The sequence below is a fragment of the Urocampus carinirostris genome, chromosome 12 (assembly GCF_059441175.1).
Source record: "Urocampus carinirostris isolate Australia breed hairy pipefish chromosome 12, RoL_Ucar_1.0, whole genome shotgun sequence".
Classification (NCBI taxonomy): domain Eukaryota; kingdom Metazoa; phylum Chordata; class Actinopteri; order Syngnathiformes; family Syngnathidae; genus Urocampus; species Urocampus carinirostris.
The window spans coordinates 527,433-599,521 of record NC_142360.1 but is presented as its reverse complement, the minus strand read 5'-3'; the positions used below and the strand labels follow the sequence as shown (position 1 = coordinate 599,521).

At 42.1% G+C, this 72,089-nt stretch overlaps 2 protein-coding genes across 2 annotated transcripts; both read left to right on the top strand.

Annotated features, from left to right (window-relative positions):
- Window positions 1-19,149: 19,149 nt before the first annotated feature.
- On the top strand, window positions 19,150-57,297 carry LOC148354599 (ceramide synthase 4-like). Its single transcript, XM_088349113.1, has 11 exons — window positions 19,150-19,288; window positions 19,619-19,789; window positions 26,842-26,959; window positions 34,488-34,606; window positions 36,233-36,290; window positions 37,180-37,230; window positions 44,509-44,601; window positions 45,484-45,612; window positions 45,686-45,792; window positions 46,880-47,036; window positions 56,149-57,297. The coding sequence occupies exons 2-11, from the start codon at window positions 19,620-19,622 to the stop codon at window positions 56,341-56,343; spliced, it is 1,197 nt and encodes a 398-aa protein (XP_088205239.1). The 5' UTR covers window positions 19,150-19,288; window position 19,619; the 3' UTR covers window positions 56,344-57,297.
- Window positions 57,298-57,803: 506 nt separating this feature from the next.
- Window positions 57,804-60,108, top strand: lsm7 (LSM7 homolog, U6 small nuclear RNA and mRNA degradation associated). The gene is made up of 4 exons (XM_088349117.1): window positions 57,804-57,861; window positions 58,094-58,184; window positions 58,250-58,321; window positions 59,700-60,108. Exons 1-4 carry the CDS (start codon window positions 57,856-57,858, stop codon window positions 59,840-59,842), a joined length of 312 nt encoding a protein of 103 aa, XP_088205243.1. The 5' UTR covers window positions 57,804-57,855; the 3' UTR covers window positions 59,843-60,108.
- Window positions 60,109-72,089: the final 11,981 nt, after the last annotated feature.

Sequence of the window (72,089 nt, the reverse complement as noted above, 5' to 3'; positions counted from 1 at the left end):
AATAGAAAATACTCATTGGTATCTTTTAACAAATAATGGAAAATATATTTGGCCAGTCCTGATGATCTTGTGACATGACCATACCACTGCAGTTTTTGTCTGCGCAGTTGAAAACAGTTCTTCTACGTATGTGTAATATACGTGTATGGGATTAAATATTACAAATAAGTATACATTTAAAGGAAAAATTAAATTTGATCCACCTTTGGTGTGACGAGACTATAATAGTCCCGATTGTTGATTGGTAACGGTAATGCAAATTGATGAGGGTAGCGATTCATGTTCCTTCTTCGGGTTTCTTGATGGTACCAAGCTTTGTTTCCATGATTAATATTTTTGCTTCTCCCTTTTGCATCTCTTTAGCCTCAGACTTAGAGCAAATAAAAACAGTACAAAAAATGTAAAAAGTATTGTATTGCAGACTTATAAAGTCTTAATAAAGCAGAGGAGATTCTAAACTGAATTAAGGGGGGAATGTGGGAAGTAATTCAGCCAATTAGATTTTTTTGATGCTGAGAGGCAAACCAAGAGTATTCTATGACGTCAACCAACAGCCGAGAGGCATCTTAAAGACGTAACTCCAAATACACACAAACCTTGCAAAGTTTGACTTCAATATATTTATATATGTTTATATATTATACTTCTATACATTTTTGGGCAAGCAAAATAGTTTGTTTCTAACATTGTATAGTGGGGAAAATGCCGCACAGAGGGGCAATAAGAAAGATTTATTCCACACCATCAAGTGAAATGTCGTAAGGTGGGGTTACTGTATCCCACGGGTCTACCGTAACTGTAGACTAGGACTATTTAGCTCGATTACATACAATGGAAGTCCACTAAAAAATTTGCTAACAATGTTCTGCAAAGTATCCTCACTTGCATGTGCTCAGGAATGCAACTCCCACTGTCAATTTAAGATCCAGCCGTCTGTCTTTGTTACAGTCATTCTCATGTGATTCCGCTCCGGTGATGTGGGGCAAATTCCTGAGCAGCATTAGTCGAGTTTCATATACGGTGCAAAGGAGAAGGTATTAAGGAATGGACATGTAGATAATGTGCAGGCGTTTAAGCAAAAAGTAAGGTGACATTGATCTACTCAGTGTGTATTCAAGTATCAATGGTGTGGTTTGGATCTGAAGTCTGCAGGTCGAAGGTACTAGAGGACATCAAAAGACATTCACAATCATGCGATAAAAGACTGAGAACTGCAAGGGAGCTTCAGCAAACTCAAAAGGATCTGAGATCCACTTTTGTCTGCCAAGTCGTGGATACAAGAACACAACATAGAGTCATCAACACAGCCCAGAAACTCATCGGCTGCTCTGCCCACGAGGAGGTTTCATGGCACCATAAAAATACAGATATGCAATTCTTAAACTACCTCTTCATTTAGTTCACAATCTTGTGTGTTCACTTGACAAGTTGGTGATGCAATACTTTATTTTTATACTGTATTTGTTTGCAATGAGTCCCATAGCTCACATAACGGCTAAAGGGAAGAGGAAAAACATGACACCCATGGAAAAGAAGCTTGCAATTAAACCTTTCACTTTCTGACAAGTTCAGCATTTATTCTGTTTTTACGATTGGACACCTGCAAAGAAGAGGGCTGAGGTTGCCAGGGCAGTTTGTTATTTTGTCTGATTTTATTGCCATTTTCTCGTAATTTTAGCTCACTGCTCATTATTTTGATTAATATTATACACTGGAGTTCGCTGTTTTGATTACTATGCACTATTTGCATATTTGTTATTATTGGCCAATCATGATACCATTTTTTGATTTTCACAACCCCTTAGCTTATCTGTTTTTGTAATCCTAAAGATCTAATAAAAACAAGGGGGTCAGGGGTTGAGAACAGGGTTTGTATTCCATATCTGAAGGCTTCTGTCCCTGTTTTTACAAGTTCAAAATCCGTTGATGTCATTGATCCCTTTTTTTGAGTGTCTAATAAAGTTTAAACTTAACATTTTGCCCAAAAATACTGTCATGATTTGTCAATTGCCCTCACCTGCACTCACTCGTTCAGCCCAGCTGCCACTCGTTGCCTAATAAGTCATCCTCCTATTTAAGAACGTCATTCTCGTTCACTCGTAAGTCCGTCAGCAAACCCCCACACATCTAAGGCAAGCATTTTTGACTCTGGGTCCTGTTCTGTTCCCGACCTGAACTTGTATACTGCTCGTCTGTCCATGGCTTCCCGATCGTCTCTGGTTACCTGACTTGTTCCGATCTCCGACCACGCTCCGTCTCCTGTCCCGGCAGCCCAACTTGCTTCCGATCTCCGACCACGCTCTGTTCTCCCGTCTTGGCTGCCGGCTTGCTTCCGATCCCCCACCACGCTTCGTTCAGGAGGGCTTCCTGCTCCTCCTGCCCAACGAGCACCGGATCGCTGTTGTTTTTTCCTCTCGCCCTGACTTCTCCGATCCCTTAATAAAGCATTGTGTGAAACGTTACACATTTGGGTCCACTGCTTGTTCTGGTCGTGATAGTACGGACTGACCCAAAATGGATCCAGCGAACGCTCACACGAACGGTGATCGGGGAGAGACGGAAGCTCCCTCCGCCCTGCAGCGTTTACAATGGACTGAGGGGGAGGTCCGACGGATGTCGGCCGACATCTCCACCCTTCTGCAACAAGTCCATCAGCAACAACAGCTCTTTCAGCATCAGCATAATAAAATAGCTATGCTCATGGAGCTCCTTTCCCGTCAGCTGCCGTCATCGGCCCCACCCACCGGGGATTCTCCACCTGTCATGCCGTCGCCCTACCAACCCGTCCAGCCCATTGACTCATCTGCCATGGGTTTTTCTGATCCTCGAGTTGGCTCTGCAGAAAAGTTCAAGGCCCCCTGTCTGCCGCCGCACTGACCTTATGATTGTGCCATTGACGTACTCCTCCCCGGGGCCGACTCTACTCCCTTTCGGCTCCTGAGAGACGGTCCATGGAGGAGTACATCTCCAACGCCCTGGCTGATGGCAACATCCGTCCATCCTCCTTGCCAGGAGGGGGCAGGATTCTTCTTCGCGGGGAAAAAGGACAGGTCACTCCGCCCCTGCATCGACTACCGGTTTGCCAATTTTTACCGCCAGTTCATCCGGAACTACAGCTCGGTGGCAGCTCCTCTCACGGCACTCACCAGCCCCAAAGAGGTGTTCCGACGGCAAATGACGCCTTCTCCGCCTTCAAGGCCCACTTCTCCTCGGCACCCATCCTCCAGGTGCCTGAACCCGACCGCCAGCTCATCGTAGAAGTGAACGCTTCTGACGTGGGAGTTGAAGCAGTTCTGTCCAAGAGTTCGACTGAGGACACCAAGATCCATCCCTGTGTCCAACCACCCACCGGCCAGCCTTCTTCAGCCCCTGACCATTCCCACCCACCCCTGGACTCACATTGCCATGGACTTTGTGACTGGACTCCTTGCTTCTGATGGGATGACAACCATCCAACCTGTGGTGGACCGTTTCAGTAAGATGGTCCACCTTGTTCCGCGTTCGAAGCTCCCTTCTGCCAAGGAGACCTCCAAGGCAGTCCAGCTCCATGTCTTCAGACTCCATGGTATTCCCAAGGAAATTGTTACCGACCGGGGCTCCCAGTTCTCCTCCAGGTTCTGGAAAGAGTTCTGTCGTCTGCTGGGGGCCTCGGTGAGTCTTTCCTTGAGGCTTCACCCCCAGTCGAATGGCCAGTCTGAGCGCGTCAACCAGGAGTTGGAGACAGCACTACGCTGCTTGGTCTCCCGGGAACCCCTTTCCTGGGCTCGACAGCTGGTTTGGGTGGAATATGCCCACACTTCACTGGTCAGTTCATCCACCGGCATGTCTCCCTTCCAGTGCATCTACGGCTACCAACCTCTGCTGTTTCCCCAAGGAAGGGGCCTCTTGTCCTTCAGGTCTCGCCATCACCTGCCGCTGCTCCCTCACCTGGGCGCGGGCTCGTGCCGCCCTGCTTGGGGCTGTTGGCACGTACTCCTTCGGGGCCAATCACCGTAGGAACCCTGCTCCTGTCTACCAGGTGGGCCATAGGGTTTGACTGTCCACCAAGGACATTCACTTCCAGGTGGAATCTCGCAAGCTGGCTCCCCGGTTCCTGGGAACGTTCGCCGTGGAGCGGGCTCAGTCTATCGGCGGTTCGACTTTGCCTGCCCAGAACCATAAGGGTCCATCCATGCCGGTCTGCCAGAGCATGTTGACACCAGAGGCACCTCTGCCTCCAGCCCCCCCCGCTTCCAGCCCCCCGTCTGCTGGACGGGGGTCCCGTCTACATCGTGCGACGCCTTCTCCGCTCCAGGCAAAGGGGTTGGGGGCTGCAATATCCGGTGGATTGGGAGGGTTAGGGTTCAAAAGAGAGGTCCTGGATCCCCACCAGGCAGATTTTGGACTTTTCCAATCAGCCTCCTCCTGGTCCAGCTCCTGCATCGCCTCCAGATGCTGGTGCTGGGCCGCCTTCCTCCGGGGCATCGGTCCGGTCTGAGGAGTGCTGATTTTTTTTTCTTTTGGGATTCTGGAGCCGTCCCTTAAGAGGAGGGTACTGTCATGATTTGCAAATTGCCCTCACCTGTGGTCACTCGTTCAGCCCCAGCTGCTACTATTTCCCGAATTAGTCCTCCTCCCATTTAAGCACGTCATTTTCGTTAATCCTTGTCAGCAAACCTTCGTACATGCAAGCCAAGCATTTTTAACTCTGGCTTCCGTTCTGTCCTGACCGGTTCTTGTATCCTGCTCGTCTGTCCCTGGCTTCCCAATCGTCTATGGTTACCTCACTTGTTCCGATCTGGGACCACGCTCCTTTCTCCCGTCCCGGCTACCCGATTGTTCCGATATCCGACCATGCTCTGTCTCCCGTCCTGGCTGCCAGAGTTGCTTCCGATCTCCGGACACGCTCTGTCTCCCGTCCCGGCTGCCCGACTTGCTTCCAATCTCCGACCACGCTCTATTCTCCCGTCCCGGCAGCCTGACTTGCTTCCGATCCCCACCATGCTTCGTTTGCGAGGGATTCCTGCTCCCCCTGCCCAGCAAGCACCGGATCGCTGTTTTTTTCCCTCTCCCCCTGACTTCCTCTATACCTCAATAAAGCCTTGTGTGAAATGTTACGCATTTGGGTCCACTGCTTGTTCTGGTCGTGACAAATACAGGAGTCCTGGACAAAAAAAATTGATTTCTTTTTGAAGTATTTTCAATCAGTTTTTCCTGGAACACATTGTCATTTATTTCCAACATAAATACATCGGATTTGTCACTGGTACGTCAAGTTTGACGACTTTGCTAGTGTAAATTTTAAAATCAGTATTATTTTTATTCGGCGCAGTCCCAATCTGCATCCACCCGCTACTCAATTTGACAAGGTCGACTCACGTCACACCAAAAATAAAAAAAAATAAAAAAAATTCACTCTTCCTTTACTTGTAAGTAGTAAATAGTACTTTTTATTTACTAATGTGTTGAAGTTTTTATATATGGAACCAGAGGCGTGTTCAGGAGAGTAATCAGACATGTAGTCGCTTGTTAATCGCTTGCCGCGCACTGCTGAACGTTTTGTAATCGCTCACTGTGATTGCCTTACTGATCCAAAATGGCCGACGACAGTACAATGGATTTCGTTCTACAGCTTGCTTTGAGCGAGTTGGCTTATATGAGCGACAGTTCGCATATTGACACAGTTAAGGTTATCCTAAACGCAGTGGAAGGGTCATACCTGTCTTGCATTGTTCACAAACATTACCAGGCAATGTAAGACGATATATTACATCGCCAACAGCACTCGTCAGGGTGAGATCCTCCATCTTCTGCACTGTCGACGCCATGTTGGAAATCAAAGTAAGCGGTCTTTCTCCCGTGATTACTCGGGCACGCGAGCGCTCAATAATCATTGGCCGTTCAGAAGCTAGCGATAGCTAGCGATAGCAATCGCTCACTCTCCTGAACACGCCTCTGGTGTTTGTAACACATTAGCTATATATTACCATAAGTTTCTATCCCTCCCTTTAAGGCAATTTCACTTAGCAAGCTGCCCCTGTTGAATCCCGGCAGTCTAATGTACTGTGGTTATTTATGTGTTATTACAAAACCCAAACTGATACAAAACACATTACGCAGAAATTCAATATCATATTTCTAAGACATTTAAAACAAAAATGTTCATGCATCATATTTAATTTGATTTGTACTGTTATGGTTAATAAAACAGAGACTAAAACAGATTGACAAAATCCTTTAGTACTCGATTATGTCTCCTAATATTTCAACCTGCAACATATTAACGATGCATTCTTTTCCCATGCACTCGTCGCCATAACAGGAAGCCTTTGCAACACCACTCTGGTCGCTAACATTCTATATGTTACGAGAAAACAATATTGCTGACTCGTAGGCACTGACACGTTCCTAGCTGTCAAAACCGATTCGAGAAGACCGTTTACAACGTTGGTAATGGCTGATAAGAAACTCCTTGGCGTGAAAAATTCTGAAAAATTAGGAACAGAGGCAATAATCAACATTTAAAACAAGAAAAAAATCACTGACTCCTAGTTGTCAAATTTGTTGCGAGATAAGGCCGTTTTAAATGGCAGGAATTGCTGTTAAAATGCCCGTTGGCATGGCGTGACATAATCTAAAGAATTACTACAATGACAAAGGGAAGAATCAACAAACGATAGCAGCATCAGCCATGCAAGGCAACTACCTGCTATCGGGGTCATTAGGGATTCAGTGTCTTGCCCAAGGACACTGCGACATATAATCGAACCTGTGACCTCTTGATCCCAAGACGAGCGCTCTACCTCCTGAGCTAATGCCGCCCTAAAATTTGATTCTTAGCGCCAAGGGCGGAGCATACAGAAGCCCTGATATATACACCGTAAATTCCGGACTATAGAGCGCACCTGATTATAAGCCGCACCCACCACATTTTAAGAGGAAAACCGATTTTGTACATATACAAGCCACTTCTGTATATAAGCCGCATGCGCCCACATTTAAACATGTAACACAAACACAAAATTAAACCAAACCCGACTTCAAGTCCCGCGATTGAAACTAAATGTCCCTTATTAAAATCCACAGTCCAAAAATCACAGCCGGCAAAATGAACGGAAAATGATACCGGTAGTTAGGTTTGATGCAGACCTGCAGAGTCCGGTCCCGTTGAAAGTAATTCAAGGAAAAAAGTGTATATTTCCAAAGGTAAGGGTGGGAAAAATATATCAGATGAACACATGTACTCACGCAACTCCTTTTTCTTTAACCAACTTTTTACCCCCTCTTCTTTCCTTGTTTGTCCCTCACCTTTAGCGATCCCCACTTAAACTCGGCACCCCGCGTTTGTTCCGCCCCACATTTTTCGTTCACCTGTGACAAACATATCAGAATAAGTGTCTAAAATAAATACAAATAAATACATTACAAAAATATACAGTTGCAAATACATATTATACATGGGTTACACATATTTACAAAGAAAGACGATACACCAAGAGAGTTTTCAAAGCTTTAATAATAATAATATAGCTTTCATCCCAAACGGTGGCTGTGACAGGGCGGTTAATGGTAGCAACACTCGAGCGCCGCTGGCGGCTGTTAGAGAAATTACATAAATTGGCCCCATCACTGAATAAGCCGCAGGGTTGAAAGTTAGGGAAAAAAGTAGCGGCTTATAGTCCGGAATTTACGGTAGAACAAGAAAACTACTGTATCTAGGACTCATAAACTCAGACACATTCCCAGTTGTCAAAACCGAGGCACAATAAGGCTGTTTTTAATGACGGAAATGGCCGTTAAGAAAGCCCATTTACAATGCGTGAGATAATGCGGCAGATTAGCATGGACGAATTATTGGCAAAAGGAAGTATCAAAGCATTGTTTGATATTGTACCGATAAAGGGAGCGCCAGGTGCGAGTGCTGCTCTTGGTCTTTCATTTAAGTGCCTTTTACCGACCCTGAGAGTCGGTGTTCATTCAGAGTTGCGAGGGCCACTCGGGTAATAATTTTGACGTAGAGTTCCCTCACTATTTTTGTGTCCACCGATTTTTTTTTTCTTATTTTGAGGAAAGTTTTTTCCTCTGCGTGTTTGTTTGATTCCAAGTACCAAGAAAGTAGGTTATCAAAGTATTGGTTGAAAAGGATGAGCAGTTCAGAAATGCACCGGCAAAATAGCTTATACTAAAAGGGCTTTTCGAGGCTAAATGGAAGACCGACACTTATACGTAGATTGGAAATTTTCACAGAACAACCGGCCTTTGTCCAAACTGGTTCTAAAAAGTACTGAGAAAATGACATTCTAGGCCACTTCTGGCTACAAAATAAACACAACTGAATTAACGGGAGAAGCTGTATAATTAAGTCTGAAAATTGGATTAGTTAAAAATGACTGATTCCTACTTTGTGGAAAATTCTCTAAATACAAGAGGTTATAGAATGTTTTAACTGAGAAAATTGAGGGAATACTGTAGTTCATTTTAATTCACTTACTTCATGCCCCTTTAAAATCCCTTGATAGCAGACAATGCCCAAAAAAACTTTCCAAAATTTTGTCCTGTGTCTCTTACAAATATTCTTAATCTGAATTGTTCATTTCCTGTACGATGGATTGAAATTATCTGTCAGTTTAAATTAAGGGTGCATTACTGAGTAAACAAAGGTAGGGTGATGATGATGTAACTTATGATGACAATTTTGTGATTTGTAAAAACACATAATAAAGCCCAACAGATACAATATAATCCTTGACAAATCTGATGTCTTTACATCCTATATCTGTTAAAAAAAAAAGCCAAACCGGAATCGCAGCAAGGCTTTGGGGCTAGGACCTTAGCTCGGCCTTTTGGCTGAGAGTAAGTGTCCCGGCACCTTGGCTTTGTAGCGTATTATGAACTGACTGATAACGAATAATGGCTAATGAATAACGAAGATAGATCAATAACCCTTAAAAATCCCTCCCTCCTAAAAGTTTGCCCGAATAAATGATGATGTGTTCAGGGAAAAAAATGGTTGAAAATAAGTCAAAAGTTTTATCCAAAATATGAATTTATTTGGTTGAAAAGTGAAAACATATTTACCAAAATGTTGAAAAGATTTTTAAAAGACACCAAGGTCTTGTCTAAAACACATATTTGGTTGAAAAGTGAAGGTTCAAAAAATGACTTGAAAAGTGTAAACTCAGCAGTGACTACCCTGAAAAAGAAAACTCTAAAATGTATACTAACATGCTACATTAAGTCCACACAGGTAGACCAGATCCCTATAAAATTGAGTCTCTACTGTACCCTAAATATAAAACTAACCATTATCATTCAAGCTAACATGCTTGTGAAGGATTTTATACATTTGACTATAAGGGATTTTATATGATTGAATACAAGTTACATTTATTGAGTTTAATTGAAGATATTCACTGACTGGGCTTTAGTTCAATGACAGGTCACGCTGTTCCAAATGCAGAATATTTTGACTAGGGAATTTTGATAACAGGACTATGACGGAGGACGGCAGCCGTTGTTTTGAGAACAAGGCCCTAATGATGTTGAAACGCTCAGTGTTGTTTTGAATATGCTCTCCATGAAACTTTTATATTTCTTGCCAGATGCAGAAGCATCAGGGTGATTTTGAAGAAAAATAGGTAACAGGAAAATACCTTGCATTTTATTTCGGTTGAAGTAAGCATTAAGCATTTGCATTGGTAAAATTGTGCAATTAAAACCTAGCAACAAGAAATTTAGAATACTGATATGGTAAACAGGAGATCCTGAGATATGAATAAACGTCTACATTGAAATTTTTAATGAAAACATTGCATGCAACCACATTAGACACAATACTTCAGAGTACACATGATATTAAGATTTGAAAGGGAATAAAAGATAAACAAGGAACGAAGAAAATGTTTACAGAAGTGATGCTTAAAGATTGGCCTAAAATGATAATGCAAAAGAAAAATTTGATTTAAAGAAACTAAGACTGAAACATAACAAGAGTAAATCACAAGTGTTTTATTTGGCTAGGTGATGATTAAAATGATGATGATAGTTAAGGAGTTCAGTGACTGGAACGGTGCAATCAACCAAATTTGAGATTTAGAGACAAAATAGATCAACAATTCTGAAGAGGAAATTATTTAGACTGTATTTATTTGATTTAGAATGATGTGATCGAGATGGCCTAGTAAGGTGGACATTCGGGGAAGTCCCCATTGGACTTATCAAGGAAAGATTTAGTAACATTGTTGTGCAAGGATTTGTTTTTTGGATCACTCCACTTCCAGGACAGAATGCAGGTGACGTACAGCGGAGAGCCTCCACAGCTGTGCAGTTGGCCACCAGGGGCTCGAGGTGGCTCTATGGGATTCTCATCTGTCCTGCACAGCCCTCAAAACCCGACTCACAGTGACATTTTTCATATATTTTCATATTTCAATGTTTCGATATTTCCATCACGACTCATTTTAATGGACTGAGTAATCCCCAGTCCAAAAGGGGGCAAAAGTTTCGCGAGTACTTTTTCTGATCAGTGTGTATTTTAATTTAAATTTAATACTACAGAACTACTACCACTATGATTCTACAAAGATAGTACTATAGAAATGCTACAAAAATAAAAGAAAATTATTGCAAGGATAAATATCTAATTAAATGCTTATAAACATGGACATAGTATATTATTTTGCTTTAGAAGAAGAAAGAAATACTACAAAATTCACAAATAATATTAAAGTATTACGATAATAAAAAAGTTCTACTACATAAATACTTTAAAATACTAAAAAATACAAGCACAGTAAAACTAAAACATAAAAGTACTAAGACTATTCTACAAAGGTACAACTACAGTAACACTACTTCATTAACACTATTTATATTGACTTTTTGTTTATGGATAATGTATTGAAATTGCTACGATGTTATTACTTCTAGTATAAGCGCTTACCTACAGAAGAGTTCACAAAATAATTGAAAAAAGACATCATTATGGGTACTTATGCTGTGACCTGCATTTGAAAATAATGTAGAAATACAATAAAAAAAAAACTACTACTACTGCCTAAATTCTTCAAAATGCTATAGAGATACCAGGACAGTAGTACTATAATACAAAAGTACTACTACAGGAATTCTACAGAAAAACTACAACAAAAATACTAAGATAAAACTACGGTAAGACTACAAAATTACTTCTTCAATAACACAACATTTCAGACACAGACTGAGATTACATAATTACAGCAGCCAACCACACTTGCCATAATGATGTCTAGCACATAATCCCACTATAGACCAGAGAGAAATACACAAACCAAAGGCCCTAACCAAAAGTCAAGTCAAGTCACATTTATTTATATAGCCCTTAATCACAAAAATGTCTCAAAGGACTGCACAATTACCTGATCTTAAACCAGCATGTGGGCAAGGAACAACTCAAAACCCTCAGTGTGAGGAGAAAAGAGAAACCTTGAGAAAGGACCTCACATGTGGTAATCCCCCTTCCAGGATTGACCAGGGTGAATTACAATTAGCATTACTGTACACATAATAGTAAACATTAGGTAAGATGTTGAAATTGTCCGGAAAGTGCATGACATCAACGACACGCCCAGCCGGCAAACCAGTCCAGAAAATCTATGACGGCCACGACCAGCCTCCCATCTCTGCCAGCTGGTAAATGCAGGGGTTGACATGCTGCAGGTCAGACGCTGGTCCGCTGACCCATCCCGAATCAACCTTCTGCTTCGTATCAGCCAGGCAGGCGTCGGAAAAAGACAGGAAAAAACAAAATATGAGGTGGGCATCAATCATACACTTTGGAATAGAAGTGTGTCTTAAGCCTTGATTTAAAAACTTCCGTTGAGGTTGCAGATCTTATCTCCAGAGGCAGGGCATTCCATAACACCGGGGCCCGGATGGAGAACGCTCTCGAGCCTGCAGACTTCTTGGCTCTCGGAGTCACAAGTAGACCGGCATTTTCCGAGCACAGACTCCGTGCAGGAACATAGGGGGAAATCAAATCGGAGAGATAAGAGGGTGCAAGCCCATGCAAACATTTATAGGTTAATAAGAGAACCTTAAAGTCACATCTTAAGTGGACTGGGAGCCAGTGCAAGTTGGCCAATACAGGAGTAATATGCTCAAACTTTTTGGTCTTCGTCAAAAGTCTAGCTGCCGCATTCTGAACCAGCTACAAACTTTTAATGCTAGACATCGGGAGACCAGAAAGCAATACATTACAGTAATCAAGCCGAGAAGTAATAAACGCATGAATTAAAACCTCTGCATCTGATTGGGACAGCATCGAACGAATCTTTGCAACATTACAGAGGTGGTAGAAAGCTATTCTAGTAATATTTTTCACGTGTAACTGAAACGACAGATTAGAATCAAATATAACACCTAGATTTTTGACCGAGTCACTATGGGTGATATTACATTTGTCTAGATTCAGGGTAGTGCTTGAAAACAACTGACGACAGTGAGCTGGACCAATAATCAACATTTCAGTTTTTTTCTGGGTTAAGGCATAAAAAATTAAGTGACATCCATCTTTGAATCTCAGTAAGGCAAGCCTCCAGATTTCTACAACCTAAATGTCAAGCAATGGAAACTAATATTATACTTGCGGATAATGTCACCAAGCGGGATCATATAAATGCTAAAAAGAAGGGGGCCAAGTACAGAGCCTTGAGGAACACCACAGGGGACATTAGATTGTTTAGAGGTCAGAGTGCCATAGTCAACACATTGCATCCTGTCTGACAGGTAGGACCTAAACCACGAGAGTACAGTTCCTGAGATACCAATGCGTTCTAGACGAACCAATAATATGTTGTGGTCGACAGTATCAAAAGCAGCGCTGAGATCCAGCAGCAGTAACATTGTTGAGGCACCGGAATCTATTGTTAAAAGGAGATCATTGGTTACTTTAGCCAGGGCTGTCTCAGTAGAGTGATTTGCCCTAAATGCTGACTGGACAAAGAGGTTATTTTCTGACATGAAGTCATTTAGCTGCTGTGCAACAACCCTTTCAAGTAATTTCGCAAAAAATTGCAGATATGACACTGGCCTATAATTACCTAGGCTTTCCGGGTCAAGGTTAGGTCGCTTAAGGGTGGGTTTAATGACGGCAGACTTGAAGGCTACAGGAACAATACCCGAGGATAGCGATATATTAATAATATTTAAAACTGATGGTCCTAAGATCCCAAACAGATCCTTCACCAGTGAAGCTGGAAACGGATCAAGCATGCTCGTAGTTTGTTTGGCCCTACTGACCATCTGTGTTAGATTATCAAGGGACAAATCATTGAAACTGGAGAATGTTTCAGAACAACTGCTGACAACAGTGATGATTACGATGTGGACAGGAGGGCCACAGATTCGCAGGGTAAGTATGAATGGTACATAAATTTAGGCAGGGCATGGACCACATTAATAAGGGAAACTGGAGATAATTGGACTGATTGGTCAAAAGGGATGTCATGATTACTAACTCTGATCACCTGGAGCAATCAGGTGGCGCCTGGGTGGGCGCCTTCTGATTGGCTGGCACTTCGCTCTTAAGCGCGCTGCGCCCAGAGTTCCGTGTCAGGGTGTACATTTGTAACTCTGTGTGACTCTCCTGATTTCCCGTTCGTCTAAGAACTCTGCTTACCTGTTTCTGCCTGCCTCCGATCCGACCTGTTTCCGCCCCACGCTTCGATCTCCTCTCCAGCCCCGGTAAAATAGACCTGCCTGATTTCCGCAATCCGATTGGCCACTCGATCCGAAGCTATCTCTCCGGCGCCGCTGCTGACGTCTGAAGGCCATCACGTCTCCCGCGAGCCGTGAACGCTTCCTTAAATAAAGAACTGAAACGAATACTTTGGGGTTTCCTGGTCTATTCTGGTCTCCTGATAGAACACTCTGACCAGAATGAATACCGCGTTCGTTCCTTTGCCCCCTGACGACCACGGAAGCGAGAACCAGCATGGCGCATTCCAGTGCATTCCTCCTGCCGAAAGTGCGGTTCGACAAGTCGCCTCCGAAGTAGCCAGCCTAGCTCAGCAAATGCGCCAGCAACGGCATGAGCTGGATCAATTACACCAGGATTGGTCCAATCTCTCTCAAATAATGGTCCGACAAGCCACTTCATCGGTGCCCAACACCGAAAGCGCTCCTTCAAAATCCCGGTGGCGAATTCCAGCCCCGCCCTCTCCAGGTCCATCCTGCGCCGGATTCGCTGAGCCACGAGTGGGCGAGCCAGAGAAGTTTTGTGGAGATCCCGCCCAGATCCGCCCGTTCTTACTAAATTGCTGGTTGATATTTGATCTCCAGCCCCGCAATTTCGCCACTAAAGCGGCTAAAGTGGCTAAAGTGGCGTTCGTCATAAACCACCTCACGGGAAGAGCTCGTCTTTGGGGAACGGCCGCTTACGAGAGAGGTGCGATGGCGTGCACTTCATTCAACCTTCTGGCTCAAGAGATGACGAAGGTATTTGATTCGGGTTCTTCGTCAGCCGATGCCTCCCGTTCGCTACTGAACATTCGCCAGGGAAGGCGCCCAATAGCCGATTATGCAATTGACTTTCGTACACTCGCGGCACAAAGCCAATGGAATGAAGAGGCGCTGGTCGACGCTTATTTGCATAGTTTGGCGGACTATCTTAAAGATGAATTGGTGTCACACGCTTCTCCGGCCACGCTAGATGAGGCGATAGAATTAACCGCCTGGATCGACCGCCGGGTTCAGGCAAGACGACGGGAGCGGGGAGGTCCAAACCGAGTCGTTACCTGCCCGACTCCAGAAGAGGGTAACGTACCGAACTCCCGGGTCCCGGCCTTCCCCATCGTAGAAAAAATGGAGGTGGACCGGGTCTCTCTTTCCCCCGAGGAACGCCAGCGAAAGTTTGTTGAACAATTATGCTTATACTGCGGCGGCAAGGGACATCGCGTGGCCACATGTCCGGTAAAAGCCAACGCTCGTTGGAAATAGGGGGCGTACGATTGAGCTCAGCCCTCGTATCTGCTCCCAAGAACGCAAGACCCGTTATCCAGGCTTCTCTCTACCTCTCCGATTCTGCTCAGACATTCCCTGATTGACTCCGGTGCCGAGGTAAACATTATCGATCTGTCCCTCGCCCGCAAGTTAGGTATACCTGTAAAAACACTCCCCAGTCCAATCTCGGCACAAGCGTTAGATGGGCACTTGCTGGGCACTGTTTCATAAATAACGCTCCCCGTCGAATTAAAACTGTCCGGTAATCACCGAGAGAAGATTTGTTTTAATCTGCTGCACTCCCCGGGTCAACCTATAGTTCTTGGCCACCCCTGGTTGGTCCAACATAATCCACATTTTGATTGGCGTTCTGGCTCGATATTGGAGTGGGGTATGGACTGTCATCAAACCTGCCTGCGCGCGGCCTCTCGACCAGATAGTTCCGTTTCCCCTAAGACTCCACCCGACCTGTCCCGGATTCCTGAGTGCTACCATCATTTACGGGAGGTTTTTAGCAGGGCAAAGGGCTCGTCCCTGCCGCCCCATAGGCCTTCTGATTGCGCTATTGATCTCCTGGCCGGGTCCACGCCCCCTCGGGGTCGGCTCTATTCCCTGTCGGCTCCCGAGAGGGAGGCTATGGTCAAGTATATGTCAGATGCCCTGGCGGCCGGCATCATCATCATTCTTCTTCGCCAGCGGGAGCAGGGTTCTTCTTCGTTGGGAAGAAGGATGGGTCTCTCCGACCTTGCATCGATTACCGGAAACTCAACGATATCAGGGTAAAGAACCGTTACCCGTTACCATTACTTGCTTCTGCCTTCGAGTTATTACAAGGGGCCACGATATTCACGAAACCCGATCTCCGTAACGCCTACCATTTGGTCCGTATCCGGGAGGGAGACGAATGAAAGACGGCGTTCAACACCCCCACCGGCCACTACGAATATCTGGTAATGCCGTTCGGGTTAACCAACGCTCCCGCTGTCTTCCAATCTCTGATTAATGACGTGTTACAGGATGTGCTGAACCGTTTTGTTTTTGTATATTTGGATGACATTCTAATCTTTTCCAAGTCCCGAGAGGAACATCAGAAACACGTCCAGCTCGTCCTCCGTCGCCTCCTGGAGAACTCCCTTTTTGTCAAAGCCGAGAAATGTGAGTTCCACTCCAAGGTTGTTTCATTCTTGGGCTACATAATAACCGAAGGGAAGCTACAGATGGATCTGGCCAAAGTGTCGTCTGTCACCTCTTGGCCCGTTCCGGAGAATTGTAAAAAGCTCCAGCAATTTCTTGGGTTCGCCAATTTCTTTAGAAGGTTCATCCGTAATTACAGTTCGGTGGCGGCTCCCCTCACGGCTCTTACCAGCCCCAAGGACACTTTCCGATGGTGCCCCGCAGCTGACGAGGCCTTCCATAAACTTAAAACTTACTTTTCCACAGCCCTTACCAGACCCCGCACGGCAACTTGTGGTTGACGTGGACGCGTCGGATGTGGGTGTTGGGGCTGTCCTGTCCCAGAGATCTTCGAAGGACCAGAAGATGCACCCGTGCGCCTTCTTCTCCTGGCGGTTATCCCCGGCAGAGCGCAACTACGATGTGGGGGATCATGAATTGCTGGCCATTAAGCTAGCGCTAGAAGAGTGGCGGCACTGGCTGGAGGGGGTGACGGTGCCGTTTATTGTCTGGACGGACCACAAGAATTTAGAATATATCCGTTTGGCCAAACGACTAAACCCACGACAGTCGCGTTGGTCTCTGTTTATTGCCCGCTTCAATTTCACCCTGTCCTACAGACCCGCAATGTAAAACCCGACGCCCTCTCTAGACAGTTCCAGAAACCAGAGGACCAACCCCAGGGTCGCGCATGGTTGCAACCGTCACATGGGACGTGTAGAGACGAGTAATAGAAGCGCTGCGAGACCAAGCTCCGTCCCGAGGGTCGATTATTTGTCCCAGAGTCCCTACGCTCAGAGGTCCTACAGTGGGGGCACGATTCCACCTGTCTTGCGACCCAGGAGCAGTGCGAACCCAAGGTTTTGTGTCTCGGCGTTTTTGGTGGCCTTCCATGGCAAGAGACATAAAAGACTGGCTCGTCAAGTCTGCGCCCAGAATAAGTCCTCTCACCAGCGTCCGGCGGGTCTACTACATCCCCTACCGGTCCCTCATCGACCATGGTCACATCTAGCTATGGACTTTGTAACCGGGCTGCCTGAATCTGAAGGTATGACTACCGTCCTGACCATATTTGATCGGTTCAGTAAAATGGCACATTTTGTTGCTCTACCCAAACTCCCCTCCGCTAAAGAAAGCGCCCAGGCCGTTCAACAGAACGTGTTTCGCCACCATGGCATTCCAAATGATATTGTCTCTGACCAGGGTCCTCAATTCTCGTCAGGATTTCAGAGAGAATTCTGACGTCTACTGGGGGCGTCAGTCAGTCTCTCATCAGGGTTCCATCCCCAGTCCAACGGACAGTCTGAACGAGTGAACCAGGACTTGGAGACAGCGCTGCGCTGCATGGTGTCTCGGGAATCGCTCTCGTGGGGCAAACACTTGCTTTGGGTGGAGTATGCTCACAACTCCCTGGTCAGCTCTTCTACGGGAATCTCTCCCTTCCAGTGCGTTTAGGTTCCCATTCCCCCTGTTCCCCAGCCAAGAGGGGGAGGCTTCCTGCCCGTCTGCGACAGCGAACGCCCGGCGCTGCCGACGTATCTGGGCACAAGCCAGGACAGCACTCCTTCGAGCGGGCAAGTCCCACTGGGGCTAACCGACGACGAAAGCCCGCTCCGGACTATCAGGTGGGCCTAGTTATAGTTTGTGCTTGCCTGAGCTAGACAATTGTATCTGTAGTGAGCTGCACAAGCTATTATATAAACTATCATCTATTAGACGTCTTGTATACTCAAAAATTCTCAGTGGGATGTTAGGCGTTTATTAGATGTCTAGTCCAAGTGTAAACATTGATTTTAGATTTCCTTTAGTTGTCTTTTAGACACCCCCCAAAGTGTATAGTGGGAAGTTAGATGTGAGTTAGACACATGTTAGATCCAAAACAGTCTCAGTGGGAAATTAGACGACTAGTCTTAGTTTAAACATCTAAAAAACTTTCACTTGTAGACCTGTGGTTGACATATTTTAGTTTAGGTATCCTTAGACGTCTATTAGACGGCTTTTACACCCCTAAAATCTATGTAGGTAGGTAGGTAGGTAGATAGATAGATAGATAGATAGATAGATAGATAGATAGATAGATAGATAGATAGATAGATAGATAGATAGATAGATAGATAGATAGATAGATAGATAGATAGATAGATAGATAGATAGATAGATAGATAGATAGATAGATAGATAGATAGATAGATAGATAGATAGATAGATAGATAGATAGATAGATAGATAGATAGATAGATAGATAGATAGATAGATAGGTAGGTAGGTAGGGAGGGAGGGAGGGAGGGAGGGAGGGAGGTAGGTAGGTAGGTAGGTAGGTAGGTAGATAGGTAGGTAGGTAGGTAGGGAGGGAGGGAGTCAGGGAGGGAGGTAGGTAGGTAGGTAGGTAGGTAGGTAGGTAGGTAGGTAGGTAGGTAGGTAGGTAGGTAGGTAGGTAGGTAGGTAGGTAGGTAGATAGATAGATAGATAGATAGATAGATAGATAGATAGATAGATAGATAGATAGATAGATAGATAGATAGATAGATAGATAGATAGATAGATAGATAGATAGATAGATAGATAGATAGATAGAACTTTGGTGCATAATATTTCATTATTATTGGTAATATATCATCAAAAAAACAAATCTAAAGAACTGCTTGGGTGCCGAAAGAGACACCTCTTTTTAGAGTCCAGCCGAAAAAGCCGGTTCTCCAATAAGATCCGGAATTCCCATATCTACTGCTAGCTAGACCAGTGTTTTTTTTAACCTTTTTTGAGCCAGGGCATGTTTTTATATTGGAAACATTTTGCGGCACACCACTAACCAAAAATGTTATAAAATGACACTGTATGTTTAATTTCAATTATTTTACAGCACAGACACTTGACAATGACATAATATTTGCAGAAAATGATTCATAAATGTTTTATAAAATTTTAAATTTTAAAAAGTGTCGTTGGATAATTTCTCACAGCACACCTGACGATCTCTCACGCCACACTAGTGTGTCGCGGCACAGTGGTTGAAATTCACTGAGCTAGACGGTTGATAGCACCGCCTCTGGCAATGAAGCTAAGGCGATTTAGTTCCGCCCCCCCAGTGCGAGGAAAGCTCCTCCCCCGAGAATTAGACGCTGCGCGTTTGTCACCCTCCTCACAGCAGCGCGGACAGGTGAGATTTTTCATTTACCCTTTCGTTTTTTTCTTTATTTTCTGCATAGTTCAAATAGAATACATAAAATCAATTTCGTTATCAAGGCAGCGTTTGTATGTGTGAGTGTGTGTGTTTTAAAGAGGGTGCGTTCCTGATCTTGTTTATTGTCGTTAAAGAATTGTTATTATTACTGTTCATTACGTGTTAAGGGATGCAAGTGGGGTCTCTTCAATCATCTGCATAATCAGTGTGACAAGTTCTCAACTTGTGTATTCATTGCATGTTGGGGTTTTTTCAAATATTGCTGCAGAGAAACTGAAATGTTTTTTCTTTGCCCAATCCAAAAAGGATGGAAGCCTTGCTAAATGAATGGCTATGGCAGGACAGGTACTGGTTGCCCCCCGGCATACACTGGCGGGATATGGATGCTAGCGAGGGTCACTACCCACTCCCCAAAGATCTGATCTACACTTTGCCGGTGGCTTTTGGTTTTATAGCCTTGAGATATGTTTTTGAGAGGTGAGTGAGAGGCTTTTGGGCTTATTTCATTACGCGTTCAATTCCCATATATATTCATGTATTACACTCAGTTTTTTTGTACCTCAAAATGGAACTCAAAGTTTGGGTGCACATTATACACAAGATTTTACAGTAGTACAATACCGGATTCTAGCAATGATTGATCAGTCAAAAAATATCACTGGCCACAATTCTTTAACCAGTAGACAACCAGGGTAACCGATGACATACGATAAAAGGCTTTACCTTTTATCTCATCATCTCAAATTTTATTATGGTAATATGCTTAATTGCTGTTAAGATTGTCGAGAAAACCTCACATTGTTGAATTGCTGTTAATAGTGTCAATAAAATTGTTCAAACCAAAAATAAAAGTTGAAAATGTGGGGACATGATTAAAATCATTTATTGACATCGTAAACTAGAACACTGTACCAAAATAAAAGTTGTGATTTATTTATTTGATGTCTTTCAAAGTCAGTTAGTGTCAATAAATGATTTTAATCATGGCACCACATATCTAAAAACATGATACCATGAGCCAAAATAGTTTGGTGACGAGATAAAATTGAAAGCCTTTTCCTGTTTTATTAGTCACCCTCGGGTCGTTAATAAAGAATTACCGTATTTTACGCACTATAAGGCGCACCGGGTAATAGAGCGCACCCCGAAAAAATAGTTTTTGGTCCTATTTTTGACATAAATAAGACGCACCGGATTATAAGGCGCTACAATGGGAACGTCGACAAAACAGTCAGATAGTTCAGTCAAACTTATTACCCCCTTAACATTCCGAAAGCTTGCAAAGACGCAAATACGTGTCGAGAACACGTGCGGATGCGGTGTCCGTACGATGTCACTCAAATGCATCGTTCCATCATTCGGAAGGTTAAAGTCTTGGGATTCAAGAAATGCCAACCGTTCCTTAGTTTCCATTTTCTTTTTCGCTCGCAACTTTACTGTATATATGACAATAAACACTTGGAATTGAGTTTAATTTAAAAATAGACACTCCATTCCATCCATTATCTGCACCGCTTATCACAGAAACATCGAGTTCAGTCTGAAAAAAGATACAGGAATATTATATATAGCCAGAGTAGCTCACCGAAGTCGTTGTGTTCATAATGATGTGCAGCCGTGGTCCTCTTATATCCGTGAGTTTAGTAAATCCAGGAGAATAAAATATTTACAAATACAAAATAGTAAAAAAATGCTTTCTGTATGCCGTCAGCCACGTGCTATACGCATTCATCTTTTTCGGCCAATTGCAGGCTTTGTTTTGCCGTTCAAGCCAATGCCAGCCTGTAAATGATAAAAGGGATCCGCCCCTTGACCTCCGAATGACTTTAGCCAATAGTGATCGATTCAACTGATGATTGACACGTCTTTTTTGGCCAATTGCAGGCTTTGTTTTGCCGTTCAAGCCAATGCCAGCCTGTAAATGATAAAAAGGATCCTCCCCTTCACCCCCGAATAACTTTAGCCAATAGCGATCGATTCGAATGATGATTGACACATTGGTTAGCCAATGAAACGCCGGTAAATAAATCCCAGTAACTGTGAATATAATGCAATTAATTGTGATAATTGTCACTGACTGAGGGGATGGTGTCATAATAGTCTGTAATTATAGTTTGCAATAGTCTTTGATCCGTGCAGCCCTTTGAGACTCTTTGTGATTAAGGGCTATACAAATAAACATGACTTGACTTGACTTGACTTGACCACAATTACTTATGCCTCAAATAACAATGAGATTCAAACAGTCGAATAGCTCACACTCAGTCCAGTCGATTAATTCCGTGCAGCTCGTGTATCGTCTCCCATTAGATGCGGTGCACCATGTTGTGGTTGCTAGCTGTAGCGTTATGGGCAGAATATGGAGTTCCTCCTTCAACTTGTGCCCGTCACGCTGGCTGGTTTGCTGCATTAGAGTGAGTGGAAGGGCGAGGGAGGGAGATAGGGTTTTAAGGCGGAGTGGTTTCTTCACTTTTAGTTGCCGACTGCATGTTCTCCTTTAAAGCATCGGAACATGCCGAACACAAGGTCTATTGCAGGGGTGGCAAACAAGTTTGACACAAAGAGCCGAAATCTTTAACTGTGTCAGAAGGACCAGAACAGAACAGGAAACCCCAGAGCGTTCGTTACAGTTCTTTATTTAGGTAAGCGTACAGCTAGCGGGAGACGCGATGGCTGTCGGACGTCAGCAGCAAGCCGGGAAAGTAGCTTCGGAACACGTAGCCAATCGGAGTGCGGAAGTCTAGCAGGTCAAGTTTACCGGGGCTGGAGAGAAGATCGTAGCATGGGACGGAAGCAGGTCGGATCGGTGGCCGGCAGAATCAGGTAAACAGATCAAGACAGAACAGGTAATCGGGAGAGTCATACAGGGTACAAACGTAATCCTCAGACCAAGAGGTCTGGGCGTAGCGTGCTTAAGAAGGGAACATGAGCCAATCAGAGGGCGTCCACGTGATTGCTCCAGGTGACTCGAGTTAGCAATCACCACAAACTGTGAGAGTCAAAGAGCCACACAAAGCACTGACCTGCCATGACAGACTGACCCAACAAACACACACAATTAAAAACATATTATTTCCCATAATACACTCCTCTCCTTACAATACCACAAGTATTGTTCTTGTGTTGATTTCAAGGAAAGTGTCCACCCTCAATACACACACAAAAAAAACTAAACATGAAACAAGGCAAAGAGCCAGAGTATATAGAAAATATGATGAGGCAAAGAGCCGCATTCTTATTGGCCAAGAGCCGCATGCGGCTCTAGAGCCACGTGTTCGCCACCCCTGAGCTAGATGCTAACGTTATTGTTTGCTGCTAATGATTTGCTGTTAACTTGCCTTCCATAGTTGAACGTGCCCAAATACCCTAATTCATGCATATTTTACTTTTTTCACTCTGTTTCTGTTTTTAGTCACTCATGTTATCCACTTGGCTACAGTAGAAAAAACAAAGTATGATGAGGCAAAGAGCCGCATTCATATTGGCCAAGAGCCGCATGCGGCTCCAGAGCCACGTGTTCACCACCACTGGTCTATTGTTTTTATTTTCTGTTTGAGCTCTAGAACCGTAAACGCTTAAATAAATCGTGGCTGACGTTTCTCTGCTGAGCCGCCACAATCTTTCTTATACATCCCCAGTTGTGCCAATTACATTATTTCTAGTTGCAGAAGAAGTTAACAACGGTGTGCTGGCAACAAAAGTAAATTTTGTGGTCATAGCGTTATATTTAAAAAAGTCTGCTGATTTTTAGAAGAAACAATTAGCTCACGTGTCAGTCAGCTACATTTTCAGCAAGCTGATTAGAGTCAACCGTGAAAAGCGGTACGGCAAATATTGTAGTTTGTGAAGCTTTTGTTGCTTTGGGAGGAGGAGCTGGGTTTTCAAAGGCCTTGCGGAGGTCATTTGGAGTCCTTATGAAAACTGCAGATACATTTTTCTCCTTTGTACGATCAAGCATAATAAAACCAAATTATTTCCAGAATTCCTTTGTTGAAAACACTCAAACCTTTTAAAACACTAATACAAATGTGAAACCCTAGTTGGAAACCCTTATTTAAAACCCTAAAAATGCTCTAAATTCCTAGTATGAAGCCCATAAAAATTATTAAAAACCCTAATTTGGAGACTAAACCCTTATTGGAAAACCCAAAACGCTTTAAAACCCTGATTGCGAGCCAAAACCCTTGTTGGAAACCCTGAAAAAAACTTTAAAACCCTAAAATGAAGCCGAAACCCTTGTTGAAAACAGTAAAAAATGCTTTAAACCTCTAATTAGGAGCCGAAATCTTTGTTGGAACCCCTAAAACCGCATGTAAACCCTAATTGGGAGGGGAAACCTTTGTTTGAAACTCTAGAATTGCTTTAAAGCCCTAATATGAAGAAGAAAAACTTGTTTAAAACCCTAGTTGGACACCATTAAAACGCTTTAAAACATTAGTACTAAGCCGAAATGGTAATTGTCAACCCTATAAGTCTTTTGAAACCCTTATTTGAAACTAAAACCGTGGTTTGGCACCTAAGCTGGAAACCCTAAAAACGATTTAAAACCCTAATTTGAAGCCACAAACCCTCATTTGAAACGGTAGTTGGCAACCTTTAATATATTTTGAAGCTTTAATACGAAGAGAAACCATGGTTTGTAACCCTAACAACTCTTTAAAAACCCTAATTTGCAGCCAAAACACTCGATGGAAACCCTGAAAATATTTAATTTGGAACCAAAGTCTATTTGGAAACCCTAGCTCTAACCCTAAAATCGTTTTTCAATGCTTACATGAGTGGCTAGAGAAGCAAACAATAGAAAAAAAGTGCAAGATGCCTGAATAACAGAACTCTGTTGAGAAAGGTGAGTGACGCTAAAATATAAAGCAGGAACAGCTTACAATGACAGAAGCGACTCACAGCAAACCATAACTTGCAGCCAAGTGGCTAATACGAGTAGATAAAGAAGGAAACAGTGGGGAAAAAATCATAGATCCTTAATCATAAGATTTGCCAATGTATGCTTTTATGAGCAGCTGTGGAACGCCAATGACACTAAAAGGCGAAGCAGGGCAGCTAACAATAACAATATTGGGTAGAAGTAAGCCTATCCTGCAACCAAGTGGCTAACATGAGTAGATAGAGAAAGAAACAGTGGAAAAAAGTTAAGAATTCCCCAATCACAGAATTTTCTGATGTCCACTTCTTTGAGCTGCTGGGGAAGGCGAGTGACACCAAAAGCAGAGCAGCAGCAGCTAACAATCAGAATAGCAACCTGGCGAAACATAGTCCGCAGCCAAGTGGCTAACATCAGTGGCTAAAGATTGAGGCACTTGAAAAATATTTTACCGCATTATAGGTCGCTTTATAATACACAATATATACACTCAAACTAGCGTCTTCCACTACCATGTGTTTTACTTGCTGCAAGTAGTGTAATGTAATTCAAAATAAATTGAAGAGGTCAGCCTTCCGCTAGTTTGCTAACTCACCACTGATACGAGCAAGCACCACTCAGCATAAGACAATCCGGTCTAAACAAATGATCACACTACGACCAACGGTGCTAAGACTCATTGTGATAAATATGAGATAAAAGACGTCAAACAGGCCCCATATCTTTGCATCATAACGTCGTCACCATGCTAGTCACCTGTCACGCGCAACTAGCGCTGCGATGACAAGCTGTATGCTAGCTAAACCTGTTTGAGTTGTAACCTCTTCCTGAACCAAAAGAGAGAAGGTGTGATTTTCTGTGAACTTGGCTGTAGCATGGTTTGAATTTGCTAGGCTATTAGAGGAGTATGGTTTGTAACTCCTTTTCAGATTATTTATATTGCACGGTATTGATGGGTTTTATCAGCTAGATCAGGGGTGGCGAACAAACATGACACAAAGAGCCGACATTTTTAACTGTGAGAGTCAAAGAGCCACACCACGCGCTGACCTGCCATGACAGACAGACACACACAAACACACACAATTAAAAACATTATTTCCCATAACACATTCTTCTCCTTACAATACAACAAGTATTGTTTTTGTGTTGATTTTAAGGAATGTGTCCACCCTCAATACACACACAAAAAAACTAAACATGAAACAAGGCAAAGAGCCAGAGTATATAGAAAATATGATGAGGCAAAGAGCTGCATTCTTATTGGCCAAGAGCCGCATGCGGCTCTAGAGCCACGTGTTCGCCACCCCTGAGCTAGATGCTAACGTTATTGTTTGCTGCTAATGCTTTGCTCTTCAGTTTAACTTGCCTTCCATAGTTGAACGTGCCCAAATACCCTAATTAATGCATATTTTACTTTTTTCACTCTGTTTCTGTTTTTAGTTTTCATGTTATCTACTTGGCTGCAGGTTATGGCTCGTCGCTAGCTGCTATTGTTATTGGACTTTTTTGATTTTTACCCTTCTTCTTCTCTAGGCCTTCAATTTTTTTTTTCCTCGGCATTCTCACGTTTTCTTACTTCTCTCTCAGTTGGCCTTGTAATTTCTTTCCCTATCTCTCCCTCTCCTGACCCTCCTTTTTATTCTTACTTTTCCGTACTTTTTTATTTTCTATTACCTCTACATCCCCCAATTTTTTATTACCTCTCTGGCTGCAGTCTCAATCTTTTCTTTTCTTTTCTTACCTTTTTACTCTGTCTTTTTATCTTCCTTTACCTCTTTCCCTCTCTTTACCTTTTAGTTTTTTCCTCTCCCTTTACCGACCGACTTATTTTTCTTACCTCTCCGTCTCTCGGTCTTTTAACTATTTCCTACATCTTCCTTTCCCTCTCTCTTCCTTCTCATTTTTCATACCTTCGCTTTACTTTGTCCTCTATTTTTTTGTTACTTTCCCCTTTACCGACCTTCTAATTTATTCTCACCTCTCCCTCTTTCTGCCGTTTCACTATTTCCTACATTTCCCTTTCTTTGCTTTCTCATTTTTTCCTTCCTTTTCCTCTCTCTGACTTCTCATTTATTTGTTACAACGTCTTCCTTTCTCCTTCATTTTTTACACCCTCTCTCAGACTTTAATTTTTTTCTTACCTGTTGGTGTCTCTGCCTTTTCATTTTATGTTTTACCTGCCCCATCTCGACCTTCTAATTTATTCTTACCTCCCCTTCTCCCAGCATTCTCATATTTTTCCTTTCCCTCTCTCTGCCTTCATTTTTTTCCTTACCTCTCCCTCTGTCCTCTTTTCTCATTATTCTAACCGCTCTTTCTCAGCTTTCTCATTTTTTTATCACCTCTCCTTCCAACTTTATAATTTATTCTTATCGCTCCCTTTCTCAGCTTGTTTCATGATGATCATCTCAGGGGTAGTGTTATTTAAAAGCTCTCTTGTGAACAACAACAACAACATTGTCCTCCTTCCACACACGTATCGAGTGTCTGAACAATGCCGTACCTGTCAAGACAAAGTCAAAAGGTGTCACACAGGAGGGCCGTAACTACCTATTGGGTTCCTGCTAGCCGCCGCTGATGCGCCAAACAGCTGTCGACGACATAAATATCGAACACAGTTCAATAATTAATTCTTGTGTGTTCTTAGGGTCATAGCTGTCCCTTTAGGCAGATGTTTAGGGGTGAAGGACCAGATCAGGATCCGAGCCGCTCCTTATCCCAAACTTGAGAAGTTCTACAAACAGAAGAACCGGCAGCCGTCAGAAGTAGGTTGGCTATTCCGCCTTTTTTCTGTATCTACAGAAGGAGGATGCAGCTGAAAGGATGTTCCGTGTGACCTTTACCATGATAAATTGAAGTCTCTGAAAGGTCACAGTGGGAGAAGAATGTTTTACCAAGCTAGATGATGTTTGCAGGTCTAATTTCAAGATATTACAAAACAATAATATCTGGAGCTTTTTTTAGTATTTACCAGACATGGGGACTTGAGACTTAGTGACTTGGACTCGAGTCGACTCGAGTCGCTGTTTTTATGACTTGTGACTTGACTTGGACTTGGCAATCTAAGACTCGGGACTTGACTTGTGACTTGACTTGCCCAAGAAAAAAATACTTGGGACTTACTTGGGACTTGAAGGTGAAGACTTGAGACTTACTTGAGACTTGCACATGTGTGACTTGGTCCCATGTCTGGTATTTACACCTTTTTTTCAAAGGTGCCTAGTTTGAGGTGTCCTTAAAAACGTTATAATTAAATATTTTTCTTTTAATTACATGTTAATAATGGCCAACTGAGTTAAAATAATCTTCACCGCATTTATCTGCTTTCATCTTAATTTATCATCAGTGTTAGAACACGAAGCACAGTAGGAGGCCGGCAGGGGTGTTTTTACATGCATGCTGGTTGTTTTTATTTATTTAAGGATGAAAATGGTCAAATTAAGAAATGAAATGTTGTAAATATAGTCCTAATACCAACCCAAACCCCCAAAAAGAAGAAAAAGTTAATTTGAGCGTTTTGTGCACGTGGCAGTCACAGGCTGCAATAATGATTTCAGCCAGAATATAGATATATAGATATATAGACATATAGACATATAGACATATAGACATATAGACATATAGACATATAGACATATAGACATACAGACATACAGACATACAGACATACAGACAGATAGATAGATAGATAGATAGATAGATAGATAGATAGATAGATAGATAGATAGATAGATAGATAGATAGATAGATAGATAGATAGATAGATAGATAGATAGATAGATAGATAGATAATAGATAGATAGATAGATAGATAGATAGATAGATAGATAGATAGATAGATAGATAGATAGATAGATGGATGGATGGATGGATGGATGGATGGATGGATGGATGGATGGATGGATGGATGGATGGATGGATGGATGGATGGATGGATAGATAGATAGATAGATAGATAGATAGATAGATAGATAGATAGATAGATAGATAGATAGATAGATAGATAGATAGATAGATAGATAGATAGATAGATAGATAGATAGATAGATAGATAGATAGATAGATAGATAGATAGATAGATAGATAGATAGATAGATAGATACTTTATTCATCCCCTAAGGGAAATTCACATTTCCTGCAGTTAGTCATATAGCGTCAGTAAGTAGAATATTTCAGAAGTTACGATCGCAGCCTTTAATCATTTCACATAATATAAGGGATAAATATGATACCTGGATATATACATTATTTTATCTGTAACCAGTCTGCTTCTGTCTGTAATATTATGTACAACAAGTAGGGATGCACAATAATTATTAGGCTGATAACAGCCAAATAACATCACAATTATCAGCCTGATAGGAAAAAAAGATGCAATAATTAGTCAATTGACGCCACACATTCAATCAGTCAACACTATTTGCTGGAAAGATTCCAATTATTAAAGTTATTCATTTGATTTTCTATAGAAGTAGTAGCACAACATGGTCGTGTCTCCTCTCTACCTCTTTGTAATGTGTGTGAGGCAACAGTGAGCTTGCCTTTCAGCCAACACAACATGTTAGAAATATTCTAAGCATGTTCCTCATTAGAATTAATTTTCCATAGAAGTAGTTGCACAACTTAGTCGTGTCTCCTCTCTAGCTTTCCACAATGTGCGCGAGGTATCAGAGAGCTTGCCATGATCAGTCACATTTACATTCCTCATTAGAATATATTTCTATTTTCTATAGCGGTAGTAGCACAACATGGTCATGTATCCTCTCTCTACTCTAATGCGCATGAGGAATTAGAGAGCGCGGCGGTAATCAGATGCATTTATCTTCCTCATTATAAAATATTATCATTTTCTATAAATGTAGTGTCGCAAGTTGGTCGTGTCTCCTCACTACATCTTCATAATGTGCACAAAGCATCTGATGCCTCGCTATAATATTCATTCAGTCCACACTACTTGTTAAAACATTAAAATCATTCATGTTCTTCATTAAAATACATTTTGATTTTTTATAGAATTAGTAGCGAACCTTTGTCATGTCCCCTCTAGACCTCATTGTAGGGTACAGCCCTGGAGAACTCATCCATATATGTCACGGTTTCCATGGCGCCCAATTGGTCCCCGCCCTGTGGCGCCAGGTTCTGTCACGGTTGCCACGGCACCCAATTAGCCCTGCCCATGGACACCAGCTGAAACGCGTTGACAGATTGCTCCCTGACTACTTAAACGGTGTCTGTGAGTCGCCTGGTGTCGGAGCATCTGCGAAACTCCTGCTAAACTCTGTTGTGATACGTCAAGTCCTGTGAATCCCTGTTTTTGCCTGTGTGTTTTGCTCTTGTTTTGCCAAGCCCTGTGAATTAGAGGTAAGATCGGGCCCAAAAAAAGCACCCGAGCCCGACGCAGGCCCGAGGGGTATTAAACCCGACCCGGACCCGACCCGACTAATTAACTGGATTTGCTGGCCCGGCCCGAGGGGGCCCGAAATTACATATTTTATTTATAAGGAGGGGTGATTTATGATAACAAATTAAACTCTGCCTTTTGTTACAACATCTAGGCCTAAGTTAAATAAGACTGTATAAACATTTACATCTTTTATATTTCTGTGTCTGCACTGCAATCTGTCATTGACGGTTTTTTTTTTGAGGTAGCGAAAACATTTAAAGGCGTCCGTCATTTTGACGACTTGATCATTGGGCCATAATCCACAGCAGCAGTAGTAGTACGCCTTTAAGATTTTAGCGCAGCACTTTCATTGAGAGGGGATGTCGACGTGTTGTGCCGACTCCTATGCAAATTCCCCCCCCCCCCCCCCCCCCCCGATCGTATTCTATATAAAACGCTTATTAAAACAATAAAGCGAGCTAATAATAATCATTGGGAGATCCTAGTCTATATAACGCGTTTATTTAAACAATAAAGCGCGATCGTATTCTACAAATTGCGTTTTTTAACGCGGATGAAAATCTCACCAACGTCAATGTACGCTTCCGACAAAAGCGATCGTATTCTATATAATACGCTTTAAAACAAAATAAAGCAAGCTAATTATAATCATTGGGAGATCGCGTTTATTTAAACAATAAAGCGCGATCGTATTTTACAAAATGCGTTTTTTAACGCGGATGGAAAAGTCACCAAAGTCACTGTACGCTATGATTTCCGCAATCACAACTAATTGTACACAAATAATATTTATTTGATTTACTATAATATCCGTATGTAATGTCTTTTTTATTGTGAATGAAACCCTGGTTGCATTGGATCCCGCGGTGTAAACAAATTGTTGTTTTTTTCATTTAAAATCGGAGGGGGGGGAGGAATTTCCATAGGAGTCGGAAAAATAGCGATTACAGCTCCTTCTCCGTTTTATCCAAATTATTTATTTTATAACAAGTATTCCTTGGTCTAGTATCCATACATAGTTTAAGTATATATTTTTAATGAACATTTAACACATTATTAATTAATTAAAAAAAAAAAAAAAAAAAAAAAAAAAAAAAAAAAAAGCAGGACCGAACCCGACCCGACCCGACCGTATGACTGACATTTCAGGGCCCGACCCGGCCCGAAATTGCCTCGGGTTCGGGTTCGGGTTCGGGCTCGGGCCATAAATCTTACCTCTACTGTGAATCCCTGTTTTTGCCTGTGTTTTTTGCTCTTGTTTTGCCAAGCCCTGTGAATCTTTGTTTTTGCCTGTATTTTGCTCCTGTTTTGTTCTCCCCCGATCTGTTTGATTTTGACCACTTCCTCGTTTGGATCAATCTACTTCCGCGACCATCGATCCCCGGATCCAGTGTGCGCTCATTTCTCTTCTCCCAAATAAACTACGCGATTGGGTTTTGCTTCCTGTTTCCTGACCTGGTCCTGACAGAACACTACGACCACAAAATGAACCCAGCGAACGCTCACAGAAGCTCTGATTAGGGAGAGCTGGGAACTCTGTACGCACTGCAGCAGTTACAACGGACAAAGGGCGAGGTCTGGCGATTGTCTGGTGACGTCACCGCCCTTCAACTGCTGCTCCAGCGAGATCTACGGAGCATGCTGCGCCAGCTGACTGAGCTCCTGTTGCGTCGGCTGTCGGCAACGGCCCCGCCTCACGGGGGCTTTCCTGCTGCCGTGCTGTCGCCTTTCCCTCCCATTCGGCTTACAGACTCGCCCGCCATGGGAATTGCTGTGCCTCGGGGTTTCCGGGAGAATTTGGCGCCGATCTGTCAGAGGTCCCTGTCGGCCTCAACGCCGCATCAATTGGCCTCAACGCCGCGTCCGTCTGCCAATTTAATTTTTAAAATGCAGATTTTTAAAATGACGGAAAAAAAAACAGTCAAAATTGCGCAATAACTGGCAGCTTGTGTGAGTCAGTTTCAAAATGAGACTGTGATACGAGACATAATCAACGATGTGTTGATTAATGAAAAAATATTTTTGGAGCCAATACAAATTCAATGATCCATCTCTGTTACGCTGCCTTATTTTGAAAAAAGAAAGAAAAACATTACAGGACTTAATTACTGTAAAATTAGGCAGCTGAGCCGAGAGTATTTTTTTTCACCTCCCAACGGTGTACAGACGAGTTTCAGACAGGTTCATTATCGGAACACGCCTTCACTCTCATCAGAGTTTCGTCCTTAGCATTTGCGGCAGACAGGCCGGATTTTGCACGCCTGAAATTATATACAACAGGCATAATTTAATTATTACAGAACTAAAGGTTCAGTAAATCCATGGAATACGTCGAAATGAGAGATTTCTGGTTGGAAAAATGGTTGTCAAAAGCACCAAAATTAATAATACACATCGACTTCTATTGTTCAAGGTTTGTATGGCTACTTGGAGTCCTTGAATTTTAAAGTTTTGTTTTCAAGGGTTGAAAAGTGCCTGTTAATGCTGAACACTGTTGGTGTGTTTCTCAACAAGTCTGCTTAAAAATAATACCGAAACTGCTCTCTGCAGGCTTTGCTTTTGCCATTCCATTTCTTCTTCCCTGGTGGAACGGCAACTAGCATTAGTTTGTACGGAATTGTCTTATGAAGTAATTGCACCCTACGGGACAAGTGCATGTTTCACCTAAACAGGGCACTATCAAGTGTCTATTGTGTATCAATTAAGGACATATATCATATGTGTTTCCCAGTGGAAAATTGTAATGGGAAAAACTACCTGCAAATAAAAATGTAAGCTAAATATTACAGTCATATTTACCCAACACCTATATGGGGAGAGATTTTTCTCAAAAATATTTACACACGTTTTGTTCGGATCCACAAATATATTCGTGATTACCTCAAGATCTAAAAATCTTATGTCCTGATAAATCCACCCGCAAAATAAAAGATCATGTCTGTAAATCGCAGATGTAATTGTGGATCTGCAAAATACATGATTCACACCCGATTTCTTCTTTTAATAGTACTGGCGAAATTGGAAAATAAACTTTGGAAGTCCTTAAAAAGTTTATGAATTTGGCCATGAAAAATGTGTACAAGCCAACAGCACTGAAATTAAAATCAACCTTTAATGTTTTCATTGTCTATGGCACTGTAATTAAAACTAACTTTTGACATCTATAGTCGTCAATGGCACTGGAATTAAAATCAATTTTCGACGTCTGTAATTGTTGATGGAACTCAAATTGCGATCAACTTTTGACATATAAAGTCATCAATGTAGTGGAAATCAAACCATTGTTTAACGTCTATGGTTATTAATGGCACTTAATATAAAAAATAACCTTTACCATTTATATTGACAATGAATTAGAATCAATCTTTGACACTTGTAGTCAACAATGGCGTTGGAAATAAAATCAACCTTTGACATCTATAATTTTATTTTGTCGTATATTGCACTAGAATGAATATCAAGCTTTGATATCTGTAGTCTTAAATGGCGTAGGAACTAAAATCAACCTTTGATATCTTTAGTCTTCAGTAGTATAGGAACTAAAATCAACATTTGACATCTATACTTTACTGTAGTCGTCAACGGCACCAGAATTAAAATTAACCTTTGATGCCTGTAGTCTTCAATGGCATCAGAACTAACATTATCATTTGACATCCATAGTTGTCCATTGCACATTAAAATGACAAAATTGACATTGAAATCAACTTTAGTCGTCAATTGCACTAGAATCAAACTCAATCTCTGACGTCTGTAGTCGTCAATGGCACTGGACTATGGTATCTAATGTAATTAAAATTAACCTATGATGTCCATAGTTGTCAATGTCACTTGAAATAAAATCAACCTTTGATGTCTAGAATTGTCAATTGCACTAGAATTTAAATCATTTTGATTTCTCTAATCATCAATGGCCCTAAAATTTAAATCAACCTTAATAGCCGTTTATGGTAATCAAAGTCAACTGTTGATGTTAAAAGTAGTCAATGGCCCTGACATTAAAGGGACTGTGTAATATTTAGTGCCTCCTAGTGGTCTCAAAAAAACATTCAGTCAAAAATACAACCTATCCTACCAATGATAATTTCTTTTTTTAAGACAAATCATAGATTGATAGATTTTTAATTATTTTACATATATATCAATTAGTCGCCGCCATGTTTGTCTGGCATCTTGCTGCCACACTTCCTCTGTGGCACTGGTTTTTGTTCGCATTAGACAATACAGAGCCATCTAGAGGTCAAATATTACACACAGGATCTTTATTGTCAATCTTTGACGTCTGAAGTCGTAAAACCAACCTTCGTTGTTTATAATTGTCAATCACACTAAAATTACTAATGGCACTGGAAATAAAATCACCCTTTGACGTCTATAGTCATCAATGGCACTGAAATTAAAATCAACTTTTGATGTATTGGTTCAATTGCACTGATATTAAAATCAATATAATTCTCCATGGCATTGAATGAGTTCAAATTGTTCATGTAGTTTAAACTCAAACCATGATTAATATTTTATTTGTTGAATCATCAACAAGCAGCATATTTGGCCAGTTTTTTTTCTAAAGCTGCACTGTGATTTAGTACTTACAACTGTGATGTCACCTATGCTAGATTGTAAGCAAAATGGCCACCCTGGATGAATTAAAAGTTATTTATTTTCTACACTATTTTTTACAAGGTCTTAAGAATTAGCTTTACCATTTGAATAATTTAAAATGCATTGAGCACGTTTTGAATGGAATGAAAAATCCAGCACAGATGCTCATAGAACCACAACAAGCTCATTTGCATTTTCTCTAATAAAACGGCAAGGGAAATGTCAGCCAACAATGCTGAATAAAAGACTTTGTGTTTTAATGCGGTGTTTATGTCCCGCCCTCTCAGACTGAAATAGCGAGCTTGGCAAAGCATTGTGGGATCTCGCAGTCGCAGATTCAGAGCTGGTTCCGGCAAAGAAGAAACCAGGATCGGCCTAACAACACAAAAAAGTTCTGCGAGGCTTCGTGAGTTTTTTTTATTACATTACATTACAGTACAAGGCATATATAAAAGGGTACAATTATAATAACTGCCTTATTTTTACTAGTGAATACTGTGAAACCTCGCCATAATGTGGTTCATTTTTTACGGTTTTGCCACAACACTGATTAGCAATGTGTTGTGCACTCTGATTGGCTAAACGGTCCCTCCACTCCTTCTACACTCGTGTGTCAAAAATTGTTGCAGTTTTATATGTACAGTACACCCCACCGAATATGACATTAATCTGTTCTAAACTGGGAATTGAAAAGTGAAATTGCTGAAAAGAGGATGATAGAAACCTAGGGTAATAAGTGCGGAACCCCTAGTACCCAAGATAAAAAACTTAAAATTAAAAATATTTTATATAGTTAGTACTACCTCTGTGTAATTTATGTGTATACAATTTAATAACAATCCAAATACATTTAAAAGAAAAATGTCATTTAATTTACCTTTGGTGTGATACAGTACAGTTGTATTAGTAGTACAGTACTGAACGTACAGACACTTCCCTACTTAAGAACATTCGAGTTACGAAAAACGGTAGATACAAACATTTTTGGGGGATGTTGAAAAATATTTGGACATTGCTGTAAGTTAGATTTTGTGTTGTGCACCTTTTTCCGAGTACAGGACAGTACTGTAGTGCTTCTTTCCGCCGCTACTGGCGTGTGGCGCTGTGAGAGCTCACCCAGCATCCACCCCGAAGAAGAAATTCGGCTTCCTCTTCCTAGTTCGTGTGTAAACATATTATACTGTATCTCCAGCGCACTGAGAACTTACATTTTTATTGTTTAATATCTCGTGCATCCATTCTATATGGTTGGTGTAAAGTGTAAAGAAGAGGCAAGTTGTTAAATTTGAAATCAAAGTGGAATAAGAAATCTTGATATGTTTGAGAAAATGGTTGGATGGCTTTTTTTCGGCCACTTTCTACCACAGGGGAGGAAATCGCCTAACTCCTGAAGCTCATCTTCTAAAAGTAAGTTAAACTTAACTCTATTTATCTTTATAGAGGAAATTATTTTATTAAATGTTTATTTTTTTTAGTACAAAACAATACAGGTTACTTATACAAGCCTTAAACATACTTGTATGTGTCTTAAACATATTTTCCATACAAAATATAGCACTGAAGTAACTCACTAACAAATTAAACCTATGAATGATCGTCCGGAACATATCTCGTTGGTAAGTAGGGCAGTGTCTGTAGTAACAGAAAGGCCTAATTCACAAATAATAATTCACAAATTGGCAAATGGGCATTTTCCTGAATATGTGACGCACACTGTTAGAAGACCAGCATTTTATATGACTTTAACAAATAGCAGACATACAATTAATAATATGCACACGCAAAGAAATTTGCTGTTGATATCTTATAGTGGAGAAATTGCTTTGAGGGGATGAAAGGGCGCAGGGTAGTCGTTATCTGGGGGTCTACTGTACATGTCCGTAAAACAGCTTGCCAAATTGACGTTATATACTTGCAAATTCTCTTAAAATTTCAAGTTTATCCAAAACCTATACTATCAAAAGAATGTTCTGCTTCAACAAAAGGTTTTAATAGTATAATACAATCATTGTTTCCTTTTGGTGTGTTACAGATGGCGTTTTGTTTTCTACCTGGCAGCCTTTGTGGCAGGACTTTGCTCTCTTTTTCACGTACGTTCATCGTTTATCTATTGTACATTCGGGTAACATTCAATTTACGACCACACCCAGACATATAGACATATAGACATATAGACATATTTCATTTTTTAATACGATGTCTGGCAACGTAGCAGCCTGGCAACATGTTCAACAATTTGGGCCGCCAGCCGGCACGGCAATCTGCCCCTCAGCAACGAGTCTTGGCAGCAGATGGCACCCTTGTAAGGGAGTTATGATCGATCATAAATGTGATGTTACCTGAAGAATAGTACGTTTCAAATTCAATGTCTGGCACCAGAGAGCATAGCAGCCTGGCAACACGTACTCCAATTTTTGCAGTCAGCTCGCATGGAAATCTACCATTACACTAGTTTTGGCAGCAGATGGCACCATAGTAAAGGATTTACGATCAATCCCGGTCGCAGGTCGGATTTAGGGGGATTATACGTGCCATGTTGGGGACAACGTTATAATATAAACAAGTTGTAATTTGGGGATAACGATTTCGAATTTAATATCTGGCGCTTGGGAGCTCAGTGACACATCTGACAATTTGGGCGGCCAGCCCACACGGCAATCTACCATTACACTAGTCTCAGCAACGGATGATTTCTTTGTAATGATTTACCACTGATCCTGGTTGTGAGTCGTATGTGACCTAAACATTGTACATTTTAAAATCAATGTCTGGCACCACAGTGTTGCAGCCCAGCAACACGCATGACAATTTTGGTAGCCAGACGGCACAGCAATGTACTATTACACTCAGTGCAATTAGGATATTACCAGTACAATTGCACATTTTGACGGTGTAATTCAAGACATTTTAAGAAAGGTATATATGTATTTTCTTGGTTATAAATTACTACGAGTGAGCTTTGTTATTATGACTTTTCAGTCTTCGTGGTTTTGGGACCAGAGAGAATGCTGGCAAGATTTTCCGAAGCAGGTAGGTAGAATAACTAGTTTTATTACATAAACAGTAGACCCCTCGGGATACAAAATAAAACTGTTGGGGATAATCAAGTGAAATTGACTTATAGCGGGGAAAGAAACCCATGCTAATTAGCTAATGTCTTACTAACACCCAGTACCCCAGATAAAATCATTAAAATAACAAAACAGTATCTGGTAAGTACTAATTACTGTATGTCATATATGTGTATAGGATTTGATAAAATTTTAAACAAATATACGCATACATATATGTATATACGGATACATGTATATATATATATATATATATATATATATATATATATATATATATGTTTTCATTTGGTTTATTTGGTTTTTATGTTTTTATTTTTTCTTCATTTTCCTCATGTTGAGGTTTTTGAGTTTTTCCTTCCCCTCATGTTGGTTTCACAGGGATCAGAATTTTCCGCGGATCCGCGGATTTCCGCTGTTTTTGAACCCCAAAGGCATTCCGACTTTTTCACTTTTTTTCTTGCGTTTATTTTATTCCTGGACCCTGGCTATTTCAGCTGAAAATGAAAATCTCCATTCTGATCCCTGGTTTCAGATCAGGGGATGGTGTCATAATAGTCTGAAATAATAGTCAATGCAATAACCTGTGCAGCCCTTTGAGACTCTTTGTGATTAAGGGCTATACAAATAAAAATGACTTGACTTGACATATGTATATATGTAGTATATCTCATCTCATCTCATCTCATTAGATGTACCGCTTATCCTTATTAGGGTCGCGGGGGGGCTGGAGCCCATCTCAGCCATCTCCGGGCAGTGGGCAGGGGACACCCTGAACTGGTTGCCAGCCAATTGCAGGGCACACGGGGACAGACAACTCACTCGCTCAGTCACACCTAGGGACAATTTGGACCGGCCAATTAACCTGAAATGCATGTCTTTGGAATGTGGGAGGAAACCGGAGTGCCTGGAGGAAACCCACGCAAGCACGGGAAGAACATACAAACTCCACACAGTAAGGCCGGTAGCTGGATTTGAACCCACACAGGAGGTTCGCACGACCTCAGAACTGTGCCGCACACGCGCTAACCACTGCGCTGCCGTGCTGCCCATATGTAGTATATATAATAATAATAATAATAATAATAATAATAATAATTTCCTTTGTATTGTCATTCTTTGTAACAATGTACACAGAACGAAATGTCGATATACACACATATATATATATATATATATATATATATATATATATATATATATATATATATATATATATATATATATATATATATAGACTTAAAAAGTGGTCGGCGGCGCCCTCTGTTGGCTGCGGCTGCATCGGCTCGCTACAACGGGTCAGGTGCAATCGACATTTCGTTCTGTGTACATTGTTACACAGAATGACAATACAAGGAAATTATTATTAATTATTATTATTATATATATGGGCAGCACGGCGGCACAGTGGTTAGCGCATGTGCGGCACAGTTCATGTCTTGGGAACCTCCTGCGTGGGTTCAAATCCAGCTCCAGACTTCCTGTGCGGAGTTTGTATGTTCTCCCCGTGCTTGCGTGGGTTTCCTCCGGGCACTCCAGTTTCCTCCCACATTCCAAAAACATGCATTTCAGGTATATATATATATATATATCTCATCTCATTAGCTGCACCGCTTATCCTCAGTAGGGTTGCGGGGGGGCTGGAGCCCATCCCAGCCTTATCGGGCAGTGGGCAGGGGACACCCTGAACTGGTTGCCAGCCAATCGCAGGGCACACAGGGACAGACAACTCGCTCGCTCATAGATAGATAGATAGATAGATAGATAGATAGATAGATAGATACATACTTTATTCATCCCCGAAGGGAAATTCACATTTCCAGCAGCATCCCTGAGCTGAGAACAATACAATAATAAAGCAAAAAGAATACAATATACAAATACCCAGTGTGACGTGCAAATGCCCACTGTAGCGTGTTATATAGAATAACTAAATAGTGCTACACAGAATACATATTGCAGTAAGATTCAGTAATATGCAATGTAGGTGGTGTGGTTTACTGTGGGCTTTTACTCTGCCGGGTAGAGTTAAAGAGCCTCATGGCATGAGGAAGAAAAGATCTCTTCAGTCTGTCCGTAGTACAAGACAGTGACAGCAGTCATTCACACCTAGGGGCAATTTGGACTGGCCAATTCACCTGAAATGCATGTCTTTGGAATGTGGGAGGAAACCGGAGTGCCCGGAGGAAACCCACGCAAGCATGGGGAGAACATGCAAACTCCGCACAGGAAGGTTGGTAGCTGGATTTTCAACCCACGACCTCAGAACTGTGCCGCACATGCGCTAACCATTGCGCCGCCTTGCCGCCCTACATAAATATATATTGCCAGATATTTGTTGTTAATGTCGTATGTTAGGAAAAAACGTTGGAAAAAGGGGCTGATAAAAATACATCATGTTCCATATTGTAACATAAGGACGCTGTAACACGGGGAGGCAGTAGCTCAGGAGGTAGAGCGCTCGTCTTGGGATCAAGGGATCCCAGTTCGAATCCCGGCTCGTCCGTGTCACATGTCGAAGTGTCCTTGGGTAAGACACTGAACCCCTAGTACCCCCAATAAGCAGGTTAGCGCCTTACATGGCTGCAAGGCCACTATTGGGAAATGTGGAGCACATTGTAAAGCGCTTTGAGAAGTCATTGACTTGAAAAGCGCTATATAAAATGCAGATCATTTCATTTCATTTCATTTCATATTATATATATTTAAATATCTGGTGAAAGTTGTTGTTGATATCGTATTTGCCATAAATGCCATAACGAGGGGCCTAAAAAACCTTTTAAATGAGATCCGAAACAACTGCGTAAGTCTTATGCCAAGAGACTGTGGCTGTTTTCAAAGAGTCTAATATTCAGAGGCACTGACAGAAAAAAAAAAATGCGGACTACAATAAAGTTAACTGGAAACGAACGCTGTGAAAAGGGGAAGGAACAGCAGTGCGTTTTCACGAGGCGCAAATGAAAAGTCACGATTTTCATGTTTGTAAAGCCATTAACTCGGGCGATAGTTAGGCACGCACGCAAAACCGCATTATTTTAGTTTAAGGGTTCAGGCTTCAAATTTTCAACACCAGATCCCTACGCTGCTTGAGTGATCATATTGTTGCAGCTTTTCCTTTCTGGAGTTTTGGTGGCCTCCTATCATTGAAAACTGTGTTTTTGTTGCGGAGCGACACCCACCTCCTTGGAATTTAAAACCACACTATCGTCAAGAATGGACTTTTTGTCAGGCGACTTATTTTCTCGAGCTTTGAAAGGGGAAAAATATCCCCTGATTATGTTTTTTTACATTTGTTATTCTATTATATTGTATTTATATTATCGTATTTTATTACTATTACATTCTTTCTATCCATCTACCTTGGTCATATCCCTCAAGAGGGGTGACCGACAGCAAGACAAACACATACAATAACAAAGAAAATAAAAAAGGGGAAAAAAAATAGCATAAAGCACACACATTTTTGGACCATTACCAACCCAAATGCCCAAACCTTGGCACCTAAGTTGGTCATGCTTTTGTCCCTCCAGATGAAACGGGACACAAGAAAGCGGCCATGTCACTCGAGTCAGGGTGACACAACACATTCCTTTGTTCAACAGCAGGGCCCGACAGCTTTCACTGGTTTACCCCTGTCGCATCATACAGGTGCCCTGTAAGAGACAGTATTATATTGCCCATAATATAATCAAAATGTGTCGTAATTCATTAGAACACAGTTTGATGACCCAATTTTTAAAGGTTATTTTATGCATATTAACCAAATTTGGGAACATTTTAAAGAAAATGGCTAATTTCTTAAGTTTTTTTTCAAAGTAAAGGTTCGCCCTTTTGTTTTGTTTGTTTGTTTAAAAAGACGTGACAGCTCAGTTTTTTTAAACAATAATATTCAATTTTGAGGGGAAGTTTTTTTGTTCAAAGTGACCAAATTTTGTTACTAAGCAAACTGATTATTTGGGATTTGAAGCTAATGGCTCAATATTGGAAGGTCATTAGAAACAATTGAACCAATTTTTGGGGGAGAGTTAAAACAAAATGACTCCATTATTTGATTATTAAAAGAACATGACACAATTTTGGAAGGTCCTTATGCACAAGTTAACAAATTTTCGGAAAAAAGACCCTTTTTATTCTTTTAAAGTAAATTACATTATTCTTTTTTTTCTTTTAGATACAACCTATTTTCAGTTTATAAACAAACGACAGGGGCAGCACTGCAACGCATTGGTTATGGCATGTGCATCACAGTTTTGAAGTCATGGGATCGAACCTTCCTGTGTGGAGAATGCATGTTCTCACCGTGCTTGCGTGGGTTTCCTCCCGGCATTCCGGTTTCTTCCTTCATTCCAAAAACATGTATGTCAGGTTAATTGGACGGTCCAAATTGTCCCTAGGTGTGAATGCGAGTGAGTTGTGTGTCTCTGTGTGCCCTGTGATTGGCTAGCAACCAGTTTGTGGTGATCCCTGTCCACTGCTCGAAGTTATGAAATAAACGACAGGTTCTTAGGGGTTCTAAACAAAATATTTTGGGGTTGTTTGCAACAATATGATTCAATTTTGTCTGCGTTTTTGTACAAAATAACCCTTTTTTTACTGAAAGAGCAGATTATTTTGGATTTAAAATAAATAACGAGATTTATTCATATTCTAAACAAGTGCCAGATTTTGGAAATACCTAATACAAAATGACCTTTTTTTTTAATTATTAAGAAGATATGACACAATTTTGGGGGGAATTTCAAACAAAATAACAACTTTTTAAAAGGCCATTTAAAAAAGTAACCAATTTTGGCGAAATTTAAAGCGTTTTTAAATGCAAATGACAATCAGTGCTTTAATAAATATTTTTTTGCATTATGAAAATCTAAATAATTAGTTGTGATTGATTCAGCAAGGCACAACTACATTGCCAAGTGCTGTAAGCACAGGGGTATTATAATCCCCCGAGATATTATTATTATTATTATTACCGTATTTTCCGCACTATAAGGCGCACCGGGTTATAGGGCGGACCCCGAAAAAATAGTTTTTGGTCCTATTTTTGACATACATAAGACGCACCGGATTATAAGGCGCTACAATAGGAACGTCGACAAAACAGTCAGATAGTTCAGTCAAATTTATTACCCCCTAAACATTCCGAAAGCTTGCAAAGACGCAAATACGCGTCGAGAACACGTGCGGATGCGGTGTCTGTACGATGTCACTCAAATGCATCGTTCCATCATTCGGAAGGTTAAAGTCTTGGGATTCAAGAAATGCCAACCGTTCCTTAGTTTCTATTTTCTTTTTCGCTCGCAACTTTACTGTATATATGACAATAAACACTTGGAATTAAGTTTAATTTAAAAATAGACACTCCATTCCATCCATTATCTGCACCGCTTATCACAGAAACATCGAGTTCAGTCTGAAACAAAATACAGGGATAATATATATAGCCAGAGTAGCTCACCGAAGTCGTTGTGTTCATAATAATGTGCAGCCGTGGTCCTCTTATATCCGTGAGTTTAGTAAATCCAGGAGAATCAAATATTTACAAATACAAAATAGTAAAAAAATGCTTTCTGTATGCCGTCAGCCACGTGCTATACGCATTCATCTTTTTCGGCCAATTGCAGGCTTTGTTTTGTCGTTTAAGCCAATGCCAGCCTGTAAATGATAAAAAGGATCCGCCCCTTGACCTCCGAATAACTCTAGCCAATAGTGTTCAATTCAACTGATGATTGACACGTCTTTTTTGGCCAATTGCGGGCTTTGTTTTGCCGTTCAAGCCAATGCCAGCCTGTAAATGATAAAAAGGATCCTCCCCTTGACCTCCGAATAACTTTAGCCAATAGTGATCCATTCAAATGATGATTGACACATTGGTTAGCCAATGAAACGCCGGTAAATAAATCCCAGCATACACCGCGGACTACTTGGCGTTCGGGGGAAAATCTTGTCGGCGGCTGCAAGTTAGTTGCAAGACTTTGCGAATTAAGCACAACTACTATAATCCCCCGAGATATTATTATTAGTTGTGATTGCTTCAGCAAGGCACAACTACATTGCCAAGTGCTGTAAGCACAGGGCGAAGCAGGCACAACCAATATAATCCCCCGAGATCTTTTTATTATTATTATTAGTTGTGATTGCTTCAGCAAGGCACAACTACATTGCCAAGTGCTGTAAGCACAGGGCTTCGCAGGCACAACTATATATAATCCCCGAGATCTTTTTATTATTATTATATCTATCTTTTTTAAAGTACCAAAAATTCCGGCCCGACCGGGACTCTTGTGGGTTGTCTTTTGACAGCGATACGAAAAAAAGTCCCCATCCGCTCTAATGTATTTTGAGAATCTCCTATCCGGAATACATGGGCCCATTCAACATAATGGGCAGCCATGGTAAACAAAGCTTTTCCCAAGGGTAGTCATAGGAACCAGGGACTGTCCAGGGTGCCTTGAGGGGGCCCAACCCCACATTACTTTTAACATGGGGAAATGGTGAATTCCAAAGAGTGGATGCTAGCGATAGGATGTTAACAGCTATGTGCGCCAATATCAAAGTGTTGGGCTGGCTATTAGCGCAAGCTAGCTGTAAACACTGTCGGCAATGCTAACTTCTTCATCGTAAACATTTTTGGTAATGGCTATATATTAACGACTTCATATTTACATAGTATGTTAATGGGTTCATGTTAATGGTTATGCTAACAGTTGCATGCTAAAAAGTGATGCTATGGGCTAAATGCTAATGTTTTCATGCTAAGAAAATTTGGTAATGGCTATATTTTGACAAATTCATATTTACAATTTATGCTAATGGCCTCATGTTGATGATTTATGCTAATGGGTACATGTAGTCCCTCCACAGAACCAAGTAAAAAAATGACAGAAACATCTCTCTGGGTTAAAATTTTTCTCATAATGCTAACAACCGGGGTATATATACATGACGGGATCATCTTCCAGATCAATCACAACTCTTACAATTGCCGCGGGAATTGTCAAGTTGCATCTATTTTGCTCACTAGTATTAATGTTTTTTTATTATATACAATATATAATTATCATAGTTTTTATAAACAAACGTATTTAAAATTACACTAAAAGATGGCATTTTAAATGAAACACATTAACAGGAAAATCCTGAAAATGGCAACGTCAACAAAATACAATTAAGCAATAGGCAAAAAGTAAAAAGGAATTCAAAGGTATTCCAAAAATACATTTGCAAATTGTGTTTTCAGGTTGTCTCCGATGGCCACAGGTGGTATTACATCCTGGAAATGGGTTTTTATCTGTCCTTGCTTCTTTGCGTCTCCGTAGATGTCAAACGAAAAGTAAGTGCAATCCACTCACGCACATGATTGAAATCTGAGCTTGAATATAGTGTTTGGCGGCCATATTACTTCTACGGAAGCCCAAATAGAGATTTTGGACAGCTAGTTTGACTCAGTGGTGCTTCTAGCACTTAACAGTCTCATACCGCACACAGCTGAGCCTGGCATGTAATGGTCACTTAGTTCCGTCACTTGGGAATTTCCATTTTCCACAGTTTCCTTGTATTAGCCACTTGGCTGCAGGCAATGGCCAGCCGCTTCATTCTTAAGTGTCACTTCGTCTTCTACAGCCGTTCATGCAAGTGTACATGGCAGAGACCCATGATTCAGGCATCTTCCACTTTTTTCCACTGTTTACTTCTCTCGCCGCTCATGTTCGCCGCTTGGTGGCAGGCTATGGCTCCACCGCTTTTGGTATGTAAGCTGCTATGTGTAGATAAAAGCTGCTTCACCCTGCAGTGTCACTCGCCATCCAGTGTTGAATATTTCCTTCTCTAACCACTCATGTTAGCCAGCTGACTTACAAGCAGCAGGCGATAGTCCACCACTAATGTTTATCTTAGCTAATTTTGCTTCGTCTTTCCACAGGAGCTCATGCAAGCGAACCTTGCTGTGTTTCATGATTCAGATATCTGGTGCTTGTCTTTTGTGACTTTATCACAGTTCCCTTCTCTAACCACTCATGTTGCTGAGATCCTTGATTCAGTTTCTTTAATGACCTAGCTTTTTAAAAATGATCTCTGCTCACCCAAGAAAATATGAAAGTATGCTTTGAAATTTTCTAAATGGTATCCTTTGGGCTACTGTGTGTCCACCACCTCTGGTGGTAAATTACTACACACTGTCACTTTAATATTTGAAGCCTAGACTTAATCTATCCAGGATTTCAAGGAGCAGGTGATTCATCACATCGCCACCTTACTCCTCATCAGCTTTTCCTACTGCAGCAACTACGTGAGAATTGGAACGCTGGTGATGCTGGTGCACGACTCGTCTGATTTCCTCCTCGAGGTAAAAAAGAAAATAAATGAAATTTTCATTCTAACAACACATATTGGCTTCTTTTTCTCTCTCTTTTTTTTAGTTAGCCAAGATGTTACATTACGCTGTGTGGACCAAGACTTGTGACTCACTCTTTCTTGTCTTTGCTCTCGTCTTCCTGATTACGCGACTGCTAGTTTTTCCCTGCAGGTATGAGAAAAAACTGAACATGTCATGTCCAATTCTATATAGAACGTATAAAGTTATGTATATATATATAATATATATAATATATATATATATATATATATATATATATATATATATATATATATATATATATATATATATATATATATATATATATATATACAGGGCAGCACGGCAGCGCAGTGGTTAGCGCGTTGAAGGTCTTGGGAACCTCCTGTGTGGGTTCAAATCCAGCTACCGGACATCCTGTGCGGAGTTTGTATGTTCTCCCCGTGCTTGCGTAGGTTTCCTCCGGGCACTCCGGTTTCCTCCCACATTCCAAAGACATGCATTTTAGGTGGATTGGCCGGTTCAAATTGTCCCTAGGTGTGAATGAGCGAGCGAGTTGTCTGTCCCTGTGTGCCCTGCAATTGGCTGGCAACCAGTTCAGGGTGTCCCCTGCCCACTGCCCGATGATTGCTGTGATGGGCTCCAGCACCCCCGCGACCCTACTGAGGATAAGCAGTGCAGCTAATGAGATGAGATGAGATGAGATATATATATATATATATATATATATATATATATATATATACAGTCGTATGCAAGTTTGGGCACCCCTAATCATTTTCAAGACTTTCCTTTATAATCGTTGGTCAAAAATTTCAGTAAAACATATCTAGCAAAACACACAAACACATATAAATATACATATATAAATATATATATACATATATATACATATATATGTATCTATATTACACACATATATATATATATATATATATATATATAGAATGTATGGGTATAGATGTATGTATATCTATATATGTATATGTATATATTACTACAGAGACTGAAAGTGAGCAAAAAGCAGACTTTTACTTCAATTTTAAGATTATTTTTGTAAAAAGGAATAAAAAAAATAGGGGCGAACACATTAAAAAAGAGGTAAAAAAGGAAAATTGTAATTACACAAAAAGTAAAAGCAAAAAAAAAAGAAAAAGAAAAAACATCAAAAAATTCAATTTTATCTACTTTCATTTTTTGTTATCTTTAGTGTTTCGCCCTTTCTACTTAATCTTATTATAAAAATGTGATTTTCCAGGATCATTCACACGACGCTTATATTATCGCTGGAGTTCTTCGAGCCCTTCTTTGGTTATTACTTCTTCAACGCGCTCCTGTTTGTGCTCCAAGCTCTTCACGTGTTTTGGGCCTGCCTGATCGTGCGAATGATCTGGAAGTTTATGTTCAAAGGAAAGGTGAGAACGGCCAAACAGATTCATTATCATCAACACGCGCAAATGATTTTTGCAGTTAAGATGTTTGAACGTGGAGTTGGTTAGATTGCAGAGGAGTCGACTGCTTTTCTTTCCACAACGTTGCACACCAATAATAAATTTGAGGGATGCTCGATAACCGTTTTTTTCCCCACTGATAACAGATCAAATCCCGATTCTGGACACTGATACCAATACCCATTTCCTAACTGCGGGCTTTTATTTATGTCTTTTATTTGGAAAATTATAAAATTTCATGGAAAATCTAAAACAAATGTGATTATGGTGCCTCACACACATTATGAAGGGGTATAGGGGAGACACAACCAAGTTGTGATACTAGTTCTTTAGAAAATCTTATTCTTATGAGGAAAAGTCGCCCAATGCTTACTTTATTTGTCAATAATTACTCTAATAAGCAAGCTCCCTGATGCCTCTAGAAAGAGACACAACCAAGTTGTTCTATAGAAGTAGTAACTTCTATTGATTTTTTTTTTGTTAATGAGGAACAATAGGTAAACTGCTACTATTTCAAAAGAAAATCTAAATATATTCTAATGAGGAACAAAAGCTCAATACTTACTTTGTTTCTCATGATAACTATAATGGGTGAGTTCTCCAGTGCCTTGCACACATTACGGAAAGCTAACGTGGGGACACAACCAAGTTGTGCGACAACTTCTGTAGAAAATTAAAAGGAAGTTTTAATCAGGAACAAATCGACCAATATTTACCTTGTTTGTCAATAATTACTATAATAGGGGAGCTCTCCGTTGCCTCATCCACATAATGAAGAGGTAAAGAGGAGACATGACCGCGTTTTGCTACTACTTCAACATAAAATCAAAATAGATTCTAATGAAGAACAACCACTCAATACTCACCTTGTTAGTGAAAAAAAAACTATGATGGCCGAACTCTCCAGTGCCTCACACACATTACGAAAAGCTAGAGAGTAGACACAACCAAGTTGTTGCACTAATACGATCACAAAACTGGAAGTAAACACCCAATGTAAATATCTTCTGCCTCTTCATGCCCAGACTTTCTTGTGTAAATATTATGTAAATTATCTTTTTATCTTTTTTTAATAGTTTTTTTTATCCTTTCAGTTAAATGTGAACTGGAGTGCCACGTCCAATTTCGTTGTCAGAATATGTTCAACCCATTTTGTAACAATCATAATAAAGGTATATTCTATTCTATCTATTCTACAAATTCTCTAGTAAATTAAAACATTTCAAGTCAAGTCACATTTATTTATATAGCCCTTAATCACAAATATGTCTCAAAGGACTGCACAGGATTACAATTACACAATTACCTGATCTTAAACCAACATGCAGGCAAGGAAAAACTCAAAACCTCAGCGTGAGGAAAAAATAAACCTTGAGAAGGGGCTTGACAAGTGGTAATCTCCCTTCCAGGATGAAATGGATTTAGCAATTCAGTACACAAACATAGTAAACACTAGGTAACATGTTGAAAAATTGTCCGGAAAGTGCATGACATCAACGATGCCCCCTAGTCCAGAAAGTCTATGACGGCCAAGACGCAGCTTCCCATCTCTGCCAGCTGGTCAATGCAGGTGTTGACATGCTTCAGGTCAGACGCTGGTCTGCTGACTCATCTCAAATCGTCCTTCTCCTTTGTATCACCAACAGGCAGGTAGTCGGAAAAGACAGGACAATACAAAGGTGGCATCAATCATAAGCTTTGGAATAGAAGTGTGTCTTCAGTCTAGATTTAAAAACTTCCACCGAGGTTGCAGATCTTATCTCCGGAAGCAGAGCATTACATAGCACTGGGGCCCGGATGGAGAACGCTCTCGAGCTTGCAGACTTCTTGGCTCTCAGAGTCACAAGTAGACCGGCATTTTCCGTGCAGGAACATAGGGGGAAATCAAATCAGAGAGATAAGAGGGTGCAAGTCCATGCAAACATTTCTATGTTAATAAGAGAACCTTAAAGTCACATCTTAAGTGGACTGGGAGCCAGTGCATGTTGGCCAATACAGGAGTAATATGCTCAAACTTTTTTGTCTTAGTCAAAAGTCTAGCTGACGCATTCTGAACCAGCTGCAAACTTTTAAAGCTAGACATCGGGAGACCAGAAAGCAATATATTACACTAATCAAGCCGAGAAGTAATAAACGCATGAGTTAAAACCTCTGCATCTGATTGGGACAGCATCGAACAAATCTTCGCAATATTACGGAGGTGGTAGAAAGCTATTCTAGTAATATTTTTCACGTGTGACTGAAACAACAGATTAGGATCAAATATAACACCTAGATTTTTGACCGAGTCACTATGGGTGATATTGCATTTGTCTCGGTTCAGGGCAGTGTTTGAAAACAACTCACGACAATAAGCTGGACCAATAATCAACATTTCAGTTTTTCTGGGTTAAGTCGCAAAAAATTAAGTGACATCCATCTTTGAATCTCAGGAAGGCAAGCCTCAAGATTTCTCCAACTTAACTGTCCAGTTGTCTCCAGTGGCACATACAGTTGAGTGTCATCTGCATAGCAATGGAAACTAATATTATACTTGCGGATAATGTCACCAAGCGAAAGCATATAAATACTAAAAAGAAGGGGGCCAAGTACAGAGCCCTGTGGAACACCACAGGGGACATTAGAGTGTTTAGAGGTCAGATTGCCACAGTTAACACATTGCATCCTCTCCGACAGGTAGGACCTAAACCACGAGAGTACTGTTCCTGAGATACCAATGCATTCCAGACGAACGAGTAATATGTTGTGGTCGACAGTATCAAAAGCAGCGCTGAGATCCAGAAGCAGTAACATTGATGAGGCACCGGAATCTATTGCTAAAAGGAGATCATTGGTTACTTTAGACAGGGCTGTCTCAGTAGAGTGATTTGCCCTAAATGCTGACTGGACAGTTTCAAAGAGGTTATTTTCCGACATGAAGTCATTTAGCTGGTGTGCAACGACCTTTTCAAGTAATTTTGCAAAAAATGGCAGATTTAACACTGGCCTTTAATTACCTAGGCTTTCTGGGTCACGGTTAGGTTTAATGATGACAGACTTGAAGGCTACAGGAACAATACCCCCGGTACTGGCAAGTACAGTGCATCGGTAAAGTATTCACAGCGCTTCACTTTTTCCACATTTTATTATGTTACAGCCTCATTCCAAATTGTATTAATTTAATCTCTTATCTCAAAATTCTACACAAAATACTCCATTATGACAATGTGAAAAAGTTTTTTTTTTACTTTTTTTGAATTTATTAAAAATAGAAAACTAAGAAATCACTTTTACATAAGTATTCACAGCCTTTGCCATGAAGCTCAAAATTGAGCTCAGGTGCATCTTTTTTCCACTGATCATCCTTGAGATCTTTCTACAGCTTAATTGGAGTCCGCCTGCAGTAAATTCAGTTGATTGGACATGATTTGGAAAGGCACACACCTGTCTATATAAGGTCCCACAGTTGAGTGTGCATGTCAGAGCACAAACACCAAGCATGAAATCAAAAGAACTGTCTGTAGACCTGCGAGACAGGATTGTCTTAAGGCACAAATCTGGGAAGGATACATAAAAATTTCTGCTGCTTTGAAGGTCCCAATTAGCACAGTTGCCTCCATTATTCGTAAATGGAAGACATTTGGAACCACCAGGACTCTTCCTAGAGCTGGCCGGCCTTCTAAACTGAGCGATCGGGGAAGAAGGGCCTTAGTCAGGGAGGTGACCAAGAACCCGATGGTCACTTTGTCAGAGCTCCAGCGTTCCTCTGTGGAGAGAGGAGAGCCTTCCAGAAGGACAACCATCTCTGCATCAATCCACCAATCAGGCCTGTATGGTAGAGTGGCCAGACGAAAGCCACTCCTTAGTAAAAGGAACATGAAAGCCCGTCTGGAATTTGCCAAAAAGCACCTGAATGACTCTCAGACCATGAGAAACAAAATTCTCTGGTCTGATGAGACAAAGATTGAACTCTTTGGTGTGAATGCCAGGCGCCATGTTTGGAGGAAACCAGGCACCGCTTATTATCGCCAGGCCAATACCATCCCTTCAGTGAAGCATGGTGGTGGCAGCATCATGCTGTGGGGATGTTTTTCAGCAGCAGGAACTGGCAGACTAGTTAGCATAAAAGGAAAAATGAATGCAGCAATATATAGAGATATCCTGGATGAAAACCTGCTCCAGAGCGCTCTTGACCTCAGGCTGGGGCGAAGGTTAATTTTTCAGCAGGACAACGGCCCAAAGCACACAGCCAAGATCTCAAAAGATTGGCTTCAGAACCACTCCGTGAATGTCCTGGAGCGGCCCAGCCAGAGTCCAGACTTGAATCCGATGGAACATCTCTGGAGAGATCTGAAAATGGCTGTGGACAAACGTCTCCCATCCAACCTGATTGAGCTTGAGACTTATTGCAAAGAAGAATGGGCAAAACTGCCTAAAGATAGGTGTGCTAAACTTGTGGGATCATATTCAAAAAGACTTGAGGCTGCATTTGCTGCCGAAGGTGGATCAACAAAGTTTTAAGCAAAGGCTGTGAATACTTATGTAAATGTGATTTCTTAGTTTTCTATTTTTAATAAATTCAAAAAAAGTAAAAAAAAACGTTTTCACATTGTCATAATTGAGTATTTTGTGTAGAATTTTGAGATAAGAGATTAAATTAATACAATTTGGAATGAGGTTGTAACATAACAAAATGTGGAAAAAGTGAAGCGCAGTGAATACTTTCCGGATGCACTGTACTTTGTTTGGTCCTACTGACCATCGGTGTAAGACTATCAAGGGACAAATCATTGAAACTGGAGAATGTTTCTGAATAACCGCCTACACGGTCCTGACGTAAAACCTCCACATCTTTGAGGTAGGACGGGGTTACAGAGCGTTCATTTAAGATTTCATTCCAGATGAGTGGAATCTTTTTATCAAAAAATTCCATGAAGTCATTAGCAGAATAAGTAAAACTATTTGGGTTAAGTTGTTGTCTGGTAAGTTTCGCCATCCTCCACCAGTGAAGTTGGAAACGGATCAAGTAGTTTGTTTGGTCCTACTGACCATCGGTGTAAGACTATCAAGGGACAAATCATTGAAACTGGAGAATGTTTCTGAACAACCGCCGACACGGTCCTTACCTAACACCTCCACATCTTTGAGGTAGGACGAGGTTGCAGAGCGTTCATTTAAGATTTAATTCCTGATGAGTTGAATCTTTTTATCAAAAATTCCATGAAGTCATTAGCAGAATAAGTAGAATATTTGGGTTAAGTTGTTGTCTGGTAAGTTTCGCCATTGTCCATCCATCCATCCATTCATTGTCTTCCGCTTATCCAAGGTCGGGTCGTGGGGGCAGCAGCGTTAAAAGGGAAGCCCAGATGTCCCTATCCCCAGCCACCTCCTCCAACTCATCCGACGGGACCCCGAGGCGTTCCCAAGCCAGCCGAGAGACATAGTCCCTCCAACGTGTCCTGGGTCGCCCCCGGGGCCTCCTGCCGGTGGGACATGCCCGGAAAACCTCCGGAGGGAGGCGTCCAGGAGGCATCCTTATTAGATGCCCGAGCCACCTCAACTGGCTCCTCTCAACGCGGAGGAGCAGTGGCTCTACACCGAGTCCCTCCCGGATGACTGAGCTTCTCACCTTATCTCTAAGGGACGACCCAGCCATCCTGCGGAGGAAACTCATTTCGGCCACTTGTATCCGGGATCGTGTTCTTTCGGTCATGACCCAAAGTTTATGACCATAGGTGAGGGTAGGAACGTAGATCGACCGGTAGATCGAGAGCTTTGCCTTTCGGCTCGGCTCCCTCTTCACCACGATGGACCGGTACAGGGTCCGAATGACGGCAGACGCTGCACCGACCCGTCTGTCGATCTCCCGTTCCATCCTACCCTCACTCCTGAACAAGACCCCAAGATACTTGAACTCCTCCACTTGGGGCAAGACCTCCTCCCGACCCGGAGGGAGCATACCACCCTTTTCCGACTGAGAACCATGGCCTCGGACTTGGAGGTGCTGATCCTCATCCCGGCCGCTTCACACTCTGCTGCGAATCGCTCCAGCGAGAGCTGAAGCGCACGGCCTGAGGAAGCCAACAGCACCACGTCATCTGCAAAAAGCAGTGACGCAATGCTGAGGCCCCCAAACCGGACTCCATCCCCGCCAAGGCTGCGCCTAGAATATCTATCCATGAAAATTATGAACAGAATCTGTGACAAAGGGCAGCCCTGGCGAAGCCCAACCCTCACCAGGAACGAATCCGACTTACTGCCGGCAATGCGGACCAGACTCTGGCACCGGGCATACAGGGACCGCACAGTTCGGATAAGACTGTGCGGTACCCCATACTCCCGAAGCACCCCCCACAGGGCCTCCCGAGGTCGAATGCCTTCTCCAAGTCCACAAAACACATGTAGACCGGACAGGCAAACTCCCATGCACCCCCCTCAAAGACCCTGCAGAGTGTGTAGAGCTGGTCCAGTGTTCCACGGCCAGGACAAAAACCACACTGTTCCTCTTGAATCCGAGATTCGACTTCGTGGCGGACCCTCCTCTCCAGTACCCCTGAATAGACCTTTCCAGGGGGGCTGAGAAGTGTGATTCCCCTGTAGTTGGAACACACTCTCCGGTCCCCCTTCTTAAAGACGGGAACCACCACCCCAGTCTGCCAGTCCAGAGGCACTGTCCCCGATTTCCACGCGATGTTGCAGAGGCGTGTCAACCATGACACGCCCACAACATCCAGAGCCTTAATGAAATCAGGGCGGATCTCATCGACCCACGGGGCCTTGCCACCGAGGAGTTTTTTGACCACCTCGGTGACTTCAACCCCAGTGATACGAGAGCCCAACCCAGAGTCCTCAGGCTCTGCTTCCTTAGAGGAAGATGAGTCGGTGGGATTGAGGAGGTCTTCGAAGTACTCCGCCCACCGATTCACAACGTCCCAGGTCGAGGTCAGCAGCGCCCCATCGGCACTATACACAGTGTCGATGGCACACCGCTTCCCCCCCTAAGACGCCGGATGGTGGACCAGAATTTCCTCGAAGCCGTTCGGAAGGCGGCTTCCATGGCCTCGCCAAACTCCTCCCATGCCCGAGTTTTTGCCTCGGCAACTGCAGAAGCCGCATTTCGCTTGGCCAGCCGATACCTGCCAGCTGCTTCCAGAGTCCCACAGGCCAGGAAGGCACGATAAGACTCCTTCTTCAGCTTGACGGTATCCCTCACCGCCGGTGACCACCAACGGGTCTGAGGGTTGCCGCCGCGGCAGGCACGGACAACCTTACGGCCACAGCTCCGATCAGCCGCTTCGACAATGGAGGCGCGGAACATGGTCCACTCGTACTCAATGTCCCCCGCCTCCCTCGGGACATGGGCAAAGTGTGAATTGAAACTTCTTCTAACAGGAGATTCTGCCAGCCGTTCCCAACAGACCCTCACAACACGCTTGGGTCTGCCGGGTCAGGCCGGCATCTTCCCCCACCATCGAAGCCAACTCACCACCAGGTGGTGATCAGTTGACAGCTCCGCCCCTCTCTTGACCCGAGTGTCCAGAACATGCGGCCGCAGGTCCGACGAAACGACGACAAAGTCGATCATCGACCTACGGCCTAGGGTGTCCTGGTGCCAAGTGCACATATGGACACCCTTATGTCTGAACATGGTGTTCATTATGGACAAACCATGACGGGCACAGAAGTCCAATAACGACCACCACTCGGGTTCAGGTCAGGGGGGCCGTTCTTCCCAATCACGCCCCTCCAGGTCTCACTGTCATTGCCCACGTGAGCGTTGAAGTCTCCCAGCAGTACGAGGGAGCCCCCAGGGGGCGCACTCTCAAGCACACCCTCTAAGGACTCCAAGAAGGGTGGGTACTCCGAACTGCTTTTTGGTGCATAAGCACAAACAACAGTCAGGACCCGTCCCCCCACCCGAAGGCGGAGGGAGGCTACCCTCTCATCTGAACCCCAACGTACAGGCGTCGTGAACCCCAACGTACAAGCGCCGAGCCGTGGAGCAATTAATATGCCCACACCGGCTCTGCGCCTCTCACCACGGGCAACTCCAGAGTGGAAGAGAGTCCAACCCCTCTCGAGAGGACTGGTACCAGAGCCCAAGCCGTGCGTAGAGGTGAGTCCGACTATATATAGTCGGAATTTCTCAACCTCACGCACCAACTCGGGCTCTTTCCCTGCCAGAGAGGTAACGTTCCATGTCCCAAAAGCCAGTTTCTGTAGCCGGGGATCGTCGCGCCAAGGACCCCTACCCAGCTCTCTGCCCACCCGACCCCTTTGGCCCCTCCTACAAGTGGTGAGCCCATGGGAAGAGGCTCCTTTAAGTGAGTCAACAGACCCTGTCTACGAAGGGAAGGCTGCAGTTACCGTAGGTAATAGTTCTTTTAAAGCTAACGCCGTTGTAGGGCGGATATTGCATTGCGACTGCTAAAGCCTACATTTTCCTTATCACAGTAAACATTAAACAGCACCTCACACTTAACAAGATCGTGATCAGAGATGGCATTAGGATACGGTAACACTGTAACATTCGAGGCTACTACGCCCAGGGTCAGAACAAGATTTAGAGTGTTCCCATCTTTATGAGTGGGCACATCAACTATTTGATTAAAACCAAATGTATCAATCAGTGACTTAAAAGCAATTGCAAGCGAATTTGATGGGGAGTTTATGTGACCATTAAAACATACTAATCCTTACTTTTTTGTCAATAATTACCATAAAATGTGAGCTCTATGTTGCCTCCCCCACATAATGAAGAGCACAGGAGACATGACATGCTTCTACTTAAAATCAGGAATATTTGCTCAAAACTTACTTTGTTTGCCAATAATAACTATAATGGGTGAGGTCACCAGTGCCTCACACACGTTAAAGAAAGTTAGAGAGGAGTAACGACTTTGTGCTACTTTTATAGAAAAATCAAAATATATTCTTATGAGGAACAACTAGCCAATACTTAGTTTGTGAATAATAACTATCAGGTGCCTTATGTACATTATTACGAGGTAAAGAGGAGACACAACCAAGTCTTGCTCTTGCTTTATTTGCTTTTTTTTAAAGTACCTGATTCTAATAACTCCTATATTCTTACCAGGTGGAACGTGACGAGCGCAGCGACGAGGAGAGCGAGGCAGACGAGAACGAACAACCTAAAGAGGAAGAAGAGAGAACTTGGGAGCAAAGGGAGGGAGCCATCAACTCCAAGCTAACGTCGCTAGCTAACAACTGTGTACTCATCAACTTGACCAATCAGAGGAATCTCAAAAGCAGACATCATAAAACCAGATAGAACCGGTTCTGGACTACTTATAAACAGTCCATTGTGATTTCACAACTTGTGTTTGACAAAAGAAACAGAGAAAGCCAGCAAAAGAAGCACAAATGTTTGTAAATCAGACATTAGAAAGACTTTTATTGTAATAATGACGTTTTTTGACTGTGTTTTATCCTTTAAATCAGGGATAACAAACTTAATTTACTGAGTTAGGGTCCGGATAATGTTTCATGTTTTATCATTATTATTTTGTAGACCCGCGAAGCTCTGAACCCGCGAAGGTGGAATCGCGAAGTAGCGAGGTCCCACATACATACACATATATATATATATATTATACATATACAGTAAGACCTCGGTTATCGCGGTTAATGGGGACCAAAATGACCCGCGATAAGTGAAAATCCGCGAAGTAGCGGTGCACCTTCAAAAAAAAAAAAAATAAATGTTTTTATTTTTTATTACGCTATAAGGAGGATGATAATGGATTGGACCTTGAGAAGGCATTACAACTGTGGCAGGACAGCAAACCACGAAGAATATATAAACTGAAAAATCTGAAGTGATAACTGCTTTGTATTACCAATTAACTGTGATGATTAAAACTGCATGAATACATAGACTAATATTTCAGCAAAATCGTTTTGTATAATGTAAAATATTTTTGTGAACTGAAAAATCTGAAGTGATAACTGCTTTGTATTACCAATTAAGTGTGATGATTAAAACTGAATGAAAATATAGATTCATATTTCAGCAATATTATTTTGTATAATGTACAATATTGTGAACTGAAAAATCTGAAGTGATAACTGCTTTGTATTACCAATTAACTGTGATGAATAAAACTGAATGAATATATAGATTTATATTATATTTTTGTCGCCGATTTACAATTTCAACCTCAATAACACAAAATTTGGGGGACCCATAGATCTCTGTTGGGACCCATTGATTTTTGAGCATGCGAGTCCCTGGGACCCATCACTTTTCAGAGGTAAAATGAACACTGAGATATATATATATATATATATATATATATATATATATATATATATATATATATATATATATATATATATATATATATACATATAGTGGAACCAGCAAATACAATTTGTAACAATGGAATACAAATAACATAACAAACAAATCAAATAATCCCACCTGTGAACATTTGTGTTTTATTTTTACTAATAAGAACTCACTTAGTGACTATTCAGCCGATCAGAATGCAGAAAACAATGCATGATACAAATCTGCGAAGCAGACAGACCGTAAAAGGTGAACCGCGTTATGGCGAGGAATTACTGTACATTGCGTTTGAGATGGTGTCCTAAAAGAAGAAAATGCATATTGGTGTTTTTCTTTTTTTTAAATGAATGGTTTTCGTTTTTTTTATTTTGACCGAAAATAAAATAGTTTTAAAAATGCAAACTATGACGCCACGCCCCCATTTTATTACTAAAAGTTTTGATTGGTAGAGCTGAGGGGGTCAATGCTCAACTTCCGGTTTACGAAGCTAACATGGGGGTAAGTTTGCGGCATCTGCGTTTTCATTCAAATGCGATTCACTTATTTCATCGAGTAAATTATTATTTTTGAAATATGGGCTTATTGGTCAGCGTTCAACAAGCTCACTGCGTGCTTATTTGGATTGTTATGTTTAAACTTGCATGTTGACTACAGGTAGCACGATGCTAAGCTAGCAATAAGTTACATGCGTTTGCACCCTGCAAAATATCATTTCTTTTTGTATTGTTAGGATAAAGAAAAGAAAAAGAAGGAGAGTATTTTTGATTTGTCGAAATACATCGACAAGCCGATTCGGGTAAAGTTTCAAGGAGGACGAGAAGGTATGTGCCCTTACGATTTATCGTTAATGTTGCCTTTCTATCGATTCACTCTAAATTGTATTCAGCAAGCGGTGTTCTTAAAGGGTTCGACCCCCTCCTGAACCTTGTACTGGACGGTACCATCGAATATATGCGTGGTGAGTGCGGTTCCTATTCTATTCCAAATGAGCTACCGTAGACCAGGGGCGATATTAGGTTCAGAATATTAAGGGTGCTAAGCACCCATAATGTATGCCAGGTAAATTTTTATTTTAAATGTGGTTATTCTCTTTTTTATTTTTTCCCATTTCACTTAAATGCACATTTATAATATTTAGTCACTCTAGTGTTACAACAAAACGTTAATTTAGTTAGTCGATTTGAATGCTAGGAAAATCCCTGAACTGTCGTACCAATGTTTTTTATAAGAATCAAGGGTGGAGAAATGTGTATTAATTTAACTTAGTAGAATCTCTACCTAGAGGTTGCCGCCATCAGGCAACTTGCTGCTACGCTGTGCCCTGGAACAGGTTTTAGTTCTCACTAGACAATGCAGTGCCATCTTAAGCTCAAATATTACACACTAGGTCTTTAAAGTGATTTAGAATAATTCAACATTGTTTAGGAGTATCATTTCCCATCTGTGGATATCACATTACACTTTGTGGTTAGCAGAAACACTATTACTAATATTCAATGCAGCTAAAATGAGTGCTATCTGTTGAAAACAGAGTTATGGTATTGGATGGTAAAATCGTTGTCCAACATATTCACTGAATAACATACGCTCACTGTCATACTCCGAAGCCTCCACACAAGCCAAACCAAAGAATAAAGGTACATAAAACTTTAAAAGCCCCCTTAACTTTTTACAGTAAACAAATTACAATTTCAACACCATTAACATGATTCATTTTTCACTTGAATAAAAAGTAAAAAGGTACATAAAAACTTAAATAGCGCTATCTTTTTTTTTTAAGAGGGTTTGTAGGAACAAGAGTGCGAATCTAAAGTGGTTGCATCTGTGACTTGATAATAGGCCAAATATGCTGATACCAATATCTGTGCCAATAATCGGTCGACATCTAATAGAAACCTTTAGTAATTGGCAATCGCATACTTAGCCATTATAATCACTAAATAGTAGGGTTAGTACTGCATATGTGTAATACGTCAATTAACATCTAACAGTAAATAAAATGTATCTTTGGTCTGACATGCCCCGAGTTGGTCCAACAGTGTAGTGGGTGGATGCCCAGAGGGGAAGAGACACCGGATCAAAATTGTCAGATTTCAAAACTTCCACTATTTAGGATTGTCATGCCCTTAAATTTCCTTAAAGAAAACTTAATGGATTATCTAGACAAAGTTTGAATTTGATTAATATTTGGTCACTTAAAATGTGTTGACGTTGTATGGTGGGGAAAATGCTGTAAAGAGGTGCTGAAAAATCTCACTATAGTGTCAATCCCCTATCCTGTAGGTTGACTGTAGTTTTTTTAAAATGTCCTGTTCTTTTATTTTTTTCTGCATTAGATCCAGACGATCAGATGAAACTGACAGAAGAAACGCGGCAACTCGGTTTAGTGGTCTGCAGGGGAACGTCTGTGGTCTTGATTTGCCCGCAGGACGGAATGGAGGCCATTCCCAATCCTTTTGTACAACAGCAGGACGGCTAACCTGGCTTAACATGTACATGACTATTGCTTATTTTGGAAGTATTTGTTTTTTTTTCCCATGTTATTCAGTCAGCGAAAGCAAATGCAAGCACGAATGAGCAAGCATGAATTTCAGTTGAATTTAGGAAGGTGTTTTTTTTTTGTCAAGAGTTCTCACCCTTTGTGTTTCTTTAAATGAAAAAAAACCTTTTTTTTTCCAGTTTTCTTCATTTATCTGTGTGTTTACACTGGCACTTACGAATTCATCAGTAAAAATAACAAATATTTGCTGCCTTTCATTTCTTGACTGAATTCCACATTTCACTCTCAGATTCCTTAACCGCCAGGGTGGTTAAAGCACCACTCTCTGGTGGTGCCTATCCTTTTCCAGGTCATACTTTTGGCTAGGGGTTTGCTCCCCACCATGAGACAGGTAGTACTAGTTGTCCATGGTTACCAGTAGCAGGAGCAGCCTCCTTACCTGACTCGGATACAGCATAGTCATTTGTCAGAGTTGTTTTCCATTGTAAAGTGTCACCCCTGGTTTCAAGAGACTATTTAGCTTCTAGTGGTAAAAAACAATCTATATAATCAGCAAAAATACATGATCATATATATAATTACTGGTAGGTCGAGAAATGTACATATTTTCCATAACGTGAAGCTCACATATTTGTCAGTCATCTTGATACTATAGTTACCCAAAAACCTCAAGAGGGCTGGATAAAGAAAATGAGATGTAAAATGATGCATTTTGGACATATTTTTCCTGGTTTGCGATTTTCAGCACTCGTTTTTGGTTCCACTACACTGTAGAGCAGGGGTTGGCAACCTATGACACGCGTCCCAGCAGTGGCACGCGAGGGGTTAACCAGTGGCATGCGAGCGCACTGCAAAATAATAAAGATTATACTCTAAAAATGCACATGTTTACCTGAAATTAAGACATTTTCAGTTGCACGCAGTGTTTACGAGAGCGCCCATCTTTTTCTGTTTCGTGCGTGTCTGCAACTCGCAAAGGAGTGCTCAATTCTGTATTTATTGGCACACTCGTAAATGTTATAACCGTGTATGCATTTCCTGCATCATATTCCTTTCCTGTTTTGTTCAGTTTGAGCCAGGTAGTGCTCGAACATTTTGTTGGTCTCTTCTTGATGGGATTCTGGTTTGATCCACTTGCGGAAACGTATCTTATGTCTCTTTTCAAGTTTTGTTCAGTTAAAGCTAGTCATTGTTCCAACCTTATATTTCATGGTGCTCCTATTCTGACCAGGTGTGGGAATGTTACTTGTGTCTTCCATGTTTTGTTCAGTCAAAGCCAGTTAGTGTTCCTTCATGTTTTTTTGTTTGTCTTATTGTCCCATCCACACTGGAGTACATATCGTGTGTCCTCTCTCTTTTGGGGTCTGTTCATTTAGTTGGTGTTCCAACATATATTGCGTTGTTTTCTTTCATGTTAGAGTGCCTGCATTACATTTCATTGTCTCATTTTAGGGCAGCACGGCGGCGCAGTGGTTAGCGCGTGTACGGCACAGTTCTGAGGTCATGAGATCGAACCCTCTGTGTGGAATTTGCATGTTCTCCCCGTGCTTGCGTGGGTTTCCTCCGGGCACTCCAGTTTCCTCCCACATTCCAAAAATATGCATGTCAGGTTAATTGGCCGGTCCGAATTGTCTGTCCCTGTCTGCCCTGCGTCTGGCTGGCAACCAGTTTAGGGTGTCACCTGCCCGAAGATAGCGGGAATGGGCTCAAGCACCCCCGGGACCCTACTGGGGATAGGCGGTGCAGATAATGAATGAATGTCTCATTTTGTCCAAGTGTGGGAGTGTTTCTTGTGATGTCCTCTTTTCATGTTTTCTTCTGTTAAAGTTAGAACATTGTGTAATTGTTCTGTCCATGTATGTGTATGTTCCCCACATTCTCTTTGACGTTCTGTTTAATCAGAATCAGTCGGTATTCCAACATATCCCATGTCTTCTTTCTTTTATGGTTTGTTTGGTTACAGTTAGTGTTCCAACATATCCCCCATATCCTCTGTTCAGTTGTGTTCATTTACATGTAGTGTTTAGACATTTTGTTGCAGTGATTTTTAGTCAAGCCTGTGCTAAAGTATCTTTGATGCCTGAAGATCCTAGTAAACTTTGCTCCTTTTTGTACACCAGTGGCCTCAAACTAGCAGCCAGCGGGCCGTTTGCGGCCCAAGATGATAGTTTGGGGCCCCCCGCTATTGTATAATTGCTGAATGTTACTGCAACTCACATGAGGTTAATGACTAATCATTATTTTTGGCTCAAAATTCCCACGCTGATGTTTTAGATCGATGTACATCTGCCCTGCGATACGATTGGCTCGTTACTTTCTGGTTTGACCCATGGCAGCGCGTGCTCATCACAGAATACATGTTTTAACAAACTAGCCGTTTTTTTATACATTTTTTGTAAACTCTTAGCGAAAAGTTTTATTTAAATTGAAATGTGCAACAACGGGAGACTAGCTTGGTTTAAGGAGAGTCACTGCTGTTGAACTGAAGCTTAAAGGATATTGGATGCATCTTACATATATCCTTTGTGAGTGTCTGCTTTTGAAAAGATGATGCGGCCCGACCTCACTCAGACCCTAGTTCTGCTGGCCTCCAACTAAGTTTTGTTTGAGACTGCTGTACACTATCCGATTCCTTTACTATTGATACATCTTTTTTTCAGAACTTTTATTTTGTGTCTTAATTCATAGGATATTGCACCTTAGAAGATCTACTGCAATCTGTGTAGCTGCACCTGTTAGCTCAAGAAAATCCTCAGGTGTGATCACCTTGTTTAGGACTACCTCCCTTTTCAAACAATTCTCAAAATATATCTTATTTGCCAAGCAAGGATGATTTGGGATGAAGAGCTTTAGGCGTGAACAGAAACCATTTCTGCACAGTGAACTTTTCTAGGTGATGTGATCCAACACAGGAAGGAAAAATCCAGGCTTTAAGCTCCTTCTCTTTGTCCTATCGGGCACATAGAACAAGGGGGCTCTTCAGACCAACTAGAAGAACTATTTTTTTTTTTTTTTTGGGTAGGTGTGACTCATTTAAGTCCAGCGGGAGGAGGTCTTAAAGGGGATTTGGGATGAAGTACGGCTTTTCTAAAGTCAATGGAGATAAAAAGTCTGCTTACCTGCAGGACACACCCCCCACCTGAGTTCAGATGAGACGGATGAATAAAAAGAGCTTTCCCCATTCGCTCACATCTAGCTCGGAAATGGCAGCTGGCTGTGGACAGATTGAGTGAAAGGGTAAGTGATTATTTGGGGTTTTTAATGTGCAAACTGGAAATTTTGTTTATATATTGAAAAAAAAAAAAAAAAAAAAAAATATATATATATATATATATATATATATATATAAAATGATTGACCTTATACTAGTCCTGCAACAACGAATCGACAAAATCAATTAAAATCTGTGATTTAATACGTTGGCAACTAATTAGCTAATCGATTCGTTGAATCGCGTGATTTATGAGCCTCAACGAACGTTAAATTTTATTTGGTATTGGGGCGGCAAGCTCAGGAGGTAAAGCGTTGTCTTGGGATCAAGAGGTCGCAGGTCCGATTCACGGCTCCTCCGTGTTATATGTTGAAGTGTGCTTGGGCAAGACACTGAACCCCTAACGCCCCCGATGAGCAAGTACAGTATTTTCCGCACTATAATGCGCACTGTGTTATAAGGCACACCTTCAATGAATGATATATTTTTAAACTTTTTCCATACATAAGGCACACCCCATTATAAGGCGCTATAAGTGCATGCTGGTTTAAGATCAGGTAATTGTGCAATTTTGTAATTGTAATCCTGTGCAGTCCTTCGAGACATTTTTGTAATTATGGGCGTCATAAATAAATATGACTTGACTTGGCTACAGTAAAGGATGTAGTTACGTTATGCAACCGTTAGATGGTGCCGCGCTAAAGGGAATGTCAACAAAACAGTCAGATAGGTCAGTCGAACTTTATTAATAGATAACAAACAAGCTTTCCACAACTCCATTCACTCCCAAAATGAATAAACAGCCGTTTTATTATTTTCTCTGAGGTAAAGCATTTTCATGACACATCTTTAACATCTTTGAACAACAGCAAGGCATAACATTTTACTTTTTCTCCATTTAGTCAACACGCAAAAAAACTTCTGATACTGTTATGGTAAATTAAACGTTAGTGCAATCGCAATATAGTGACACTCGTAATGTGCAAAACAATAACAATAAAGCAATAACTGTAAAATGTTAAACGTAAACACACACCAAGTAGGACCACCTCTGAATTATTTAATGTTAAGTTCCCGTGCCAGCGCTGTTGCCTTCATTCGAATAGTTAATGTACTGACACTTTTACTTGCTGCTCTTAGTTCAACAACCCACTGTTGAAGTGTGTCCTCTAACTGTGGACATCTCGCTTTATTGCCACGGAAACTTTGTTTAGTCTTCCTTACTTTGCCATCGATTCATTAATGTTGAACTCTCTCGCTGCTGCTCTATTCCCATTTTTACTGCGTGACCGATCGCCTCGAGTTTAAACTGTGCGTTGTAAGCATGTCTCTTAATAGGAGCCATTTCAGGGTCCTTATACAAACGCACAAATAAAAGAGAATCGTTGTTTAATATTTCCCAGTATGCACAGCACACTTCTTCTATGCGGAAATTGGAGTCGGTGGCTGCTTACCGTAAGTTGCAAGACCTTGTAATTCAATATTGATCCATATATAAGGCGCACCGGATTATAAGGCGCGTAGTCAGCTTTTAAAAAAAAATAAATCTGATTTTATGTGCGCCTTATAGTGCGGAAAATACGATAGTTGCCTTGCATGGCTGATGCTGCCTTTGGTTAGTGAGTGTATGTAAAAGGGAAAGTGTGAAACACCTTGTAAAGTGCTTTGGGAGATCTTCATTGACTTGAAAGCGTTTACATTTAAATCAATGCAAATTAGAGTGCACACCATTTCGTTGTGACGCTAGGAATTCTAGTACCACTCTAGCCCGGCAGAGAGCGCCAAGACAGTTTTTATTAAAAAAAAACTTAACTTTTGTACATACAGTACTACATTTTGAACATAATTTACAAACAAAATTGAAATGAAAGTTTCAACTTTGTAGTGTTTGACTGTTTCATCATTAAACATAGTTCACAATTTTGAAGAGAACAGACAGCAATACAGAGAAAAACAATCAGGAAATACAAATAAAATAAATCAAAAAGAAAAATAACAATGCTGTAATGAGATGTTTAACTCTACCCAAGAGGCAAATTCTTGAGCCTATGTCATTTTAATATTGTCAATGTTTATCATATTCCAAAATTTAAACCCTAAAAAACAATTTTGTTGACATTTTGAAAAGTGGGTTTACATTTTTGAGTGTTTTTGTGGATAAAAAATCCACACAAATTTAAATGTATTGATTGTTCTTTTTTGTTTTGTATGATAAGTCCAAATTCAATAAGATCTGTGGATTAGGTGGTAGGAAAAGAGTATTTTACATATTTGTAGGGGTATAGAATTCATTTCTATGCATTTTTTTTATTATAGAGATAATTGACAAACACAATTTTTTTATTGTTTTATATCATAGAAAATTTTGTTTTGTGCACTATGGTCCGTCTGTGCAAAACTTCAATATTTTAATAAATAGGAGGGAAATTTAAAATTAATCGAAATATGAAATTAATCGACGACAAGTCGGGTAAACAAAGAAACACATTATTCTAACTTCTACTTGGTGAGCTCATTCTTTTTTGGGGGGGACCGTATGTACCTGTATTATTCTGAACTTTATGTGGCCCGCAAGACAATGCTGAGAGAAGCACAAGAGAAAAATGAGCACATCACGTCAAATGATGACTTGCAGGTTAATTATGTCCACTGGATGTCACCAAAGACAGGTACCACTCACAATTAACCCTCTGTAGATGTATTTTCTGACCATTGATCAGCCACAGAATATTAAGAAAACTCATCCCGATGTTATTTTACTTAAAAGTCACACACGCGCTGTTTAAGGCAATATGAAAGACAAACAACGTTAAAAGAAATAGCACCTGGTTTTCTCTGCAGAGGCTTTAGCTCCTTACTATTATATATATGAAATCTAACAGCAAAGTTCCCATATTAAGATAAACATTTTCATTTAAAAAAATAAAAGGCAGAAAGACTTTAATTGTGAGTGTTAAGAGTGTTTGTCCCTGTGGTGAAGGGGGCCTCTCCTTGTGAGAGGTAAGAGAATTCTCCCACCATGGTCCGCTGTGTGTTGTAAGAGGCGACTAAAGTGGAGGGAGCGAGGGGAATGGGGATCCTCTCCTCTCTATCTCTACTCCCTAAGAGACAGCAAGGCAAAGAAAGGGGGCGGGAGACCGAAAGGTCTCGCAAACCCTAGTTATAGGGTCACTAAATGTGAGAGGATGTGGAAGTAAAGCGACTGAGTGGAAGAAAGAGGAGATCGGAAGGATGATGACTAAAAAGAAGGTTGATGTCTTAGCCTTGAGTGAAACAAAGATGAAAGGAAAGGGTGAATTACAGCTTGGAGGTATTTATGGTAGAAGGTCTAGAGCTACGGGTGGACATGGTAGAGAAGGAGTGGCTGTGCTTGTGAGTGGGAAAGCAAAGGAAAAACTGGTGGAGTGGAAAGAGTTATCTTCCAGATTGATGTGGGTGAGGTTGAAGTGGGTTGTAGAAGTATGGATGTTTATAAGTGCATATGGACCTGGTTCAGAAAGAAGCACTGAGGAGAGAGAGGAGTTCTGGAAAGACTTGTCCGTTGTGTGGCAAGTGCGAAAGAAGGGTGAAAAGTGGTAATACTAGGTGACCTGAATGTTAGAGTGGGTGATGAAACGGTTGAAAATGTGATTGGTAGATATGGAGTACCAGGAAGAAATGTGAGTGGAAAGAAATTGATTGAGTTATGTGTGGAAAATGAGTTGCTGATTGGAAATACATTGTTTAAAAAGAGGGACGTGAATAAGTATACCTTTGTCAGAGTGGATAGTGGCAAGATGGTGGACAGAGCACTGATGGATTATGTAGTGGTTAAAAAAGGGATGTTAAGTAAATTGTTGGATTACAGAGGTGAAATGAGTGGTATGTCTGATCATTTTTATGTGGAAGGAAAACTGAGAATAGATGGATCGTAGAGGGCTAGTTATAGGAAAGAGTGTGAGGGAAGAGGTGAAAATGTCAGAGTTGAATAAGGCAGAAAAGGAAAGAGTTTAAAGAGGGGATAAGGGAAGAGTATGAACGGATTAGTAGAAGAGAAATGGAGAGTGTGGAAATTGAATGGAAGTGGTTTAAAGAGGCAGTGTTGAGCAGTGCAAAAGTGTGTGGAATGAGAAAAGTTGGTCGAGGTATTAGGAAAGGAAGTGAATGGTGGAATGATGAGGTATCAGAGGCTGTGACAGAAAAGAGACGTGCCTTTGAGGAGTGGCTGCAAGATAAGAGTGGCGATGCGTGTAAAAGATATAAAGTGAAGAAAAGGTTGGTAAAAGCGGCAGTGGAAGCAGCAAAAAAGAAAGCAAATGATGAATGCTGTCGAAAGATAGGAGTGAACTTTGAGGAAAGGAGAAAATTGTTCTGGAAATAAGTGAAAAGAGTAAGAAACAGTGAGTCTGGAAAGGAAGAGAAAGTGAAAGATAAGGATGGTAGATTGCTGGTTAGCGGTAGTGCAGTCAGGACGAGATGGGATGAGTATTTTGAGAAGTTGCTAAATGTGGAGGATGGGAGAGAAGTGAGAGTCGAGGCGATCGATGGTATGGAGAGAATGCCTGTGTTGGGTGATTTAAATGTGAAGCTTGTGGAAACATAGGAGGTGCAAGAGGCAGTGCAAGAAATGAAAGGGGGGAAGGCACCTGGGTTGGATGGTTGTACTGCTGAATGCCTGAAAAAAGGTGGCAAAGCTATGATTGACTGGTTAATACGCTTGTTGAATGTATACTTTTTAAGTGGTGTGGTTGCTGTTGATTGGTGTAGTGCATGTGTGGTGCCATTGTATAAGGGTAAAGGTGATAAGTATGAATGTAGCAATTCGAGAGGTATCAGTTGTCTGTGCCGGGTAAGCTGTATGGAAGAGTCTTGATTAAGAGAGTGAGAGAAAGAACAAATGAGGTGGTGATGGAGGAGCAGAGTGGTTTCAGGAAAGGAAAAGGATGTGTGGATCCGGTGTTTGCAGTACGACAGGTGTGTGAGAATTATTTTGCAAAAGGTGATTGATTGATTGATTATTGCTCCAGCGAAGGTCGGGGGGTCCTGTCCCTGTGCGTTGAGCCGACCAGATGAACCAGGTTTTTCCAATGCTGGCGGTTTTGTGCCGGCTGTTCTGCATCCTCTACAGCAACTCCGTGTTGTTGGAGGTCGCCCGCAACGATATAGAGCCATCGAGTGCGGGGTTTCCCTCCTGGTCATCTCCAGCCTGCGGCCTTTGGGTCAAACTGGAGAATGGCTTGTGTCGGATGGTCTGGTGGTAGACGAAGGACATGGTCAAACCAGCGGGTGCGGCGTTGTGCGACCAAGGAAGATGCTCGGGGCTGGCACGTGCGGGCTCTGAGCTCTTTATTGGAGACTCGCTGGGGCCACCTGATGTTTTCGTTGGTTCTGAGAGCCCTGCTATCAAAACCGTCAATTTTTGTGGCCAGGGTGTCGTTCAGGGGCCATGTTTCTGAGCCATAAAGCAGGATAGAGAGTACGGCGAGGTTGTAAATGCGGAGCTTCGTCTTGCATGCGATGGTCTGGTGCTGCCCGAGTGGTTTCCAGAGAGACTGCAGACCAGATGCTGCCAGGGCTCTTCTGCGGAGAATCTCTGGTTTTAGGTCCCCATTGTCTGTCACCATGGACCCCAGATACACAAAGCTCTTGACAGGCTCTACAATGTCGCTACCAATTTGGATGGGAGGTGGATCTGGTCCATCACCGACATACATGAATTTGGTTTTCGTCCAACTCACTTGGAGGCAAAGCCGCGCTGCCTCTTCCCTGTAAATGCTCAGAGCGTCTCTCAGCTGGCTGTAGGAAGTGCTGAGCATGATGGTGTCGTCAGCATACTCCAGGTCAGTCAGGTGGTAGTTGCCGAAAGACACTACGGGGATGCGCTCACTAACCCTGAACATCAGATGGTCGATGATGCAATTAAAAAGGTCGGGAGCAGCCACGCAGCCTTGACGAACGCCGCTGGAGATAGTAAACCAGTCGGAATCAATGCCGTTGATACGGACACAGCTCTCTGCGTTGCTGTAGAGCAGCTTGAACAGGGCTATGATCTTGGGTGGTGCTCCGAGAGCTTGGAGGATGTTCCACAGTGAAGGGTGGCAGACGGTGTCAAAGGCGGCCTTCAGATCAATGAATCCGATATACAGATGGCGATCTTTACGGAATTCACGGGTCTTCTCTATCAGCAAACGGACGGCAGAGATGTGGTCCGTTGTGGAGCGGTTGGGCATAAAGCCGGCCTGCTGGGGAGGTCGGCAGCTTCTGATTGCTGGAAGGGCACGGCTGAGCAAGATCCTGGTAAAGACCTTGCCCGGGATGGAGAGTAAGGTTATACCTCTGTGGTTTCCACAGACAAGCCTGTCACCCTTGCATTTCCAGAAGGGCATGATGACTTCTGGTCCAGTCGTTGGGCAGCTGCTCCGATTCCCACACCTGGTTGAATAGGCAGGTTAGCCACTCCACCATGCCATCACCGCCGGCCTTGAGCATCTCACCGGTAATGGCACAGATGCCAGGGGCTTTCTTGGTGTTCAGCTTCTTTAGAGCAGCTCTCACTTCCTCGGGTGTTACAGGGTCTGTGCAGCAGGCGTCGCTAGGAGCTGCCGTGTTTTCAGCCACTAGGAGGGTGGGATCAGCCGGGATGGTGCTGTGCTGCAGAGGAGGCTAAAGTGCTTCTTCCAGCGCGCGAGGCAGTTCGCTTCTGTCATGATGAAGTTGCCATCTGAGTCTTTTACCAGGGCTGTCTTCATGTGTGGGCTGCTACGGGCTTGGCGTAGTAGACTGAATACGCGGCTCATGTTGTTGTTGTTGTTGGCCGCGGACTCAAGCTGTTGGGCTTCTGCCTGCCAAAATCTCTCCCTATCTTCAGCGATGGCCACGTTGCGCAGGCGGTTCAGTCTCCGATACTCCGTGAGGTCGCCTCGGAGCCAGGCCTCACGCCGCTGGTCTATGATGTTGAGTGTCCTCTCTGATATCCAGGGCTTTCTCGGGGAGGATCGCGGGCGTCCGAGGACATTGTGAGCAACTGAAGTCTCTGGCGATGTTGGGGTCGCTGAGTCGGGAGGAGTCGGGGCGAGGCAGAGTCTTGTGCTGGTTGGCTCGGAGCTTTAGCTTGAGCTGGGCCACCAGCAGATGATGGTCTGTGTTGCCAAGCTGTGCTCCTCTGAACACCCGGCAGTTGGTTACAAACGACTTCCAGCGTTGTGATATCAGGATGTGGTCCAATGCCTTCCTGGTTCTGCCATCTGGGCTGTACCACGTCCAGTGATGGATGCGTTTCCGGGGAAACCAGGTGTCAGCAACACAGAGGTTGTTTTGGTGGCAGAGGAGGAGGAGGCGGTTGCCATTGTCGTTTGTTGTGATGTCAACGAAGGTGGTGCCGACAGGTGAGCCGGGGGACCGATCATTGCTCAATAGAGTGGCGTTGGCATCAGTGAGGATGATGGTGACGTCGTATGGTGGGGCTTGGTCGACAGCCTGGTGGAGTTGGTCAAAGAACGCGTCCTTCGCATCCTCATCAGCGACATCGGTGGGGCGTAGGCGACGATCATTGTCATCTTGCCGTGATGGTGGGTGTCCAGCTGATGAGGGACCTCCGGAGGGCTTTTGGAATGGCAAGAGCCACACCGTAAAGGCCGGTCCGACTCTCTGGGCCACTCCAGATGTAGCAATGGTTGCCAGCTGTTGTTTCACCATTGCCTTGCCATCGTACTTTACAGAGCCCTGCCAGGGTGATGTTATAGCGACAGAGCTCTTGGGACAGCAGGGTGGCAGCTCCGGGGCGAAGGAGTGTCTGGAATTGCAATTGGCACCGCACCGCGACTGAAGCTAGCGTAGCCGTTAATGTGCAATGGCCACTTGAATGCCACGATTTTGGCGTCTGTGGGTTTCGAAAAGAAAATAAAGCACGGAGTCGACGTTGCCGTTGACTCGGCGGATTTCTTCCGGAAACCAGTGCAGGAAGGAGGCAGATTTGTCCTGCTTTCCGAGATCGGCCATTGTTGACGTTGGCAAACATGGCGGCACTGCTTTGTAAAGCGACCAAAGGCCGGGGAAACTAAGTCCGGCGAAATATCAACCTGAGAGTCAGAGGGCGATCGGGTGAGGCGATCAGCGGATGGTGCCGTAAAGAGAAGCGTGGAATTTAAGATGCCTAGCAGGGATAAAGAACTCGAGGAAATTAAAAAGTCACTGGGCTTTTTAATGGACAAAATTGATAGTCACTAAACAACAAGCCACAATCATGAGTTTAATGGCTGAAATCAAAGACCTAAAAAACGAAAACATGGAGAAAGACAAGAGGATTATTGCGCTAGAGGGACGCGTAGCAGATCTGGAACAGTACACCAAGAGCAATGACATTATAATCACTGGTCTGGACATTAAACCTCGGACCTATGCCAAGGCTGTGGCAAATAAAAATATTGCAACGGATGCTGATGAAGATTCTGCTGAGCAACAGGTCATTGCTTTTGTGAGCAAAAAAGGGATATCCATCAATGCTGAGGACATAGAAGCATGCCATCAATTATCAAGAGGTGAGAACCGACCCAAGGCAACCATCGTGAGATTTCTAAACAGGAAACGAAAACATGAAATCCTTAAGCAAGGAAAAAAACTAAAAGGGACAAATTTTTATTTAAATGAACACCTGAGCAAAAAAACTCTGACATTGCAAGACAGGCTGGATTTTTAAGTAAAACTAACAAAATACAAGGAACTTGGACTTCAAACTGTCGAGTATACATAAAGTTAAACGGCACTGGGGCGGCAGTAGCTCAGGAGGTAGAGCGATCGTTTTAGGATTAAGGGATCCTAGTTCGAATCCCGGCTTGTCCGTGTTACATGCCGAAGTGTCCTTAGGTAAGACACTGAACCCCCAATACCCCCAATAAGCAGGTTAGTGCCTTACATGGCTGCACAGATCACAGCCGCTATTGGGAAATGTGAAGCACAATGTAAAGCGCTTTGGGAAGTCATTGACTTGAAAAGCGCTATATAAATGCAGATCATTTCATTTCACTCCAGAAGAAGCAA

What these genes read in the sequence shown, in the direction of transcription:
- LOC148354599 (XM_088349113.1), top strand. Translation starts at nt 19,620, where the DNA reads ATGGAAGCCTTGCTAAATGAATGGCTATGGCAGGACAGGTACTGGTTG. An exon ending in AGAACCGGCAGCCGTCAGAA is followed by an intron (nt 26,960 to 34,487) that starts GTAGGTTGGCTA and finishes CCGCCCTCTCAG; the next exon opens with ACTGAAATAGCGAGCTTGGC. An exon ending in AGTTTATGTTCAAAGGAAAG is followed by an intron (nt 47,037 to 56,148) that starts GTGAGAACGGCC and finishes TATTCTTACCAG; the next exon opens with GTGGAACGTGACGAGCGCAG.
- lsm7 (XM_088349117.1), top strand. An exon ending in GTTTCAAGGAGGACGAGAAG is followed by an intron (nt 58,185 to 58,249) that starts GTATGTGCCCTT and finishes AATTGTATTCAG; the next exon opens with CAAGCGGTGTTCTTAAAGGG. An exon ending in TACCATCGAATATATGCGTG is followed by an intron (nt 58,322 to 59,699) that starts GTGAGTGCGGTT and finishes TTTCTGCATTAG; the next exon opens with ATCCAGACGATCAGATGAAA.